This window comes from Beta vulgaris, chromosome 5 (genome assembly GCF_026745355.1).
Source record: "Beta vulgaris subsp. vulgaris cultivar EL10 chromosome 5, EL10.2, whole genome shotgun sequence".
Lineage (NCBI taxonomy): Eukaryota > Viridiplantae > Streptophyta > Magnoliopsida > Caryophyllales > Amaranthaceae > Beta > Beta vulgaris.
In genome coordinates this window covers 53983084-54055172 of record NC_079206.1, presented here as the reverse complement: position 1 = coordinate 54055172, position 72089 = coordinate 53983084, and the positions used below count along the sequence as shown (strand labels likewise).

Genomic DNA, 72089 nt, shown 5'->3' with positions numbered 1-72089 from the left:
TCTCGACAGAGATGTCAGCTGCAGTATTCCACAACTCTTCCCCAGTATCAGTTGATTCAGCAACTACATCATTTGTGCCATAAGAAATCATAGAGAACCAGTCAGTGAGTTGTAAGAGATATTTTCATTGTTCCGCAATTTGCAACAAATGAAGAACCACATACAAGATTATCACAAATTTAGCCATCATCTGCTTCCAATTATATTTCAAAGAAGTTCAAGCATGACAAAGATCCTTTTCAGTGTAGCATTTGCAAAGAATTCGTCAATACTATCTATTTATCTTATTCTTATCTATTAAAGTGAATTCTGAGTATCCTAAAAGGTCAAAATTACTGTATGATATCACAAGGATATGATCGCAATGCTCATAATTAAATGCTTCCTAGAAAAAGGAATATGATGATGATGTCGATGAGTTTAATAAACTAATCAAAGCTACAAAGAAGAGGTGTACAGAGATTGCAGCTGCAAGCACCAATAAATGCAGCAACTATAAATCTAGAATTCAATTTCTTATCTTATGAATTGCACTCGAAAACCAGACCTAATGTCAACAAAAGGAAAAAGGTTTCACCTGTTAAGGCATGTGAAGTCTGTTTAACAGGAGAAGGAGAGCCTTCCATGTATGCAGAAGAGTCTAGCACAGAAACAGGACTTGGCTGTTCAGGGGCACTCGCAAGATCCCTCGTTGTGTTCTCTTCATTTAATCTCAAGCTCACATCCTGAAGATTATTAATACACAGCTCATTAGTCAAAAAAAAGTTAGAACCTTTAAAGAATCTAGAGAGGTCAGAAAACTTACTTTCTTTGTTTCTTCAGAAACCCAATGCTTATCCCCAGACGAGGTCTGAGCAATGGCTACATCCACAGCCAGATTGTTGCGGGCGCCTTCAGTATCCATCCTTGACTCCAATGTCAAATCGGTGTCAGAGTGCACAGATACATTTTCTTCTTGGAAACACAGATTGGTGGACTCGCTACATTTTACCCTTGATTGGTCATCATTCTGCTGCACACTACTGTTCTTCGTTAGTCGGCGTCTCCCACCTGGGGAACCAGATTCGCTTGATGGCCTATTAGGTTGCCTTCTTACTTTGCTTGAATCAGCGGGCGGAGTTGGAGGCCGAGATCTCTTGTCAAACTCAAGCTTCTTCTGTTGCAATCTAGGGCTTATGGATCCGGAACTTTTTGATGTATTTGTGGTGTTATCCTTTGCTATCTGTGGCGACCTTGAAGAACTTGGAGACACTCTCAGGTTTTTATTATTTGTTCTCTTATCAGAAGTAACAGCCTGGTCTCTGCGACTGTCTTTCATATTCTGATCCTTGGGTATTTTGCCAACTACATTCTTTCTGTAAGATGAACCTTCACTGCTCTGGGGCCTTTCAAGAGCAGGCAAGCTATCAATTGGGATGATTGAGGATGCAGTAATACCAGATTTCTGAACAAGCTTAGCAGGCTTCATAATAACAATTGGGGATTCAAATGCTTTCGATGTGCCACTGCCCCTTTGTTTGGAAGCAATAGCTCTACCAGTGTGGAAGTCATTGGACCTCATCATCCCAGCACTCATCTCAGAACCAATTCTATGGTCATGGTCTCTATTATCTCTCACATTCAAAGACTGCTCACCTTTTGCGGCCTCCAAAAGACCCTTTGTTTGCATTGCTTCGAGTATCCGCTTTAAAGCTCTAAGGTCCTTTCCAGATTGTTTGAACTCTATATCCTTTAATCTTTTCTCCATTTCGCCATAAACAGAAGGGGAAGTGCTCGATGTACTAGGTGAGGATTTTATCTGTTTCGAAGCTTGCTTTGGAGAAGCTCGACCGGCATCCATATGCTTCCATGGTGCTGGTTCAATAGGAAATTTTGAACAAGAAACTGGTTTCATGACAGCATCAGCATTCTTCCACCTCGGTGATGTCGACTCCTTCCTTGTGCTCCTCGGTGATTTAGGAAGTCGAACTGGCCTGCATACATCAGGAACTCTCAAAGGTGCTAAAGGGGGACCACTATCTTCAAGGAACATTTTTACTGGCCCAAGCTGACTTTCATTAGAATGTTTAGTGTCAGGTAATATATCAAGGCCCATGAGTTTAGCCACTACACTAGAGGGTCGTGACTGATTAGTTGGTGGCTGCAGCACACAAGTCTGTCTTTCATTAGAACTGTCACTGCTTAATTTTGAATCAATCATGGAGCCCCTTGCCGTCGAGGTTTCTCTACTGTCCAGAGAAAGCCTTGGAAGATCTTTAATCTTGCGATTTAGCTCTCTCCCGTCATAGGAGAACCTAGGTGCATCCCTCGGCATTGGAAAGGAAGATCCTTCCTTTGACTCGTGTGATGATATTGGGAGTTCTTTTTCATTATAGTTCCACCGAGCATCACGAAGTTTAGCAAGAACTCTTAAAGACTCCTTGATATCTGCCATGTTATTCCCTTTCATCCCAACTCCTAATGACCCATCAACTGAGTTGGACAAGTGCATAGGTCTCGGGGAGTCGTTATATTTTATTGTATGGCCTTGTCCATCCTCTTTAGCAGTAGTTTGAACTGATAGACCTCGAGAGTCTCTGTACATTGAATCTTTGACCACATCTCGAATATCAACAGATAGTCTGCCCATCTTGGGACTAGGACTTGTCTGGCTTATAACAGGGTCCCTGGAAGGAGTCTCGGGAAAAATAATTCGATCCATGGAAGATGGCTCTGGTTGTCCTGTTCTGCCACAATCAAGGGAGGAAAATGATGACGAACGTGAAGAAGAGGAGAAAGAGGCTCTTGATGACTCGGTGGATGCTCGTTTTTCATTTACATATTTGTTTGGATTTCTTTCCTGCAACCACAAAGCTAAAATTACTCAATCATGATTGATAGAAATTTATAAACAAATGCAAAACGGAGACCGAATTGGCTATTGACAGTGTAAGCTAAAAGCAGAAAAATCTAACAGATAAGAAAAGTCTAAAACTCCCAATAATCACCATAATGAATTACATATTATACATTCATAGCTAGATGAATTCTGGCGAAGTATACTTAAACAACTAATCATTTGAAATAACAAAAGGTCTCACTTTCCCTCTACTTAATTAAGGCTGGCATCTCTCTGCTCATTTATAACAATTCACACACCCACCAATTGAGCAAGTAATATTAAGCATATATGAGATAAACTGCACATACATGAAGCAAACCCAATTAATACAAGAAATAGCAGCCAAGTTGAGATTCAGTACCAATGTTTCACGACTGTAGGCATTACTGGAATCAGCATCGAGATCTCCATCGCTGATCTTGGAATCAGCTGTAGAAAGGGTGAATGACCATTAGATTATGGTACAACATCAAGCTTACATATAATCTATGGTATTTATATACAAAAATTAGCACCATCCCCGCCCTCAACAACCGTCCTCGCGCGAAAATCGAAAAGAGTATTAGTAGTGTACTACATACATCTAAATTTGGGATAGTCAAAACCACCATAAGAACAAAATGGTAGATTGCAAGTTATCACAACATTCGAACTTCTAAGCCTCCTATTTGCAAATTCCAACCATAGAGACAAAAACAATAATGACAACCAAAACAAAAGTATCAAGACACTTCAAATACAAGGAAGATTTATACATGATTATTCCACATAGAAGTAAATACACTAGCAATAAAACAGTCAAAATGAAAGCAAAAGCTAAAATTCCAGTGAAAACAACACCAAAGAGAAACAATTGAATACCTGGAGGAGGAGGAAGAAGCCTCCTATGATTAGGGCGCCTACCAGAAATCATATGCTGGCGGTCAAAGATATTGAATATTCCATTCATACATCCAATTTGCTTCTGCAAATCTGGATTATCATCTGCCAATGAATGCAATAGTTTTGCAGCCATGGCACCCACCAAAAATTGCTACTATTTTCTTAAATGAAATCAAGCACAAAGACAAACTTAGAAACCCCAGATTAAATTTTCCCTTTTCTTTGACAGAAATTTCATGCCATTTCCTCAAAATTCAGTAAAAACCAAACCCCACCTCTTCAAATCTGAGTACAGTAATGTCAGAACTTCAGAAGTGGGGACAAATTACTGCAAAGTGCCAAATTTGTGCAATTGAACCATAGAAAATGTGTTTTGAGTAACCAATTTAAGCTTCAAGATAAGATTTTTTTTCCACCAACACCAAGATTCAACCTTCAACCACCAATATTAAAACCCTAGCAAACATCCCTTCACTACCCACCCAATTGACAGAATTTAAAGTCCAAAGAATTGCGTCCAAATTCTGGAATACCCAGAATAGCAAATCAGCAGAAATGAAAGTTTCAATCTTTGAAAAACAAGCAAAGCTGTACTTCCCCACCTACCAAATTGTAAAAATTGACCAAATGCAGGTTTTTCCAGTACCTGGGTTATTTTTCTACTCAAAAATATTACTTCCAAAGTACAAATTTCAGGAAAATAAGAAATACTCAGATTAGCAAAACCAATACACTCAACTGGGTTTCCAAAGAAACGCCCAAAAATCTGTCTTATGATTCATAAAACCTTTAAATTCGCAAATGTTATCAATGCAGAAAAATTTGTAAATGTAAGAAGAATATTTGCAGATCCAAGAAGAAATGTTTGTGTTTGGTTGCTCAAAACACAAAATAAGAAAATAAATGACAACCAAGAGACAGAGGAGAGAGAGAGGAAGGTGGGAAACACAACACTAGTACTGGAAAAATGACAGAATTGAAGATGGGAATTGTTAAATTAGAGAATATGGGATACAGAGTAATCTACCCATGTGGTCAGACTCAGAGCAGGTGATTGGCTTTGAGAGAAAAAAATAAAAAGAAGTTGAAAAGATTAATTAGTGAAATCTAATGCATGGTTTTATGTGAAGAAGAAGAATATGTGGAGAGAGAAATGGTGGTGTGGTGTGGTGTGGTGGGAGGAGTGGGAGGATCAGAAGAGAAAAGAGGGTGAAGTGAAGGTCCTTTGTTTCTCTCACTTCCATGTGGGATGATTATTTTTGTGGGGTCATGGAGCTACCTGCATGGGCATGTGAAGTTGTCAGTTGGAGGAGAGTAAGAAAACATCTTTGATTAGTACTAACAGTAAACTAGTCTCTTCTTCGACACATGATCGAGATACGTTAATTTTTTTCCATATTATCTCCGATCTTTATTAATTTATCTGTATTTCTTTGAAATATCTTTTATTAATCACTTACATTTTCACTTATACCGATGCAAAATTTTGGAGGTTACAGATGAGCAAGAAATAGTTTTGAGTGTACCATGCATATATGATATAGTACACCCGGGTAGGGCTGCTTGTTGGTCGAATTTACCCTGAACTGTGATATATACTCAGCTTGTGTTCGTTTAAGTTTATTCGAAGTTGAGCCGAGCTTGAAATTTAACGAGCCAAACTTTATTCGAGTCGAGCTTTGACCATATTTAAACGAGTCGAGCTCGAATTTTTCACGAACATGCTTGAGATTTATATATTTTTACATGTTTTTTTTGTTTTTCCTTTTTTAATATTTGAGATTTATAGATTTTCTTTTAGACGGTGAAACTATTAACTTATTATTGTGTGATATCTAGGTTGATATATTTATGTATATATAAAAATATATTAATTCTCTACATAAAAGTATAATCGAGCATATTCATGAGCCTTAGAGCCAAGATATGTCTAGCTCAGCTCGGCTCGGTAAAGTGTCGAGCCGAGTCCGAATCCAAGCCAAGCCACCATGAGTCAAGTTTTGACCGAGTCGGTCCCGAACTGTTCATAAATATAATAGATCAATCTCATTAACACCCCTACACACGGATGTAGGATGAATGCACTCATCGAGAAACTATTAAATAATACTACCTCTATTTTTATATATGCTTTAATGTAATATTGGAATTTTGCACTATTTAGTGATCAGTTTATTCACCTTATTTTTACATATTTGCATAAATAATAAGAAAATTTTAAAAAAAAGTCAGGAAATTTCAAAAAAAAAAAAAAGGTTAAAAATTCTGAGACTCCAAATAAATATAAGGTGAGGAGAATCGACCGTAGATATTAATTTTGCCAGTGTCTCAAAGATTTTATATAAAAAAAAAATGCTATCATATAGTACTATTGTTGGATTCAGGAAATATAATTATTCTTTAAAAAAGTTTTACTATCGATAATTAAATATGTAAACAGTTAAATTAGTACATTAGCATGTGAAAGTTGAAATATTACATGTATTTGGAAAGAAGGACATAAATATATATTTTAAATGGAATAGAAAGATTTTCACTAATAAATTATGAGTCCATTTTTGGAGAGACAGTCTCGTGTTAGTGTTTACGTGAGACCGCTTGATGTCATGCTGACATCACGCGCGTGCATCAAACCAACATAGAATTAATTAAGCGCTTGCACCTATTAGTTATGCTAGCCTTAAATTGCTTCTGGATGCATTACTTAAGCGCTAAAGTATATTAGTTAAGGGCTGGAGTATATTAATTAAGCGCGGGAGTATATTTGTTATATCATATATTCCAGATATTAATCCATTTTATTGATCCTGACTTCATTATCACACATAAACATTTTCTCTTTCTTCTCTAATCCATCGAGACGTCCTAAAACATGTATTGTTTTCCTCCTCCATTCTCTACATACAACCTGCATTGGATGTTTAATTTGGATGTAAGTAAAATATTTGAGTACGAGTTTGCAATGACAATGTCCACAAACACTTACTTTGTTTATCATGTTCACCTGATAAGATGTTTATCATGTTTGAAGTGAATGAAGAGTGTGACACATAATCATCACAAAGGGTAGTATATACTGCCCATTGTTAAGATGATAACTTGCACTTGCAAAAAATTTGAAGAAACAGATCAGCTCACTTTTGGTACCGAAAACTTAACTATTGTATTCGAAAGTTTAACTTTTTATTTGAAAAACATAAATAATACCTAAATGTTATTAGTTATTAATTTATTCATAATAGTTAAATCATATGAAGTAATACTTATCTAGGATTGTTGTATTTCCATGTCTTGAGAATCATGCACATGCGTTCAATCACAAAAATACTACATAAGTATATGTGCAAAAGGGGATTAGATATGTAAAGAAGAAAGTGTGGAAAAGAGAAATGAATAGATAAAGCAATGTAAACCCGTGGCGATATGAAACCGCAAGAAAATTGGTTCTACAATCTCATTCTCAAAAGTCAAGATAATGAAGATGCAAGAAAGGCACTCCAAGATGTCTACGAAAATACTACTGCAATTATAAACAAAGTCTTAACTACAAAATTAATCGTAGAAGAACGATGCTCATCAAGTACAACTACATTGGTTATTTTATACCGATATGGTTCAAAAACAAAGAGAGGAAGTGCAAGAAAGAAATGTCATTTTGAGAAGACTAAAAAAATAAATTTCAAGAACCAAATTGAAATTGTGGGGGGTTTTAACTGGAGCATTTGAGCATTTTTCCACTAGTGTTGGTACAATAATTACCCCGAATGCTAGGTTGTTTTAAGTTATTTTTTCAGGTTGTCTTTTGTATTTGACATTTTAGATTTCTGAAAAAGTTATTTCTTCGTTTATATTAGAAATTAAAATACTGCTCAATTAATCTTAACTAATTATAGAACATCAATAACTAATGTATTGAATATGTTAACTAAAAAACAATGGAAGACTACATAAACATTATCAGCTATAAACTATTATGCTAAAATACTTAACTAATTCGTCAAAAATATTAACTAATTCACAAAAATATCATCGTGAGAACTTGTGAGACGCGGTCCGTTTTCTAAAAATATATATCTCTTGGGCTGGTCAGGTCTCTCATTAAGACTAACGTGAGACCGTCTTTTTTAAGAGTTTGTGATAAATTGTAGTATATGACTCTACTATAATACGTATCCTTATGTAAATGATATCTAAAACATCAATATAAAATTCTTTGTCAAATTTATTTGTTTAAGAATTTCGGTTCCGCTTATTTGATATGGCAGTATTTAAACGAAATTTTATGACTTGACAATTGACATCTTTAATGCATGATTTTATAGTAAATTTAAATTTGATTTTTACTGATCTTCTACCATCAAACTCTATTTCTCATATTTTGAATCTAGTAAACTCAAAAATAAAGTTGGACTCTCAAGGAGAAGGTGAGAGTAAATAAAATTATCATATTAATTATTAATGCAGTAGATCCTCGTATATGGAGGGAGGGTTATTAAAAATAAACTAAAAACTAGTAGAACTTAATATTAAAGTGAAAAATATCAAATTTACGATTTTCATCCATAAAATCGATGAAAATCCCTACAAATTTGCCAGAGTTTGCTAGAGAGAGACAAATTTAGAGTAATTTAAAATTCATATATTCATATATGATTCTTACAAAATCGTTTTCTAATATAGTACTACATATGAAATATGTACTACCTTTGTATATATTTATTTGCTCTTACCCTTTACATTTTGAAATGAGAAGAAAAAGAAAAATATACCGTTAATAAGAGGCTGATCAGAATACTGGTTATATATAATGGACCACACTTCTTAGATTAGAGGTGTTATTTCTAGAGAATATTTATATAGTACACCTGGGTATACCATGCTCATGGTACACCCAAGACTATTTTCTCCAAATGAGCAAAATGAGCAAATGAACAATTGAGCAAAATGAGCAAATGAGTAAACATGTCTACTCATTTAAGAAATGAGCAACCTTGAATGAGCATAAATTATGTAAATGAGCATTGCTCCACACCACCACCACCATGAACAAACTACTTTCTCTCTTCTCCTCCCACATCAATTATAATCCGCCATTAACAAATACCTCAACAATGGTGGTTGATTCTCTCTCCTCCACTTCATAAGTCTTCACTCCAAACAACCAGCAAAAATAAATTGAAGAAAACGAGCAAAACAACAACAAACAAAACAAATGAGCAAAATGCAAAGTACTCATATCTGGGAATTGAAGTTTCAATTTCCAAGTTTTGATTTTGTGATTCCGGCGAGAAAGAAGAGTGAGAAAGAAATGAGCGAGAAAGAAGAGCGAATCTCCGGTGGAAATTTGCTTCGCCATCGTTGAATTTCGCAAAGCAAATTATGTTCTCCTCGACAAAATGAGCGAGCAAATACAGTAGGATTCCAAAAGATGAAGGAAGATCCATCATCATTCCATGAAAAGACGTCATCAATGGAAGGAGCTTCAACAAATTGTAAGTCTTCGTCAAAAATGGCGTCGGAATTGGCCGTTAAGCGTCTCCTCCAGTACCACCGGCGACATTTTCGACTGCAATTTGATCTCTATCGTCGGAAAGTTTAACTTCTGTTGCTGATGAGGAAGATGATGATAAGCTGCGGAAATTACGAAAAGGCCACCGAAGTTTTGATTAATTACCAAAATGCCCCTAGGTGTACCATGCTCATGGTACACCCGGGTGTACCATGCTCATGGTACACCCGGGTGTACCATGAGTGAACTCGTTATTTCTAAGTATATCGTTAATCTACTTAACCGTTTATTAACTACGCATCCTACGTGGACAGTATATAGGTAAACTTTTGAAGTTATTTTAAGTTTGGATTTATTTTTAATCTTAATTTATCATTATCTAGGAAAACGATTTGATTATGTGATGTGATATGATAGAAAATAGATCGATAACTTTATTACCACTTCAGCACTTCGTGGTCAAATATTGCAACTTGAAGAAAGTCGCAAACAATATTAATTTCTTTATTTGCACCAAAAACTTGTTTTTATCACGTATAATAAAGTATAAAATCTGGTCTTAGTCATAAAATTCAACTAATCAATATTACATCTCTCTCCCAAATATTTAATATTAATGGTCTACTACAAATTAATATATCAATATCAAGTCGATCAACTCTATACTTAGAAAAGTAGGGGGTAGATAAGGTTATGTGACAATGAAAGAATGAACACCACTAATATATGATGATTGTACATGTGTTGGAGGGGTAGTAACATGTGAGAATGCTAAATACCAACTAAAAGATCGAGGAAGCAATTCTCTAACTTATCCACCTTCTCTAGTTCTCTTAGATTGGCGCATCATGGTCTACTTTTCTTGTATTTCTTAACCCTACCAATCTCATCATTATATAGACAAAATCAATGCATGAATAGTTAGGGAACTTAAAACCAAATAAAATCATCATATATATGTACATATATTCACCACATGTCGTCACAAAGATTTAATTATTTTAACTTTTTAGAGCAATTCCAAAATCAGTCCATTATTATCGTAACCTTAGTGGATGGCAAGGTTTTTAAGTTTTCACAAAGTTACAAAGATTTGAGTAATCATGAAACTAAAAAAAGGTAACTATTGCCAAAAAGAATGAGTAAGCATGAAAGAAGCTAAGAAAGGTGAAAAAGGTAAGGAAGTCTTGAAACAGTTCCTAATACTTCTTCTGTTTTTTATTATTTTCTTTATTTTGAAATAAATATAATAAATACACTTTTTTACTATACACATTTTTCACTTTAATTAAAATATGTGACAAATACATAATAAAAAATTAGTTTGTCTTGTAAGAGACCGCCTACCTTTAAATTAAAATTAGGCAATGATAAGCCCAATATGAAAGGAAAATTAGCCTAATAGTGACTAAGTTAATTTCTTTCGGTGACTAGTTTAATCCATTTAGTTACTAGGTCTACTTTTATTTTAAAATTAGACCGTCTCTTTTAATAATTTTTGATAAAAAATATAGCCAATTGGAATCTTGTTAAATATGCATCGTGAATTACTTTCGTTAAATGCAATTTTCTTTATAATTTTTACTTATATGTAATTATAGACTTTTTGGGGAAAATAATGTCTCAAAATGCATAAAAGTGCATTTGTTGCATTTAAATCAGAACTGAGGAAATATATTTTTCACTTAAAATCTTGACATTATTCATACTTAAAGATAATTTTCTCAATTTTTCTCAATTTATAAGAAATAAAATAATCATGTACGTGGGGTCTTGTTTGACATTTCCATTAGTATTTTGTTAATATTCAATCACTCTAATTTTTACTAATATATAATGAAAGATATTTAAGTTCCAATGGGTAATGTAAAAGAAAAAACAGAGGGAGTACTAGTTAGAGAAAGAGATATAAATAAAACAAATGTATATTTTTTTTTATAGAGTTAAAAATTCATACTAAAAAATCTCAAATAAAATAAGGACGGTCTAAGACTAAGTTCTTTTATTAATATTTTATTACTCTCTCTGTGCCTTATTGATGTTTGTAGTTTGTCTTGCACATTTTTTTATGCACACTTTTGACTATTAGTATATCTAATCATAATAAAAAATTAAAAAAATTGATATTATTAAAGTACTCATTATTAAGAATAATTAACATAAGACTCCATGACTATATTACTTTCTTATATATTAGAAAAAATTTAGAATATTCTATTTAATTTTAAATAGTATCAAGATTTCAAATATGAATATCAATAAAAAATGGATGGAGTATAATTATATATCCTATTATTATAATTGTTATAATAATAATGATAATAATAGTAATAATTATTATTATTATTATTATTGTTTATTATTATTATTACTATCATTATTATTGTGATTATTGTGATTATTAATACTTGTTATTAATATTATAATAAGTACTATTAATTCTTCTTTTTATAATTATACAAGAATTATTATTTAAAATTTTATTATTATCGTTATTGTAATTATTAATTAATTATATAATAATACTAATAATTATTTTATACTTCCTCCGTTTCATTTTAATCTGCACACTTTGATATTTTACACTATTCATAAATTTCACTTTGACCATCATTTGTGATTTATACGCAGATGAAAATATAGTCATGTGGAATCTTGTTAGATTCATCATAACATGTATTTTATTAATATGTAACTTTTAAAATTTTTACAAATACAAAACTAAAGATATATATGCTTAAAGTTTTGTATTGACATGCGTGAAAAGTGTAAGTGTATAGATTAAAATGAAACGGAGGGAGTATATCCATATCTACATATATGTGTGTGAGATATATTTTTTCAATTCAATTTATTTTTGACAAAATTAATTTCAGTATATTTCAAATCAATTTGACAAACTTAATTTGAATTTTAATTATATTCGATCATCTCAACAAATTTCATCTCAAAAGAGTAGGGTGTAACTCTTCATCACATAAATTTTAAACTGCTATATCAAAAAAGTCAGACTAAAATGAGATGTAATTTTACTCAAATTAAGGATCAACAACATGAATTTCAAACGTAAAATCTTAGATTCAGTCATCCATGATAATTTTAAGATGGACACAAATGAAATAATCCCCAATTTAATACAATTGCAACCGAGGCCACTAAGAAGCCCTCAATCAAAAAGTCTGAGATGCTAAGGGATAAGGATACCATCCACAAGCTTAATTTTACCAAAATAATGAGCTGGTTTGTATTAAACAACAGTACAAAAAAAACTGAACCAAAATCTTCCATGACTATTTTAGTGGATTTTAGATGAACTTGACCTAAGCTGTCAAGGTGATGTGTGTACCCCAAAAGGCCAAAACTAGGACAATTGCTTTTTTTTATACCATTACTTGTCTATTTTGTTGGCATGTGCTCTTAAGAATTCATTCAACTGCTACCCTTTGAAACTCGATTTTCTGCGTAATATACACAGTTTTTTTGGGTGCAAAAGATCAGGGCCAAGCCAAACAAGCCTAATATACACAGTAATTCACATATTATATACATTTTTCTTCATTTGTGTCACACTCTTAAATGATTGGGGGATATAAATATATAATGAATAGTTTGTGAAGGTCGGTTATCAAATATATATATATATATATATATATATATATATATATATATATATATATATATATATATATAGTACTTCAAAGGATGAGGAGCTAGCTCATGTGGTAGAGCACTCCCCTCTGATCCTTGAGGTCAGGGGTTCGATCCTTATTCCCAGCATTATGTTGGGGTATTTCCTTAGCATGCTTTGCATGCTTTACCAGCCAATGTGCTGGTAGTTCTTACAAGGCTAGTAGCCTTGGTAGGGGTTAGCCCTTGGGCTGACTTAATTTCCTAATCAAAAAAAAAAAAAAATTATATATATAGTACTTCATTACGATTTCAGTAAACTCTATTATGTCTAATAAGAAACTCACTCCGGATCATTAATCAATGTTGTAACACATAGCATATAAAATTTCGTACATATATCTACACATCGTCCCTTATCGCCTCTAAAAGCCTAGTTTTTCTTTTTTGATTAGGAGCTACCACCACACTTTTGGTGGTGGTAAGCTCCTTTTTATTTTTTATTTTTTATTTTATACATATATGATATATCTACATGCCAGCCCATTATTCGTTTCTAAGTCGTTGTTTATAATAAACTCCAATTTCTCTAGAGAGTTGTCTCACCTACATATTGGGTTATATCTAGCAATATGTCGGATTTTATCTTTCTTCTTCTCAAAGTACGTAGACTTTGTTTTTGATGTTTTGTTTTATTTTACAAATAAATATGTTAATAAGAATTTGTGCAAGTTTGTCACTAGAAATTTTAATTATTCTTTGTCTATAATCAAATTGAATCAAATCATGTTCTATGTCAAAACTAGAACAAATTAATAAATCCCCTTGTGAAAGTTTGTATCAAGCAACAATGTAAAAGAAGGTTTGGAGAGGTATTATATCTTCTCAATGATCATATCTTTAACATAATAGAATTTTATTTTATTTAATCTAATTTTGTATTTGTTAGGTTCGATTTTTATTGTAGATGTCGTGTAATACTCCGCACTTTTTAGAGTTATTTTTTATAAATAATAAAATATAAAGAATTAAGGTTGAAAGTATTTTTATTAAATGAATAATATTATTCACTAGAAAAATATAGTTTGGGTAAGTCTAGTTATAATTTAACTATAAAACCTACTTTTTGTATCTAACTATATTATAATTCGATTTTGTTTCGATTTTCCAAATAAATAAGATAAGAAATAAGAATTCAATTTGGAAAACAAGTCCTAATGAACATAAGTTTCACATGCTGTAAATAAAAGAAGAATAAAACCCTAACTTTTCCTAACCAGGCCAGTCGTTTTCTTCTTCCCCCCAAAGAAATTTCTCTCTACTCTCTTCTTCTCCACTATCACTCTTTTCCTCATCCTGCACTACTTCTCTTCTCCCTTCTCCTGAGACTTTAGTAACAATTCTTTCGTTTCACCGTGGCGCTAACACTCCCAAAGCCGATCCAACGTAATTTAGACTTGTGTGGATTTTGGGGATGTTACATGTCTTTTGACTTTAGATCAATGAATTGGTATGGATTCTTTTTACAAAAAAGAAAATAACCTATCGAATGTATTACATATAGGATAATAAGGCTTATTCCATACTAGTACAAGACATGCTGAATTGAAAAACAAGACAAAAAGTTCCAAAAAAGTAACTTTAAAATAATACTCCCTCCATTTATTTTTTAATATACATATTTTTCTATTTAGTTTGTTTCTTTTTAATTTACGCTCTGTTGCCTTTTCTATTATTGGTAACATGTTAATTTATTTTCTTTACTTTTTTTACCGATGTTATCCACTTTTTAATATATGAACCCACTTTTTTAGTTTCTCTCTCTCACTTTTCAATTTCTCTCTCATCCTTTTTTACTTTCTACTTGGTTCTCTCCAAGGTAAAGTAAGTAAATTGAAAAGAAATGGAGATAGTATTAGTTAGCACAATTAATACATTTACCTGATAACTTGTCCACTGACTAAATCATTATCATATAAAATTATAATAAATTGTAATAATGGGTATTTTTGATAAATTTGATAGAACTGAAAATGGGAAACCCAATACGGAGTAGGAGACTTACAAACCCAAAGGAGGTTCCACACTAAAATCAATTGACAATAGTAGGAATAGCTCTTCTAGCTTATAATGTAGTACTTTCTCTACTCTTTCTCTAATGTAAGATAACTCACATGTGCGCAACACGGGGTTGAACAATTTGCAAGACATTAATTGCCTAATTGGTTTGTTATAATTTCATTAATATCTGTAGTGGCATCTAGCTATATCAGGGAGACAAGGACCAAGGGAAAGGTCATCAACATACATATTGTGAATATGAGAAATAAGACTAGGAAAATTTGTCAATAACTATCTTTTTATATACACTTTTATTTACATAATTACATATTATAAATCTTGAAAAGGATTTGTAAAATAAAATTAGAAAAAATTGTCACTAATTATCTTTTGTAGAAAAGAAAAAATACAGCACATCATCCTAATTGGCTGACCAAGATTATAAATTGGAGGTATCGTGAAAATAATATTTTCCCTTGATTTATTTTTGTTTTCCCTATTTGGAATTTCTTGATGATGCCGACAAAATTTTGACCTTAAATTCTCACTAATATATTTCATCTCAATAAACACTTTTAGTATATTATTTCTCTATAAGTTTTAGTCATACATAAATAAATATATTAATGTTAGAATATGTATTGGAGACACTAAAAAAAAAATAGGAAAAACAATTTTAAAATGTAGAGTATTACACCAGGGGTAAATCGTATTGAGATATTTCGAAGTATACGTGATAAAAAAAATATGTCACACTATAAGATATGAATCTAAATATGAAAAAAAAATAGACTAATTACATACTTTAAAAGTCTAGCATGAATTATACAAATAATATAGAGGGCAAAAAGACACATTTTGATCAAAATAGAGAATGAATTATTAAAACTTGTCAAGTTAGCAATTATTTGGATAAGACCACCTTATAATAAAATTAGTGTAAATTCATCTTACTTTTTACTATAAAAAGGTCACTATATAAATTAAAGAGATGATTGGGTAAATCGTAAAAACGGATAGAAGACGCAAACAAGGTATTGAAATTTCCGAAACTGAGACAACCTTAGTAGAGGGAGTAGGAATGGCAACGGGTCGGACTTGGACCGGATTATGCATAATCCGACTCCGACCCTACAGAAAGTCAGATTTTAAATTTAAGTCCGACTCCAACATCCGACTCTGAAAATCTGAATCCGACCCGACTTAAAATCCGAGCATCCGACTCAGAGATCCGTCCCGACTTAAAATTTGGACATCCGACTTAAAATCCGAACATCCGACTCCGAACCCGATCCGACTTATTTTTCTTCCAATTTTTTATAATAGAATAGTCTTCTATAATTCAATAATTTAATCATTACAATTTATTCTAATCATCATATGGAAATCTTACATAGTACAAATAATCTAAATACTACAATCATTTTTAACAATCATTTTTTCTATGGGAAAATCCTATATAACAAAATTGGCTGAAAGTCGAAGTCAGATTATACATAAATAATACATTACATAAATAAGAAATAAGGATTGATTGACTCATAGTCGGAGTCGGATTCGGATGTCGGATTATTTTATGAGATCCGACTCCGACCCTCCTCCGACTCGAAGTCGGATTTTTTAAATGGAGTCGGAGTCGGAGTCGGAGTCGGAGTCGGATTACTTTTTTGTCGGAGTCGACTCGAATTTTTTCCTTCGGATCAAAGCGGACTAGTGCCGGATTCGTACTGGATTGTTATCCCTAATTAGAAGTTAGAATATTTGTTTAGGTATTGTACTTGGAATTAATAAGCTAAGCATCTCAAGTTATGAAAATAATAAACATGGAAACAAAAAAATATGTACAAAAGTATAGAGAATATATTAAGGAGAAGAATATACACAAGTCATGAAGTTGTATTTGAGATCTATATCATGAAAAGTGCGTTAGTAACTTGAAAGAAATAAATATAAAAGAAAAATAATAAGGACCCTCGGGAATATACCAGTGTCGCCTGAGTATTAGAGAGTAAAGATCTTCTGAAGGAGCAATCATGGATCTTGTAACAAAATCAATGTGAGATCGAAAGTATGTATGTGTTCAAACTGTTTAAGAGCGTATTTACTTAAAGTATATAGGAGTACATGATATTAAGATGAGTATGAGATAGTACAAATGCATAAGAAAACGTGCCAAAATTTGAGCGAGGCTTGGCCTATTCATAGTTAAAACCAAAAAAATAAAAGATAAGATCCAGCGTTGCACGGTGCGCAACAGTGATGCACCACGTGCAGCACTATGCGCTGATTGCTTACTGTCTCGCAGTTGTGTGTGCGCAAGAAGTTATGTCATAAAGCATTGAGATGAGGCGCATCCGCATATCTGACCCAGTTTGTAATTATTCTTTAAATGATTCTTATTATCTTTATCAAATATTACCATTTAAATTCGGAAATCAATTATCTAAAGAGACAAAATAAGATTTTAATCCAAATCCATTATCTTAGAAAATATGTATTAAAAAATTAATAAAAAAATAATTAGTTATCAAGAATAATTATTTGGACTCCGTTAAGAAATTGGGTTGAGAATACAATTAATTATCATGAATAATTAATTGGGTTTTTTTTTAATCTTTAAAACAAACAAACCTTTTGCTTTTAAAATGGTTTTTCGCCTATCCCTTCGGCTTATAATATATTTCTGATCCGACCAATTAGGATGGTGGTATGTGTAATCATTGGGTACTCAAATGGAAAGACATGATTATGTGTCTACATTAAGTGAATAAGTGATCCTCCAGCATATTAGAAAGACCCAAATGGATATTTAATAAAAATAGGTGATAAATCATTCATATATAGTATTATAAAGAAATTAAATAGAAATAGTGATTTTCAAAAAAAAATAAAAAGTATATTGTAATTTATGTAAATATATAGAAAGAAATGAAATCATGATTATCTTTAAAAAAAATCAACAATAATAGTAATGCCCAATTATATAAAGAGCAAAAGGTATGTAGTTTATTTTCTCATATCTTTACATACTAGTTCTCTGCTTTATCTTTACTTTTCCTATAATCAATTTACTCTAAAAAAGTTTTCAAGTCTCCAGCAATGGCTGAAAAGACATCATTTATGCGCATTGTTATAGTGCTATTAATCATATTATCCTTTCGTAAGCGAAAAAGTTGTTAGTAGCGGTACTTATCATCATTATTATTGTTGTTGAATCATATTTTGCATAATATAGTAATTAAAGATTATATTTTATAAAATATATATGGCCCTCTCATCATTTAACATGTTAATAATAATTCAATATTTATATGTATAGCTCAAACAACACTTTTTGTTATTTCATAATATGACAATTATTTATAAACAAGGATTTCTAATATTTTAATTACATATAATTTTGAGAAATTTCGGATTGAAAACTTTCAATTAATTTTTCTAACTAAAACAACTAAAAAAAACGAAATTAAAAGACATCACCTAAGGCAAGTTCAACAAAAGTAGTTATATGGATTGTGATGTTATTTTGCTATCTTCATACAATTTTATAGGGTTTTAGTACATTTATTGATTTATTCTTTAGTTTTTGAGTTGGTAGTATCCTGTTTCCTTTTTTTTTACTATTAAGGACATGGACTCCCAAAAAAGAATAAATGAGATATATGTAGTAAGTACAATAATTGATTAATATGGAAGTTTATCAGTCTAACTATAAGATCAAAACTAACAATCAAAACCATACTTAATTAAAAGACATAAATTGAAAATTGAGATTTGTAGCGGATACATGATGTTTGATGTTTGATGTTTGATCTTGATGCTGTACAAAGTTATTTTGGTTTCCCTTTGAATAAAAAGTTCATTTGTTATATCTAAGGGGAAAAAAACTTACAAAAGAATTATGATTTTAATGCATGAAAGATGTTGTCACGTAGATGCAGCACCTAAATAAAGCAAATTTTATTATCTATATATGATACATTTATTATTTAGAAATTGCAAAAATTGGAGCTTAATTAGACAAACAAACATTATATACGCTTCTTCAATATTCTTATTGACATTAAGGAAAAAAAATATTTGTAGAAACAAATTGGATTTGTCACAATACATATAATCTATACTCAATCACGTAAGAACTGGAAGCTAAAATATAATAACACCTAAATGCCAGCCGCCTACAACCTTTATTTGTAAAGTAGAACTAGTTTTGTTTTTTTTTTAAATGTATGATACAATATTCATTTGCCTAATATTTTATTTCATGGCTCTAGGTACTTGTATTATGAGTTCAAGGTCTAACGGACATTTTGGAGTCGATCGATTTGACTCTTGCGTTCCCCAAAGCAATTGTACATTTGATACATGTACGCAATATTGTGGAGTGAGCGCTCTTAATCGTCATTGCGTAACTAACAACCTTTGTTGTTGTACTTAAAACGAAACAAAAAAAAATATGTTTTACATATATGTATTCTTAAATCCATAACTGAATAAAATAAATGTGGCACATATTTGAATTGAAAATAAATATTTATTGTTGTTATTTACATTTTGTTGTTGTTCTCCTTTCCGCTATCATTTCTCGCTCTAGTTTCTTTCTTTAATGATAATTTTTCGCTGAATTACCAAAATAGTTTAAGAAATAATAATGTTTAACATATCGATATTGAAACATTATATATGTTATAATAGTTTGGTACACAAGGAGTTATTTATATAGTCATTAATACTAAATGCAACACCCCTTGAATATGTAAAAGATCCAAAATTTATCAATTGTCTTTCTCATAAATAATTCATTCCCCCCGCTTTTAGACATGAATTTTATTAAATTAATATGAGGTTTATTTCACCTTCCAACTCGAACATATGAGCAAATTGGCGACAATAAGTCGGTAAGTTGTAACATCATATTGACTATATCTCGGCAACACTAACATGCAAAATATGTGCAATAATATACTTTTTGAAAATTAAGAGTGTCTTTCATTACAGAAAAAAATATAATCAATATAGTACGCCTATCATATTGTTGAGAAATAAACCTAACCTAAAATATTGATCACATATTTTTATATGGAAGTTGATAGATTGGTTGTCGTTGTCCCATAATAATTTATATAAGTTTGGGTATATGTTGTCAAATGTCAACTTAGTAATTAATTATAATTTTGCATTACAGGGTGTGGCTAAGGTTTGTTTTGATGCATTGTGTAGTTTACTTTATGTACGAAGTTGTGGAATGAGATATTGTTGCATATGGCTACAAAACTAAATTGGTAGGAACAAATGTTTGGCATTGGGTACCACTAAAAAATGGCTTGCACCTTTTATTAGTTTGAAAGAAGTTGTAATTTAACCTAATTCAATATCGTGACAAGATGAAGTTTTATGTGGAGGGGAAATTGTATTTGTAGATTAATGTAAAATAGAGGTTTACACCTTTACTAGCTCACTCGTTGATTTAAGCAAAGCATAGACACGGAATAATCAATGGTGTGAAAACCACTATTATAAATCACAACCTCCAATCATCAATGAGCTTTAACATTCAAATTATCTTCCTCATTTCTCCTTTGTGATTTTACAATTTTTGTCCATTTAAGTGAGTCAAACAAGTCATAAGTCATTTGAATCTTCTCTAATCCCTTTGGTATTGCTAGCTCTATTTTTATTTGTCTAAGAAATTTTCGAACTAGGTTGATCAAAAAGGGGACAAATGAACTATTATTCTGCCGTGTTAATCATTTTCATTACAAACCAATAATTACGGGTCATTGAACTTAATTGGATATTATAAAATCATAAGGACAAGTTAGAAACTTATATAATGTAAATTTCTCAGTCATAGCTTCATGATTGGTCATTAAATCGAAACTTGAGTTCGAAGGTGAGGGTATAAACACGATCATGAATCAGGTTGTCCCATTGCTGGCCTCTATTCAACACGATTGTTAGACAAATTTTATGCAATCATACAATTAAGAAGTAAATTTCAACACACTAAAAAGAATTGTTTAAATCGGTTCATTAAACACAAAAAAGACTAACTTTTAGTGACATGTTATTAAGCAATCATATTACTGCGATCTTAAATCAATTGTCCAAATTATATTATTATAACTGAGGAAGAGATTAAGATTGCAAGCCTTTCTAATGGAATTTTTAGGGGCTACTGATTTGAGATAGCACAATCTCATCATAATTTTTTTATTTAATGGTTCCTAAAACAGTAAAACTAGACAAAATTCTCTTTATTTATGTCAACTAACAGACACTCTTTGCCTCGATGTAGGTCTTCCATCGTCCACGGTCCATCGATCACCATAATACTTATAGTCCCTCATCTTTATGACTTCATCTCCTGGCAAAATAAATCAATCTATACTAACATATTTAAAGGCGTGCCTAAACCAGAAACGGTGCCACGTGACACTCTCCTTAAGGGAGTTTTACTCCATGTAATCCATAACAATAAAAAAAAATAGAAATTGCATAATGTAAGGTTTGATCCCAAAACCTCAAGAACATACACTAAATTCTTAACCACTAGACCAAATAATAATTAGTGTTATCATCTTAAATTATAATATTAATAAATGAAAATTTTCATTACCCAGGGCATCGCCCGGGCCTAATAACTAATTACTCTATCAAACAGCGGTACACAATAATATTTTTTTTGGTAAATATTGTATTGAATGTTTGTTGGCTTCGGATAATTCTATGAATGATATTTAACTATATAGCATGGGTACTTCCTATAGGTCACGTATTTGTATACGTACCCGATATGATACGTATTCCGTATGATTATGCGTACCCATTCCTAAAATTTCAAAATCATGACGTTTTATATCTCTGTACCCGGTACCCGAATCCGCACCCGTACTCAGTATCTAAATCCGCAACCGTACCCATATCCGTTTATGTGCAACTTAGGTATTTAGTTGCTCTAGTGGGCTTTCCTTCAAAAGAAAAAAAATTGGTAAATACCGTCGATAGTTAGAATTTCCATCAAACCCCAAATGCAGTAATGGAAAACTTGTTGATCAACATTTCCAGCATATATTTGTAAGGAACGTAGCTAATCTAACCTTCTGCTGTTATGAATCTACATCCAGCATCTATGAGGATTGAGGGGTAGTTGGATTAGACATGTTGCTCAGCTGGCGAAACCAACTACCCCGAAAGAAAACAGAATGATAATAATAATGGAGAAGATACACTTTAAAGTTTATATTATTGGGATATACAATATATACTTGCATGTTTGCACCAAAAAAATTGGAATAGATATGTGAAGAGACTCATGCAAAAACTAAAAATATTTGCTAACTCACAAGGTAGTAGGATGAGTATCATGTGCATAAACCAAAATACAGGTATAATGTTCAAACGTGTGTTAATCTAGAGAGACAAAACAAAAGAACATTAAGTTCATTCCAAGGTACATGGTATGTAAAGAACATACAATGTTATTGATTCAATATTAGCGAGTTATGGATGAATACATGAAATTTTTTCAAAAGAAAAAATCTTATAAAACTTAAAATTCAAAACATTAATGTATGTCTACTTATTGTTGAATGAACATGTAATCTTATTAACTGAATATTTACGAGTTATAAATGAAAGCTTAAAATGTTATATTTCTAAAATTCAAAATACACACATATATATTCGTCATGATTGAACATGTGTTGTTGTTAAGTAAAAATGCACGAACTATAAATGAATATTTGCACGTTCTTTAAGATTCAAAATATATAGTTCTAAAATGCAAATGTTTATTGATTAACATAACTTTGCATTAGAATGAGCATTTTGAATAACTTAAAAGAACAATATAATTGAGTTTAACGACTAAAAATTTAAAATATGTTCTCTTGACTTCTGCATACGCTCATCCAACAACTATATGCACCATCTATGCTTTGAGGCACGTAAGCCTATGCACCCATTTCACAAATGTCGACATTTTGTATGTACATTTCACAAAACTCACTTTTTTTTTTTCTAATCTTGAGATATGAGACCCATCATAATTTTTTACTAAATTACCCATATTCTTATTTTATACTTAATTACTCATATTCTTATTTTATAGTAGTTTTTGTTTCTCTCTTCTTAACTCTGTCTTTTTTATATATCCTACCAACTTTTCCCTTATTTTCTTCATGTCTTGGTAAGAAAAGTGTACTCTCCACAGATTGAGGTTAATTTAGAGCAAGTATTCTATAGAGAACAGTTATCTAAATAAAAGTACCCTAAATCAATATCATAAGCCATGTCTCCTTCATGTAGGAGTAGGAATACCACGGTGGAAGATTCACACATAAAATGGCAGATTGTTTTTCTGAGAATAACTTAATATTCTTTCAAAATAGATGACACAATAATTGTCATAATCGTGACGATTACATCAATGATTTATAATAATCATACAAATTGAAAATGAATCAAAATAATCCTGTTTTTTTTTTTATCTTCAGCAGTGTCTGCAATAGACTTCCAGCATAATTACAAGCAAACAGCCAAACACTGAAGCACAGAACAGCAAAACAGCAAATAGTATAAAAGAATGTAGACAAAACTGAAAGCTAATGATATTAATTAGTACATGAAATATTGAACAGCCGCAACATTACATCAACAGGTTTGCTTCAACTTCACCACAACCTCGTTTTAGAGGCTCGGCAGAACTACACAGTTAGACCTCCTAGATTACAGCTTTTTATCGCGTTCACATAAAAGAATAAATTATCAGCCTATGATCTATGGTTTAGTCTTACACTCTTTTATCACAAAACAAAAACCTATAATCAAGTACAAAAATGAGACCAATCGTCTAGGAACTCATAAGACTCATAACTCATAGCATTGCTCAGGAGAGTCCCCTCCGGACATTTACAAGTATAATCTAGTACACTAGGCGCTGAAAATTAAGCCTACACACCATTTAGCTTTGAGGCAGGTTTGTTAACTGCAATGCTGCACTGTGGTGAGTCAGGGCTAGGGGTAACGCAGGCGCTTTCTCCTTGTTGACTTGCAAGAGAACCAACAATTTTAGCATAAAATTGCCAAGATGGGCTTGCTGCAGTGATGGGCCTTTGACCAAATGGATTTTCCTGAATGAATTTCTGGACATTATCAGCTTCTGCCAGTCTCTCAAGATATACACGAAGTTCACCACAGGGTCCTGTAATAACTTCAATTTGTGAAAAAAAAAATATATTCCTCCACGTTATAGTGTTAACTGTTACATATAAAAATCTACTACGAAAAAGTAGCGAGCACTGGAGCTGGATAGCAGCAAATTGCTTCTTAAACCAGTCAAAGATGAACCTTGAGTAAAACAGATGGATACACACTATCATGGGTCAAGTGATCCAGAAACACAACTTCTTCATAGGTTAAGGGCATCTTACCTAGTGCTCTATCTCTACGATGCCTGTAAGTGTATGGTTCTGGAAATATGGCTGTGTAGGGCTGAGAGACAGATCAGCGGAAGAATAAGAGAATTAGTACTGTATCAGAGGTGCCTATTGATAATTGAGGAACAATACTGTTTAGATTAGCACTTACAGGATTCCGTAAAGCCTTGTATGGTGAATCGTCCAGCAATACTGTATTTGTTTCATCATAATAAGGAAGATGACACCAATTCCCACCCCACAGATACCTAAGTTCCTTTAAAACAAGAGGCTTCCTCCTGCTTTCAAGAGTTGAGTATTGCGTAAGAGTACAATAGGCACGATCCTGCACGGAGGTCTCTTTTAGTCAGTCCAGAATTCCGAACATTCGGCAGTTCAGCAACACAGGCATGTTTGCAAAGGCATAGAAAAATAAGAATGCAAAGTTATTGCATAGAGCAACAAGTTGAAACAGAAAGATAAAAATAAAAGACATAGAAAACTGTAATCTTCTTTCAAATACAGAAACATCTAGGCTGGTCTAGATTCAGGCCTTCTCCCTCCCAAGAAACAATTTCAGCTCATTAGACCTTTCACTATCATGTATTTACATCTTATCATCAAAATATCATCTCAATTAAATATTCAAATCAATTAAACAATTTCAGCTCATTAGACCTTTCACTATCATGAATTTACATCTTATCATCAAAATATCATCTCAATTAAATATTCAAATCAGGACTTAGTTTGTTTTCAGTTACCACACTTAGCCTTGTTATTTTAAGTGCCCACTCAGGATATAATACTACTTTCCAGACACCCAAGGCTCTCTTTATATGATTAGATAATGAAGTTCTGAAAACAGTACATTGCCAGGATATCTAATACTGGCAGCAGTATACTACATGCAAGAATTAATTTGTGATTGACTTACGTATATGAACTGTGACGTGAGGTCCAATTCATTGCAAATAAGTGAATACATACATTTAGAAGATAGAAATATTCCACAATATTTCTCTTTTCAAGTCTTCCACAGGTAAATACCAACACCTGTTACCGTAGAAAAATAGAAGTCGAAACAAACAACTCTTGTTAACCAAGCTAAAAATAAGAGTTTGCATTTGCTAAGATAATCATTATCCATAGAACATTAGGGCCAACATAGATAATTGATAGATAGAAGTTCCTAGCGTTCTAATTGCCATTCTGAAAGTAAACACTACCTCTAAATCTTAATACTTGCAACATATGAAAATGACACATGAACCAAGACAGAGATAGAGTGAAACATGACCCATGTGATTAATAAAAAAAGACTTTAGTTGTATAAAAACTTGGTCAAAAGAGAAATGCTGCAAGCATTGTGAAACATCCCAAAAAGGAATATGATGGAAACAATGGTTAGTATTTGGGTATTCAAGTTTTTTGAAAGGGACTATTCCAATAAGTACTGCACCTATTAATTTTGCAATGATATAACTCATGCTCTCATGCATGGTAATGCAACTGTTGTCATTAAAAAGCTACTGAAGAATTTATATTTGTAATGACTTCACCAAGGCCTCCCCGCCTCCAATACTACTGCCTGTGCAAGGAACCAAAATAAGGGTAATTTAGCAGTCCATTTTAATTGTGTTTGATTGGAAGTGAAAATGTTGTAGAAGTATGTTAGAACAGGAAGAGAAGCAGAGAATGTAACAAAAAAGGAAAAAGTAGAGGGGCAATTCATTCAAAAGATATGATATCGTTTTCTACCCTTTTCCAGCCACATTTTAAAATCATAGAATTGCATGTATTCACCAGATGTTTATAGAAATTCACCAACGGAAGATGCTAATCATTGAAAAGACAAGATGACATCTTAGCATAGATAGTTTCTGTTAGTATGCATGTTTGATAATTAAATGGGAACATAATGGCTCACCCAACAGAATAGTAATTTTTCTTTGGTGTCCTCCATGAGATAGTCCACCACCTGAGTCAGATTCTTCCTGCAAAGAAAATAGGGAAAGTTGTAAAGCAAATACATTAGTTACCATTACAGCAAAGAAAAAACAGGGCATACTCCTTGTGGAGATATTATTTTGACTTGGAAATATCAGCAAAACAGTTCACGTGTAATTAACAACTGTTGCTATGAAAAAATAAGATTTCTTTATGATAGACTCCATCATAGACATCTGTCCAAACTTCTCAGACATAAACCTTTCACTTTCAATCATAGGTAGTTAAACAGATGAGCAACATAAAACTTGCATAATCTTATCATATTGGACAACAAAATTAGAAGAGACAGAATACACCATCAGAGAGACCATGAGAATTCTTTACAGCAGATTCAATCAAGAAGTGTTTTTATCATAAATCATATTTTCATAGTACTGTTCATTAAAACCAGACTGCATTAGAATTATCAAAGAGAATCTATGTTGCTCAGACACTGCCACATATCCAACTGTCAGATATGCCAGAGCTCAAATTTAGGACACAGGTCACAGTTAAGGTATTCACTTGCAGAGGCATCCCCTTGACAGGGAGATCGATGAGCTAACTTCATTATAGCAGGAGGCAATAAGAATTCTAGAATGTGGGTTGATGATTCTTCAGGAAGCTATCCAAGTTGCAAGTCCTTTTTGGTTTACTCATCTTTGCCTCTGAGGTACCCCCTATTCCCCGCTGACAATTTCATCTGCAAGGCTAAGGTTACTCTGAAGACGAGCTCATGCAGACTCTGGCAAGGCGTAAGGTAAGAACTAATGACATGCCAATAACAAATCTTTCTTGCATGTCTTTCTTCATTGTGAGATGGCATATCATATTCGGAGGCCGCCTTTTGCTGTATATGAGGAGCCCTAGATTTTCCCCTGTACTGTTTTGGAGGTGTTGCAGGTTTTGTTTTGTGGCCTGTACTGTTTTTGAGGTGCTGAAGGTTCATTTAGTGGGTTATTTGGTTTTGGAAGGCCTGAAAAGCAGATATTCTGGGTGATTGCTTTTACAGTACTCTGTGGTGGCCTGTGGTAATAAGAGCAAAATACATGGCTTTTTGCCGAAACCCTTACAAATAGTGATTTGCTATGGGATGGAATTCTACTTGTCCAATCTCTTTTGGGGCTAAAGCTGGTTGGGGCTTTCAACAATTAATTTGCAGTCTAAGGATGTCTAGTCCTCCTTTTTGGATATTCAACTTTCCTTGAAAATAAAAATAAAAACTTACAAAAAAAACCAGGACAATGTCTTCAACTGGACACGGGTGCGAGTAAGAGACACACAATATATTCGTCTTTTTAAAAGAACCTCCGAGTGTTAGCCACATTATATTACTCACCTACATTTCACGTTACCTGTTTGCTAGTCCTAGTATACTACCTCCGTTTCTAATTAATTGTTACACTTACACTTTTCACGCATGCCAATGCAAAACTTTGAGGACATACATCTTTAGTTTTGTATTTGTAAAAATTATAAAAAGTACATATTAATAAAATACATACTAATACGAATCTAACAAGATCCCACATGACTGTTTTTATTCACGTATAAATCACAAACGAGGGTCAAAGTGCAATTTGTGAATAGTGTAAAATGTCAAAGTGTAACAATTAATTTGAAACAGAGGTAGTATATGTGAATACGAAACCAAAATATGATCATATGAAGCATAATTCTTTTTATCATCCCTCTTTTCACAATTATTTTCCCTTGCAAATATGCAGAAAACTTTAGATAAAGTGTCTAGGCTAAAAATTGAAGTGCCAACAAGCAATCCATATCCGTGTCGGAGTGTCTCCAACACGGATACATAACACAAACTGGAGAGTCAAACTAAAATTAAAAAATATTCTTATTATATTAAAAAAGAACAAGAGAATAATTACATGAGTCTTGATGACCAAATGCCCACATTGAATCTTTCAAAGCAGAACTGTAGGAAATCATCGCAGAATGGCCGTTTGAAGACTGGCAAAACAACAAGGAAAAAAGGTCAGACTAAAATACTGAAGACGATACATACAACACAAAATTAAGCAGACATTGCATTCACCTCCTTTTCCTGATACAATTATGTCTGGTTTATAATAGTGTGAATACTCTCCCTTCGTAACAATGTCAGCCAGTAGCCCATTCACATCAAGCACAAGAAGCTTTCTTTTAGAACTATAAACAACTGTTCTTGATGGATATTGTAAAGTTTGCAATGAGTGATCATCAGTGTTACCAACAAGCAAAGTGCCATCGACCGCGGGATCCACATTTTTCTCGATTTTGTTGGTCCTGCAACCATTTTCCTGCTGTTTAACTGGGAGGTCATGCAAGAGCACATTTTCTGACTCGTTATTTTCAGAAGCACTCAAATTGGTATCGACTGCAACACCAGTAACAGGCACAATATTCTGCTTACTCCAAGAAGTCTCCACTAAAGAACTAATAGGTGAACCCTGTTTTAAGGAATCACTTATCTCTTCTTTTTTATTTTCTTCAAATGATCCAGATCCAGGACACCTTTTTTTATGCTTCTTATTAACCTTCGATATAACTGGGAGGTCATGCAAGGGAACATTCTCTGTCTCCTTATTTTCGGCAGCACTCAAATTGGTATCGACTGGAACACCAGTAACAGGCCCAATGTTCGGCTCACTCCAAGAAGTCTCAACCAAACAACTGATTGGCATACCCTGTATTGAGGCATCACTTATCTCTTCTTTATTTTCTTCAAATGATCCAGAACCAGGACACTTTTTTTTACGCTTCTTCTTAACCTTCTGTATGACTGGGAGGTCATGCGAAAGCACATTCTCCAACTCATTGTTTTCAGAAGCAATCATTCTCATATCGACTGCAACACCAGTAACAGACACAATCTCCACCAAAGAACTGATTGGCATACCCTGTTTTGAGGCGTCACTTCTCTCTTCCTCTTTATTTGCTTCAAATGACCCAGATCCAGGACACTTATTCTTACGCTTCTTCTTAACATTCCTTATAACTGGGAAGTCAGGCAAGACCACATTAACCGACTCATTATTTTCCGAAGCACTCAATTTCATATCGACTGCAGCATCAGTAACAGACACAAGATTCGACTTACTACAAGAAGTCTCCACCAAAGAACTGATTGCCATACCCTGTTCTGACGCATCACTTATCTCTTCTTTTTTATTTTCATCACATAATCCAGATCCAGTACGCTTTTTTCTGTGCTTCTTTTCAGCCTTCTGTTTCACTGATTGGTCACGCACCAGCACATTCCCCAAATTACCATTTTCTGGATCACTCATCTTCGTATCAACTGGAACGCCAGATACTGACACAACATCTGGGTTAGTCGAATGAGTTTCTGCCAAAGAGCTAATCAGGGTCCCCTTATTTGAGGCATCAATTACCACTTCTTTCATGATTTCTTCACAAGATGCAACACAAAGCAACTTTCTTTTCCACTTCCTTTTCTGCTTTTTAACTGGATGGTCATGCATATCCATGTTCTCCAAATCATTATTTTTTGAAGCACTCTTCATCATTTCAACTGGAATGCCAGAGTTACATAAAGTTGTCGTAGTCCCCTGCTCCGAGGCATCACTTACCTCCTCTTTCAAGATTTCTTCACAAGATACAGATTTAGAGCCCCTTTTTTTACGCTTCTTCCTAGAATAGGTTTTTATCATTGGCATCAGTTCTGCAGAACTTTCATTGGTCTCCTGACCCATATTATTGTTCAATCCAACAGGTCCTTCCTCTAACACACTAGAATCAATAGCTGCTGGAGAAACATCGTGCTCTTCAGACGACCTTGTAGAATCTGATCCCAAGACTTCCTGATCAATAGCAGCTGCGCACGTTATATTATCCACTGCATTGCTGCATATTGCTAGCTCTCCATCATTTGGGTCTGTGCAACTAGCCTTCAAGGTACATCCTGCAAATTCAGCTTCAGCTTTCTTCCTGACAATTGCAATATTTGAACCAAGACTGCCGCGGAAACACTGATCTAGCTGCCGATCTTGACTAACCACTTCATCGTGCCTTTGAGATGTCACCAACTTTGGATCATTACATTGCTGAGAGCAAGGGTTCCCCAAAATTGCTTCACCTTCCGTACGCTGTTGGAAGTTTGCATGATACATAGGCTTCTCATACCTGTAAGAGTGATGATCTGGATACTGGAATCGTCCTACATTAGAGCACCTACCTCCACGTAAATCGACGCGAGAATCATATTCCCTCAAGTTCCTGCAATGAAAATCATTATTGGGGGTAATTGGAGACTGACTCATGCTTCTTCGCCGTTTGAATGGCTGACTCCATAAACTGATATCCTCATGATTATCAGAAGAATTGCAGAAACTCGTGGTTTTCTCTCCAGAAACTTCACATTTATACCCAACCGTAGGCACATGAACCTTATGATCAAGAATGTTTGGTTTTATAGCGTCATCAACAGATCTCCCTCGGGTTTCCTTATCGGTGCAACCAATTTGACTGCTTTCCGTATGTACGCTTTCAACAAGCGACATCTTATAGTTCTTGGCATCAGCATGCTCTTGAGCCATCATTGTATTGACATTTTGATTAGTAATACCAAAATTCCTAGAATGACCAGCAGCTTCAGTGTACGATTTGTCACTCCAGTTAGAAGTAGCATATTCATGGTAGCCATGAAGGTATCTGCAGAGATCTCCACTTTTGCACCTGCCCTTCGTAAACTGAAGGCAAACCTCCCGTGTTCGCTTGTCACCACCAAAATCATTTGCAGAGCTGCCTTTCTGCCTCTGATAAGACCATTTCCTTGATGTTATATCGAAGTTTTCTCTGTTGCCAGCCAACTGCATACCATCCTTTGTCGGCCATTCTTTATTTCTCTCAAAAACAACATGCATGTCTCGATGTGATTGGATTTCATGGTTCTTGCATCTCTCATGATTGAGAGAGATCCTTAAAGGGGAAGCTATACTGCCATCACACAAATGTGGGTTTACTGGAGCTCCTTGATGTTGTTGAACACCCCACGAATCATATCTTGTTCTATCCTGGACAGTGACAGGGTGCAAATCCACACACGATGTTCCACGATAACATTTACCTCTGAGGAAACTTTGACAAAGCGATCTACTTCTGGGATCTCTTGAAAAACCCCCAACTCTAAAATGATTATGCATGTTTGCTTCATCATGCTCTCGAGATGTACTCAAAGTGACAGGGTGCCAACGTTTGCAAAATGCTCCGAAATTGCATTGGCCTCTGAGGTAATTGCGACAAGGAGATCTGCTCCTGTGTTCTCCTGAAAAAGGTATAGGCCTTGAACTATTTTCCTTATCTACTTCACCATGCTCTTGAGAGATCCTTAAAGTGCTGTCCTTATTTTCTCCAACTAAACAAGAATCCCTTACTGCTTCATCTTCTTGTCGTTGTTCTACAATTACACCATGAGTCAATCTATCATAACTGGTCGATTCAGGATGCAGATATCGGCAAGATGCTCCATGGTAGCACCTCCCACTCTGAAATCTACGGCAAGGAGATCTGCTCCTGTAGCCTCCGGAGGAATACCTATTTGTTGAATCACGATCTTGATTTTCTCTACATATTTGGGAGTTACCAAAATTTGCAACAGCACCCAAATTTTCTCGCCCGTCGTGATAGAACCTGGATCTATCATGTCCATCAGAATCAGAGTGCTGGTACTTACAAAATGCTCCACGGACACAACTGCCTCGCAAGTTGTCACGACATACAGGTCTTTGAAAATTATCTCGTCCTAAATGATCTCCACGAAAACTATCACTGGGAATAGATCCTCTCCAGCCTGTTGATCTCCTGACACACCATCGTCCTAATGGATCTTTTTCTGACTGACCACCACTGCTATTCACTGTACCTTCATGCTGCATATGAAGTTGACCGATATGTCGTTCCTGAGATATAGGTCTTTCAGCAACAGCTTGCTCCATTCTAGGTCTCACTTGATGGATAAAGGTCTCATGCTCCTATTTCAAGAAGAGTGCAGTTACCTAGCATTCTATCTAACCAATTCAGTACGTTCCAATTCATGACTTCTTCTACCTCCTGGCTAGCATGCTGTGAGCTTTGAGCCTTCGAGGATGTTGACGTTACCAGAATTCAGTATCTAGCCGTGCAAACAGTCATAGAATAAGGTTAATTAGGAAAAAAACACAAAGAGTTTATTCAAATCAATGTACAAGACAAAATTTTTAGGAAAAATTATAGGAATCATCCCACCTCTGGCCAGTTTGCTCCAAATAATCCGTCATTTTGAAATTCCCACAATAATCCCAACCTTGCTCAAAGTGGGTCATTACCTGTTAGTGACCTGTAAATGCAGGTTTAATATCCTAATTATGCAATTAAGAACTAATTTGATATATTTTAAATCTAAAATCTTAATTAGACACCTAAACTTTATTTTTAATTATAAATTCACTAAAAAAATCAAACCTAAACCACCACCAGCCCCCTTCTACTAGCCCTTCACCATCAGTATGCACCACCACCCTCCCCCCTTCCTCGTCCTCCCCTACCCCTGTGACCCTCTCCCCGTCCACACCCTTAAATTATCTCACTTTCACAATTTCTAAACTCCCAAAATCTGCATCTTAAACCCTTCCAAATCAACTTGTTGTGCCTTTGCAATATCACCTCATCATCATTCATCTTTATAGCCTCTATCCTAACCAATTTGATTTGGATCACTGAAAATAGTCACAATTCTTATCTCATCCCTCCATTAAGCACCAAATTCACCTTTTTTTCAAGCGGCAACAAGCACTCACCATCAAATGTTAATCCCACAACCCGATTTCTCTCTCTTCCCAACAAAAACTCACATTTGTAAATCCCATCACCATTCAAATTAAAACGCCAACATAATCCTTTTTCGACTCAATTGATAAACCTCATTTTATTCCCCCACAATTCAAAAATGTTTTCTTATCTCTAAACCAAGGAATGACACTAAACGTTCCACTCGGCTACTTTGCGGCAATTTGTCGAACAACATGAGTGCAAAGATCAAATCATCGTTCAGGAGGTTACTTGAAGCTTTCAACAAAGCGATTTCAACTGCGTTTTGTCAATTTTAGCTTGCCTGCAGTGACCTGGGGGCTGCGGGTGAAGTATAGGGTGGAGAGGGGGGTTGTGCAAAGGTGGGGGAGGTTAGAGGTCTTTTATTTCTTTTGATTGAATTAATATTTTTTTATTGGAAGAGAAACTAGTTAAGAATTTTTTTTTACCAGTTCAACAAGTCACAGGTTCAAATGACCCATTTTGAGCAAACATATATTAAAGTTGGGATTGTTGTAGAATTTCAAAAGGTGGGACTATTTTGAGCAGAATGGCCAAAGGTGGATTATTCCTATCAATTTTCCAATTTTTTATTTTTGGGAGGGATAGAAATAAGGCAGAAGAATGACAAAATACAAAACACTCAAACGAAAAGTGCACAAACATTCACATAAATTAGCATATAACATACAATGTACATGATCAAATGCACTCATATTTATGAATATTCAAGAATTCTACAAGTATAAATTTCAAACATAAGAAGTAAAAGGCAAAAGAGCTAAAGAACAGGTAGAAGCAATCAGAATCTCGAGAGTAAAGACTGCCTTTTCTCTGAGCCACCATATATCCAGGTCCCAGGACCACAGAAGCAAGAAGCAAAAGACAACATGGCAGCTGATTAACGAAGCAAAGCCAAACCAAAATCAAATATACGAACTTTTGACTGTGTTCAACAGCAGTAAAACCTGGTACATAGACTCTTTCATTCCACCTACTGTACCCAAGCTGCATACTTCACAATTTCAGATAGATATGGATACTTCTTCCTAGATATGAACGACTTTGATAATACATCACATAGACGAGTTGGGTTATAAGTGAGAACAAACTGACCCGAGCTTAAACTTGGGGTGGCAGATACCGAACAACTCAAACTCAAAATTGAGCTCTAGCTTGTCGATTTTGAAAAATTCAGGCTCCACTCAACTTGTAACTAAACCAGAGCTCAAGACAAGCTCAACTGACTCATACTTGATTACATCAGTAATGTAAGACACTCAATTGCTCATTAAGTATACAATATAACAATTTATTGCTTTTACGCTAAGATTTTGAGGTTCTAAAAATAAGTATTCTGGTTCACGAGCTATTCAGCCAAGCTAACAAATTCCCATCGCAACTCATTATGCTCTTAAGTCAAACTTTGTCCAATTTGAGCTCAAGTGGCTCATAAGTTATTACCCCAACACGGGAAACTTACAGCAAAGCCTATCATCTACCTCCAATAGGTCACACCAAGGCCCTCCTAAAATTCCAATTTATCTATGTTTTTATCTTTATATTCTTCAGGTTTATACAACATTGTTCCTATGTTGTTGGGAAGCATGAAGACAGGGACGAAGTGTGTATTGTTTGTGTACCCTAATCTGCATGTGCCAAAAAATAAGCCAGACTCCAGTTTCTCCATATCTTTGATTACTTCAACATGCTACGGTTCACATTTAAATCCGGCAAGTCCTTATTTCCCTCCACAAACCTCCCTACGCCAAATTACAATCAAAAGGTCACTATCTTTCCGAACATTCTCAATTTCTAGGACAAAAAATACTACGATTAATAGCTAACATACCGCCACTGTCGATCGTTAACGAAACATATTCAGATCAGATACACACAATACCAGATATTTCTACTTTGAACCATAACCAAAAAAAAAAAAAAAAAGAAACACCATGAAATTAACGACTACACAAAGTAAGCAAAGAAAGAAAAAAAAACCTGAAGATAAAATTGAGTAAACCTAGAAACAAGAGCAAGCTGAATCTAGCATAATATTCTGTAAGATTCGAATCAGTACCAAAAAATCGAACCTTTACATTAACTTTGTCCGATTAAAGTTGTATTGGAAAAATTTACTATACATATTAAAAGAAAGCAGCAGAAATCATGAAGAAATTGAAATTAACGAAGAAAGTCGATAGAGTGAGAGAAAGTACCAAAATTGCATCAATTTACAGAGAATTGAACCGAGAGTTAACGAGATTGATAGCGAAAAAAGAGAGAGATGCAGAAGAGGTTGAAGAAGGTAGTGAAGAAAAATGGAGGCTGGGGTTTTTGGAGATGTTAATCTGCCATTAAAGGGGATGTGGGAAGATAAAGGGTAGAATAAGTTGAAGCGGTCACAACTTACAAACCCTTAACCGTTTATGGTAAAACGGGTTGCACCAAAGAATTACTTCTAAGTATAATAATCACGGGGATTTATTTTCTGTCATAAAGCCACCTAGGTGGGTAAGGGTAAGAGTAAGAGTAAGAGTAAGGGTCACGTTATTGTTTTAGCCTTTTGGGTTAGTTAGGTTATGTGCCTTTTGAGATGAATTGAACAGAATTGGTGAGAGAAAATTTATTTAATTGTAGTGAAACGGTAAGGAAAAATTAAATGAACTTGAGTGACCTGAATTGAATTGAATTAAATTGAACTAAAATTTTGTTCAAAAGAAAAGGGCTTCTGATTGTGGTTCATAAGAGTCATGGACATGTCAAGCACCATTATTTTTGTTATATACTATGTTTATTTATTGGGTTTGTTATAAATTACTTATTTCGTCTCATAAGTCATAATAAAAATAAAGTTCTTATTTTTCTATGTGCATGTAGTTTTAGGATATAATTAGTGTAATGTCATTGTTATTGGCTTTTAAGGTATTGTTTTAAAAGTAGGGGTGCCTCGAGTGCAAGGATACTAGCAGGTTAGAACATTTTTGTTTTTGAAGTCTTTTTTTTAAGTGAGCTATTAGTTTTTTCTATAAAAAAAAGAGATTTGTAAATTCAGATGTGCGAAATATATAAAGCAAGTCATGCATCCTAGTGAAAATTTATTTGGGACAAGCTTTTGGGGAGAAATAAGATATTTGTTGTGGATTAAGGGAGTACTTTCTTTCACTCCATTTGTTTTTCTTATAAATATTTATTTCAATGATGTATTTTTTACTCCCTTCATCTCATATTGATCGATACAGTTTAACTTTTCACACATGTCAATGTACAACTTTGATAATTAGTTTTATTAAATATATATAAGCAAATATTTTTTAAGCTAATATTTTGAAAACAGAGACGAATCCAACATCATTTTATATAATAAACTAGTTATTAGGCCCGGGCTACGCCCCGAGTAAGAAAAAATTTCATTTATTAATATAATACTTTATGATAATAACACTAAATACAACTTAGCCAAGTGGTTAAGACTATAGTATATGTACTTGAGGTCTTGGGATCAAACCTTATACTATGCAATTTCTAAATTTTTTTATTGACATGGATTACATGAAATAAATCTCCCTAAGGAGAGCGCCATGTGGCACAATTTCTTGTTTATGCACGTCTTTTAATATATTTGTATAGATTGATTAGTATATAAATATGGTCAAAGAATTTATGTGAATAGTACACATGATCAAACTATATCGATTAATATGGGTCAGAGTCCGAAAGTAGTAACTTAAGGTTTTCACAAATATGATATTATATTTTCATTTATATTTCCTAAGTTATAACATAAAGCTACCCCCACAGAACTATATAAAGTTCCTCTAATACAATTAAAATTTATTCTTAATTATCAAAATTCCTTTTGTTTATTAAAAAGAGTAGGTTTGTAGTTACTCAAGCTCATACGTCACAATGCAAAGATATGAGATTTAGTCTCGATCTTTTTTATCATTATTGTAAAATCAAAATGGTCGAAGTACCAAATTGGTATAAGAAATGGAGGACCTTTGACATATTGTTATATAAAATAAAGTCAGTCGAGATTTCAGTAAAAAAAAAAAAGAAAAAAAGAGAGGGGTTATTGGAAAAATTGGTATGACAAGTAGCTTATAATATATTTAAGTTTTTGCCGAATTATAATTAAAGCTAATTAAAATATTGACACATTCACATAAAACTCGGTTTCTAATATTTTGTTCCCCTTTAAATCCTTACAAGAATTTGTTCATGACACGCATTAGCATAATTATTTAGGTGCTTTAATCTTATGAAAAAGGAGAAAGAGGCGCACAAATCAACTTAGAAGTAGTATGTTACAAGTATATAAGTACGCCATAAAAATAATCAAGGTTGACCTAATTAGTTAGATCCATTCTTCATCCTTATGACAAGAATTCGATTTTTATCTCTTCTAAAGTGGGATCTCCAAATTTCCTTTCACTTGCAAAGGATCAACAGAGTTGTTGTACACACACAAATTTGTCCAAAAGCCCTTAAGTCCATACCAATATGATTGTTACTTCTTTTTTATACCAACCTATCTAATATCACTTTTTTTTTGGAAAACGATATTAAAATGGAAATAAAAATTTGAATGAAGCATTTATTACCTCAAATGAAGTGAAATTTTGTCATGATTTCTTAAACTATTTCCAATTAAAGAAATATATTAAATGCTTATATGTAACCCTAAGGGCTATATATAACATAATCTTTTTTTTTTTTTAAATACCGATCTGATAGTTTGGTCCAAAAAAAGTTATCGTGTACTTAGATATAGCTGATAATAGAAAATAAATTCATCAATGATTTGGCTACCAAGTGCATCAAGTGTCCAATGAGTTCTGCATATCCAAAGAAACATATTTTTGATGGGAATAGAAAGATAAGGAGTATCAATCTTATCATCTTTTATCTTTCATACAGCCTTTGTGGTAAGGTGTGCAGGGCTGCAGGCTAATACGTATGCCAAAGGCCTCCTCTTGCGTAAGCAAGGGCTTGTGGTCCTTGATGACCCAAGGATTGAAGCCTTAGGTCATGTTCAAATTATTGCTTTATTTTCTTCTTCTGTTTGACTACAAATTCTTTTTCCTTCCCCCTTTTCTAATGCCACTCACGGTTAATCATAATAACATTTAACTTTGAAGTCCTAAACAATAATGATGGTTAATTCAGCATACAACTGGGTGCACCATATAGATGTACAGTCAAAGCTAATTTATGCTCGTTTGCTCATTTAGAACTCTCCTTAAAGTATATTTTGCTCATTTGGATGATTTCAAATGAACAAGCACCCAAAAAAAAAAAAAAAACCATACTCACAATACACCAAAGTGTATACTAAAAATATGTACAATAACAATAATCTATGTCCTTGATGATCTATATTATTTCTCACAATTATGCACCAAAAAAAAAATTCTCACAATTTGTAAAAACCATTAAACACGCGAGTCTAAAATTACACCTTTTCACATTCAGTTTCCTCTCACATGCCATGTATGGAGCATGTGAGAGGGTATACAATTACACCCAGGTGAATATAATGAACAGCCCCAGGAAAGTGTAGTTTCTTATAGTGGCCTCAACTCTAACTACAAGTACATTTAGTAAATAATTTCCAAAAAGGAAACAATGATCATATCACTAAAAACCATCTATCCTATTCTTAATTCCTTCTTACATTCCTGCCCATAAAAGAAAATAGTCTCATAGAAGTCTGACTTCAGTACCAATATCAGATCGAAAGGAACCTCGAACCAAAATTCAAGATCAATTCCCTAGAAAACCCTACAACCTGCAAAGTCATTACCATAATATATAATCCATACACTACATGGGAGTAATAGGTGGATGTGGATCAGTCTCTGATAAAATCAAGTCTTCGTTCCACATTTACATCCACCATGTGCAGTAGCTCCCTAGAACTCTTCTATGCCTATAAGTTCGATGAAAGCATGAGACAATATGTAATCGATACTTGGGGGCAATAAGATATTTTACAAACACTTTCTGAGAAAATTGTTCATAACTTTGAGGAAAGAAGAAATGCACTAACCAACTTATATATGAAATCTAGCCCATATACATATTTAACAGGCTTCTGAACTTTTAAACAATCTTCTGAACAGTGACTCACATGACCCCTCCTCGAACATCTTATTACCTAATGGCAAGAATTCAATCTCATGAACCCTCTTAAAAACTTTGTGATTTCAGCTCAAGGCTGGTTAACCAATATCCTCCTCATTCAGTTCCTTTGCCAAAACATAACATCAAATATGAGCATTTCAGATCGTATTATGCTGTTGAAGTGAAACCTGATGTCAAGAAATACTGATCTGGGATCTCGCATTTCAGCGCCTGCTACCACAGCGAGGAATCTGATGTTGACATCAACTCTTGTATTTAGTAACATAACCCTGAAAAAACAGATAGGGGTTACCAATTAACCTAATGCAAAGTTGCAAAGACTGTAGTAAACAGGCACGCTCCCCTAAAAAAAAAAACTAGTAAACAGGCACGCCCAGACAAACACATTGAAACAGAGAGGGAGAAACTGGGCAGAGATAGAACAGGAAGGCCAAAAGGCTTCAATTCAAAATAGAAAATAGTGTAGACTGACTTATTGGCAGAGAAGAAAGGACCACGTTCACCATAGAGGCAGAGATAAGTGGCCTCATGGATGTACAGAATATCAGGCAAACTTTCAGCCACAGACACAGTGAAAGATCAAGGTCAGGGAGGAATTTGCTGCGTAAGTTTTGGTATCATGAATGGCCTTGGAATTACTAAAACCCATCCATAGTGTTTGATTCAGTATTTTAACATAACTTGATATGTGAGGCCCACTCTCCAATCCTCCAAGGTGTTAGGTCCCCATACGGCATACCCTTGGAGCCTGGGGGTCGGGTAAGGGTACAGTGGGGTGAGTTTCCTTCAGACCCCCACCTTCGGAATTAGAAACTTTAACAAAAACACCCATCCATGTTAACAACCAGCAATACCCACTGCTGCATCCACCCCCCCCCAACCCGGCTTATTAATCGAAACAAGTTGTGGACGCGATCATGGGGATGGTAGCTGTGTTGTGGAAGCAGCATTTCCTGGGTGTTATGACGTGCATAACAGTATTAGAGCTTGAATTAATAATTTGAACAAATCCACTTCACATTGTATATAAACAGTTTTAGAAAGTATTCTTTAGATTATACTTCCTCAGTTCTTTTTAGTTCTACAATTTATCTTAGTATGTTGGCCAAAGCACAACTTTGAGTGTTCGTATTATATATATGAAAGAAGTCAATAATTAGGCGCCTTTTCTGATTTTTGTTCAGGACTTGATACTATGATTATACCATTGTTGAGCAGAGTTCAGGAATTAACCATTAACTTTCAGCGATTGTACTCTTTATGGTCCTAACATGCTTACCAGAGAGATAGGAGATCCTAGGAGGAAAAGACAAAAGAGGGGAGGGCAGATAAAATTAGATACTAACCCCCCCCCCCCCCCCTCGCATTTTCTTGCCAGGATCCCACATTCCCACTCATTCAATCTCTTCCCCCAACTTTTGAGCAGCCAAAATAAAGTAGAATGTGATATAACAAAAATTATCAAAACTTCTATATGGCAGCCAAACACGAAACTACTTTATTCATCAGGAAACTTTTTAAATTCGATTACGTGAAGATTTCAAGAAGTTAGAGGAGCTCTTTAACATACCCGTACACAGCCAGTAGCCACAAGTGCTTGCTTGCTAACAATCCTACAACACTTACCTTAAGGTAGTTTTTGGGAAAACTCCACATTCCATATCTGGCCAATACTTGCTAAAACTTTTACAGAGATCTTTTTAAGAAAAACAACAAAAGACAAAAGGGAACGAAAAAAAAGAGTTACACAAACATGTCTATAAAGCAGAGAGAGATAGGCAAATGAAGAAGATGAATAGATGATCATATTCTTATCATCTTCATAATCTTCTATATCCTCTCTCCCTCAACCAACTTTACAGTTCAAGTATTTCACTTTCAAATCCATGCTGATACTTTAATCAACAAGATCATAAACAAGCCATGTGGGATCTTGCTAGTTTCGTCTCAATATGTATTTCACATTATCAACTTTTTTAATTTCAGCTTATGCATAATTAAAGATAACGTGTTCAAAGTTGTTGGCAAACGTGCCAAGTCCTTCGGCACAACTAAAAATTTGGAGGATGTATACACACACACAAAAACACTAATGTGCATATTTTACTTTTCGAGCTGTAGGAATATGCTCCTGGAAAATTAGATGCACATTCAGTTAAAAAAAAAAAAAAGCACATGATAAATAGTTGCACATCTAGTTCAAAAAATATGTACAGTTAGTTCAAAAAACATGCAGAAAAAATCCTTCTCATCCTTTTCATTTTAAGAATCTTCTCATTTGATCCTATAAGGCTATAACTATAAATGTATATAAACTCTAGATGGGGTTGGCTAAAATTTCCCATGAACAAGCCAGCACAAAGATTCTCGAATGAAAGATCAGAACAAGTTTCAGACTTGCAATCAGCTAAACTAAGTATATGGATATATATAGCATAATAACTAAGAAATAATACATAAGAGAGAAAAGGGCAAATAATCATGACGGTGAATACTAACCTCCACTAGTTGCGTAAGTTTCCGTCGTGATGAGTCAATATAATGATCTATCTTTGCTTGTGACTTGGGTACACGGTGATTTTTCATAGCCCCGGACACTTTATCAACAGTTTTCTTCACAATTGTCTTGAACACTTCCTTGCTCATATTACCCTGACGCCACTGTGGCTTTAGAACATCTTTCACAAAATTAGCAACTGCAACTTTGAACAGTTTCATTGATCGAGAGTCCTTAATTTTCTTACTTCTTCCTTCTGATTTAACTTGATCAATCTCAATGTCACCATCAGCAATATCCGCATCTTCATTGGATTTGCTAGGACTTACATTCTCAACAGCACCAACTTCAGCATCAGCTGTCTCACCAAATTCATCATTCTCCAGAGACAAAGTTGTAGCAACCGCTCCAACCACTTTCTGCTTGTTGTTTTCTTCTATATCTAACACATTCTGACGACTGCTGAGCTTTAACATGATATCAGAGTTATCAGCTGCATGGTCCTGCTTTTGAGCATGCTTCTTGAATGATTCTGAAAATGGATCTATGCTGTCAAATAAAGGGTCATATTGATCTCCACCTGATTTTTGCAGAGTTTGTCCCCCAGCCTTCGAGGAATTCGATGAGGATACAATCTGCCTTGATCCATGTTCACCAACTGCTTGTCCATCTAATGGAGCATGACCCAAGCCAAAAGAACTATCATATTTAATACCACCAGCAGCTTCTCTCTCTTGTGGATAAGCAATGGAGCTGAATCTGGTGCTTAGCGGCTGATCAAACGTTGAAGCATATGGATTATAATGAGTAGAAATCCTAGATCCTCCGACATCGAAAAAACTAGATGGATTGGCCCTGTCAAGAGAATTAGATGAGAATCCAGGAACAGGTTGAGATCCTCCAAAATGAGAAATCATACTCTCAGAAGCAGTTAACTGTAGACTATATGGTGGTAACCTCTGCTGCGTAAACTGATGATTCTGGAAAGATGATTTAGATGATTCACCCACAAGTGGATGGTCCCCAGGAAATGATTGTGGGTTCTTAACAGTTGAGTCCCCTTGATATGTCACAGGTTGAGGGGCCATTCCAGGAACAAAGGAGCTGGAAGGTACAAGGCCCTGAGCAGGAAACTGAGAGTATCTATCATCCCTACTAAGATTTGGACCTGCAAATGGCTGAGCTGGAATGCCGCTTGAAGGCACGTGGTATGTTTGATGTGGAAACCCACCAACCTGAGAATGACTTGGAAGCTCGCCAGAGTAGGCACTCAAAGACATCTGACCTGGAATGTCATTTCTCAAAGGAAAATTACCCTGCTGAAATTGCAAGGGATTACCAGGCATAGATGAACCAACCATAAGTGGTGGACGCGGTAGCGGCAGGGTGCTCCATGCAGGATTTGGAGGAACAGGATAATGAGACTGCTGATTAGGTGGTGGGGCTTGATATAAGGAACCACTTTCAATAGGAGCAGATTGAGGGGGAAAACTAACTGAGGGAGCCAACAAGTTGTAATCTACCTGCAGATCTGGACCTCGTGGAGCATTTGTTGTTTGTTGAGGTAAGGGAGGTGGTGGTAAACGGGAGAGCTCTGGTGCAGAAGCAGTTGGAGCAGTAGGCTCAATCGAAATCTTGTCTGGCAATGGCTCGTTAACAGAAAATGCAGAAGTTTGGATAGTGGAAGAATCAACATTAGAAGAATCGTCCATATTTTGCGGCTCCTTGTCAAGTTTAAGATGTGCTACAGTAGAACCCTCAGCTTGAGGATGATAGATCACCTGTTCATTTGTTGGAGGCATTCCAGATGATGGAAGTTCCTCAAGAAGGGGAGGATGACAAATGGGTTCATCTGATGCACCTGGAACCTGATCAACATTCCTCGAACCAGCGCATTTTTTAACGTCTACGACTAATTCCTCAACGGCTTGATGCGAAACACTGGGCTGCATAGCTTCATCTAAGGATTCTGCTTTGCTTCTCTCCTCGCATGTTTGTGAAGTGAAATCAGAACCATCATGCTTATCCAAATCTGGATACATTTTCTCACCCTTTTCACCATTATGATTTTGAGGAGATTTCAAGGTGACACTTCCACCATAATAATCAGAATTATCTATACTTACGTTTCCAACAGTATCTAATTGATGTTGTTTACTATTAAACCGTCGGGAATTTTCATTCATATCTGCCTCATGGTGCAGATACCGACATGAAGCTCCTCGATAACAACGTCCTTTGAGGAAATCAAAACATTCACGTGTTTGAACCTTGCCTCGTCTCAACATCTCACCATGAAAATCTCCTCCAGATCTGTATGGAGATCTGCTTCTGCTTCTCCGTCTCTTTGGAGACCGGCTGACCAATCAGACACGAATTGAACATCAGTTTCATACATTAAAAGTGCGCCAAATTACAAATGCAACAGGGTAACAGATAGTGCAAAAATCTCAAATAAATACATATATATATGCATACCATTATATGCCTACCTACTAAAAAGACAACATTTTATAGAAGGCGAGACATGTACCTCCGAGATCGGCTTCTTCTCTCCTTCCTCCTTCGGGGACTTCTTCGAGGACTCCTCCTTCTCCTCCTATCAGATGGTGATCGGCTCCGGCTCCTATCTCTTCTACCACGCCTCCTCAAGTGGGGAGAATCATCAGGCTCGCTTTCACTAGCACCTGCTTTAACTAGTCTGCCAAATTCATCAACTTTAACAGCAGTTGGCGTATCTTTTTTATCTTCTTTTTCCACATCTTTACATTCTGAAACAGAAGCGACACCACTATTTCCTGAAACATATTTTCCATCAAAAGTGGCAATTGGATTGGATCCTTCGATTTTATCATCTCTGCCATCAATTTCATCTTTTTGTAGCAAAGATTCAGTTGGAGTTTCCTGGAGATTAACTTGGATGGCTTTCAAATCATCCTGATCTTTTGTCAGCACTCTCTCCAAACAAGCAGTGACAGATTGAGCAAGTCCTGTTTCAGATGTCATACTGCTGTTAGAGTTCATGTTGCTGTGCTCCTTGTCATCATGTGAACTTATGGCCCCAGATTTACCAACAGGTGAAACTACCATGGCCTTGACATTTACATGACATGGCTCACCATCATCGTCTGAAGAGTCATCTGAAGTATAGTTTTGTATCAGTCTAAAAGGGCTATGAATATTGGTGGGCTGACTAGCAGGTTTTTCAGACTTTGTCCCAGCACCATCTTGTAGCTTGACAGATGGACTAGACTGCATGGGTAAACTGTTCTCTCTCAGATTTTGCAAATCATTCTCATTCTCCATTTCACATTTATCTCCAGCTGAAACAGGCTCTGGTTCTGTGACTTGAATTGAGTTACAAACCCCATGCTCTTTATCAGATTGCGTGATATCATCTAAAACCCACAATCCAAAAACATTACATGAGTAAATAATGAAAAATTCCACAGAATTAATGTGCCATTCAAAACATAATTCTAGCCCAGAAAAAAGTCAAGTCAAGCAAGTGAAAGAAGACCTCGAAATCACAAAAAATAATAAAAGGTTGAAACCCTGTAGCTGGCTCTTCTACCGAGGAAAGATAGTTGTAATACGAAACAACCAAATGAAATGAAAGTACTAAAAAATCTGGAAGATCGCTATAAATTTCATTAGTTAGGGTGACATAACAACTTACTGGAACAATGGGAGAAAGGAATGTCATTTCACATTCGTATTAGTCCCCACAACTCAGTCAATAAAAAATTGTGAAGAAATTGGTCACTTTGGAGGCTATTTAAGATGAGGTTCTATGCCAATGCAGTGACCAAATTTTCACATGTATGGTTCTGCAACCAAATATTGACAGTAAAATATATTCAATCAAAATAATCAAATAAAGACAAAGAGATCATTTATTCTTTCCCAGATTCAAGCACTCTAGCAAGTGGAAGAATGCTCCAACGATATTTAAGAGCACAGTTTCACACTGTGATAGCAAATGCAGATACTAAGCTACTAACAATATAAAACATTACATGAATAATAATAGAAGATTTCCAAATAATTAATGCGCCAATTAAAACACAATTCTAGACCAGGAAAAAGTCCAGTCAAGCATGTAAAAGCTAGACCTCCAAATCACAAGAGAATATTTTAGAATCCACTGTACAAATCTTTCTAAATGGAATTCCGAATTACAGAACATCTACAAAAAATTGTTCAGAAGGGCAACGGAGACCAGGTAAAGCTCGAAGAGGCATTCTCCACAGAAAAGATAGGTGACACTGGAAGATAATGTTGAAGCTAAAGGCTCCTCCTCTAAGTTTCAATAAGTTCAGTAGAGTCCATTTCGGTAAAAATGAGAATTGCGTCCGAACATTCTTGTCTAGGGGTTCGGGGGGAAGGGGGTTAAGTACGTAAGAATGTGATTCAATGAGCCCTATATCTTGGAAAACCATAGGGGAGTTATGGCCATATAGCACAGAAACGCAAGATGTTTTAAGATTGAACTACATGCCAATCACCTATGTTACTCAGACATGGATTGAGTGTCTACTCGGATACGGGTGTCCAAGTGTCCGACTCGGCTATTTGTAGAAAATAGTCAAGTTTTTAGTTTAAAGTGAAGTATCCGGAAGTCTGCAACCTTTTCAGGCCTACAAAAGCTCCGGCAAACTTGATGAAATAGGTAGACAAAGCCGGCGAGCCGATCTAGTAACGGAGGTCTACGGGAATAGCGAAAGAAAGCCTTAACTTTTGCTAATCGACTAGAGTCCTTAAGATAAGAGTTAATTCAGGATTTTTTTTTTCCTTTGCGCTGGAAACATATCATGTGTGGTTCACCGCAGGAAGCAGTTGGAAATGCAATTTACCATTACCGTTTCTGAGACTGCAAAACTTCACCCTCTAGAAGGGAAGGGAGCGCCAATATACCCATAAGCCACCCACTAACTCATCTACACAGCTTGGAGCTTGGAGAACCTGGCAATCATGGTTTAGATACTCACCAAACAATCTAGTCTATTCTGGTTAGAGTTTCCTCTAGAGACAAGCCTACCGGCCAACAGGGGTTGATTTCATACTATATAAACCGGGTGGGCATTGAGCTCGCCTTGGACTCATACCAAAAGCGCCTAAAGATGGCTCGATCCCACACAGCATAGAGAGAATATATCCCATTCCATGCAGTGTAGAGGAGTCCATAACTTGCGACTCTTGACAGAAGTCACACTCCTAACAGGAGAAGACGCCTATTGAGGGAACCACCTAAAGCCAGCATCCCTAGGAATGGTGAGCATAACAGGTGCGTACCTTAGGAGGTGGAAGGCAATGAGCTCACCAACTCAACTAACTAGTCTATGTAAGGTACCCAATGTAACCTTTGATATCTAGATGTAGTTACCATACTTGTAATTCCATGTGAAAATATTCCATATAAGCAACACCTGAGCTGATCAACCCTCGGTCATTCTATTACAATGAAAAGAGGTAGAGCACAAAGAAATTATAGAGATCTAACTCCTCACATAAGATTGTCTAGTGGGACATAGTAAACTGCATCAGGAGACAAATGTAGAGACATCAACAGTAGCCACTTTGACACTGCTCCAACAAGCATGATTCAACGTCTAACTCCTCACATACAATTGTCTATTGAGACATACTAAACCACGTCAGGGAGATAAGTGTCAAGAGTTGAGACACCAACAGTAGCCACAACAAACAAACGCCACGAAATGTTCATCAAGACATCTTCACAGACTTTCATGCAGTATTAATTACACTCCATAACCACAACACTTAACAGTATTGTCAAAACTTAAATCTCTTGGTAATTTATCCCTTCATCACGTGGAGTAAGCAAATCTATTGTGTGAGCACTATGTTGGGGAAAGAGGACTCGAAAGATAAGGGAAACAGTTATAACTTGTCCTAATACAAAGACAATAGATGAAAATCTGAAGGTTAAGACTTGTCCTAATATAAAGACAATAGATGAAAAACTGAAGGCTAAAGGAAGATTTCCATAAGGCTCTCTCAACCTCGTTAGGATGGTCTTATCCAGCAACATAATAGGGTTGCCAGCGTTGTGCAGATTTGAATACATGCACGTCGCGACCTCAGAAAATAAACATGGATGACCGTCAAATTGGGACACTAAACACAATAGAGCAATAGTAACAAAAGTTCAATTGTTTTAATAATAAGGCCAAAAGTTGAATATGTCATTTAGTTTATCACCAAGATTTTGAACACCAAAGTTTGGATTACATAGACTAGTTACTATCATTTAGTAAAGCAGTTATATGTAATGTATTTCTGAGACATTCAAGACAGTGGAATACATCTCATGTACTACAAAAAAAAGTGATCATTTTTAAGATTAAAAAGAGTTAGATTTAAAGCGCAATATAATGAAAAACAAGACCCTTCTTTTAGATTTATAAAGCATAATAGCCATTTACCTTCCATATCTACATCAGAATCTGCAGGTGAATGAGCTGTTTCCACATTGGTCAAAGAATTAGGTCCTGAAGAAGGCTCGACATCAACATGCCGTTGAGACAAATCCCTCCGGCCTTGACCTTTAAGCAAATCATTTTCAAGACTACATTTCTTTTTCATCCACAAAAAATATTCATGAGCACATGAAGCTTCACTTCCTGGATCGCCCCCAACTAGAAAGTTGAACTCTGGATTCCCAGATTCTTTTTTACGAGCCATTTCTTCAAATTCAGGCCCATTCTTAGCAATAAACTGGCACAAGACTTCAATATTACGAACAATAATCTCGTCTGCTGGCTTAGGGGGAGGAGGAGATAACTCCAGCAAAACTCTTTGTCTCAATGACAAATCATCCACAGGAACTGACGTGCCAGAACTCTTGTGACTAGTATTACCACTAGATTCAGAAACAGAAATTTGTTCGGAAATAGGATCCTGCCCTAACTGTGTCGGTGACCTAGCAGCTGTACTTGTGGGTGTGGAAAACAATTTAGAAGATGGAGAGCAAGATGCTGGAGGAGGTGGAGCCACTGGTGGGGAAGAAGTTGGAAGTGGCGGTGGCTGGGGAGCAATACCAGCAGCTAATGGGGGTGGTGGCGGGGGTGGTGGAAGCTGCATAAAAGGAGGTGGCGGTGGAACTCTAGGAGGACCCATAGAAGGTGGAGGATGAGGATTCTGACTTCCAGAAACAATGTTTTGTTGAGCACCCATATAAGGAACTTGAGCAGGGGGACCGTTATGTCCTGTAAACGGAGGATGCATGTAAGGCTGACCGGTATTCGCTGTAGAAACCGGTTGACCTTGATGCGGCATGCTCGGAGGAGCATGTAAATAGGCAGCAGGACCATGAGGCGGAATACCATGAGGCCGGTGCCCACCCTGCTGAATTGCAGGCTGCATAGGCACGCCATTCCCCGGCTGGAAATGCGAAGCCGAAGGATGACCAGCTAGTTGCTGCTGATAAGGTGGCATTGGTCTTTGAAGACCTTGCCTAAACTGGGGAGCATAATTCCCTCGCCCATACATAGCCTAATCACACTCCTACTACTAACAAAATTCACTAAATTAAGACCCACAATCTTCAATTCAAAATTCCTGCAATCACAAAAATCAAAAATTTCTTGATTGTTGCATAACATTACAAATACAAAAGCAAAATCATCATTCTTACACACCAAGTAGAAAACACTAAACACAGTGAACCTCCAAAATCTGAATTTTTAACAGCTTACCAGTGAAAAATATAACAATTAAACTATACAAACTATGAAATTCTTACTCAAATATAAAATCTAAATCTTAGAACTTATACTAGTCGTATAGTAAAATTAGTCATGATTCATAAACAAACCTTCAAATTTTTGGTGTCGCCGGAAAAAGATAAATTTGCCAGCAATCCTTGAATTTATTTTATCTCGTAGTTCTTGAAATTCAGAAAAGAAAATTGTTGCTGGAAATTCGAAATTGAGAGTGGTGATTTTGTCAATTTATTTAGATAGAAGAGTGGAATGGATGAACATAGAGAGATGTAAATTGCAATCGAGGGTTAGGGTTAGAAACAACTTCTTTTTCCATCTTTCGTTTATTTTTTCTTTACCCTTCCCTCTTTCTCAAAATAAGGGTAATAAGGTAATTTTAAAGATTCCCCTCAAAAAAAGGTAATTTTAAAGAGGATAATAATGAAATTATGTAATTAGACCTAGTACTCATTTTCTAATCACGTAAATTTGGATACCAATCGTTTTAAGGTTGGATCAATTTTTTTTATTATTGGTCGATAATGTCTTGACTCTTGACTATGAAATCGGAATGTTTGGTTATGAGTCCATCAATCAGGTCAATAGTATTTTTACCATATTGCATAATTTGTACAATTTCGTTTACAGCTCGTCGAAAACCGTCTAATTTTAATATTATAATTAGGTAGGCTTAGGCCTAATACCCACTACCAACAACAACACAAATAACCCACTATCCACAAACAGCCCAAATAAAAAAAAAAGACAAAATAAAAGTTAAAAAACAAAGTAACACGCTCCGCTCAATTCCCTCGTTTTACTCTTCTCTCTCTTCATTCCAGCTAGTTCTTCAGCAAAAAGGGACTAACAAGGACGTCAGATGAGCCACTGATAGACCATTGAGTTATATCACCCTGCTGAATCTTGAGATGAGATGAAGATGATAAACCGAATTCAACGACACCATTATTGTTATCTCTTGAACCTGCTTCAGTCGACATAGCCGAAACCCTTACATTTGAGAAAATGGTGGATGAATTTCTGGCGACGAAGAGAGTAGGGAAGGAGAAAGAAGACGAAGTAATTGGGCGGAGACGAAAGGAAGTGAGAGTTAGAGTGAGAGTGAGAGCTGGAATGTAAAGGAGTTTGAGTAGCGATGTTGTTGCTCTCATTTCCTCATTTCATTTGGTTTCGAATTTGGACAATGTTGATCTTTATTTGCTTTCTTATATATTTGCTTGTCGAGATTATGGCTATTAGTTGATGTTCAACTCTTAAAATAGGATTATGAATCCAGTTACTATGCTAATGTTCTAGTTTGGCATTCTATGAGCATGCATTTAGTGTAAAGTTTGATAGAGTAGAACTGGAGTGAGTGGTGGAAGGAAAAGGAATGAGATATGTAATATGGTTGCATTATTTAAGGAATTTTCAAACTATACTTAGCTTACTTTCTTTTGGCACCAGTAACTAGTTTACGTAATCCAAGAATCTATTTCACAAACTCCTTTAATGTATTAGAAATAACAACTTTCCCGCCTCGATTTTGCTTTTCTCAAGACCTGATTTTGGCCTCACACTTCTCAATTGTTTTCTTTTTCACACCAAGAAGACTACCACTAACATCAAACTCATCAACAACATTATTTTCAAGAATTCAGAAGCATGTTGAGAAGGAGGGGGGTAGAAATTATCCCAATTCCAAACAAAGGAAGTTTGAGAAGAGATAGAAGAAAGTTTGAGAAGAGATAGAAGAGTAATATGAATGAGGAACACCCACTATACATGCACCATTTCCTTTTTCACATACTCCAATACGCTTCTTTGGAAGTTAATATCTCTAATTGCATATAAGTAAAAAATATAAAAAGTTGATATTTGGAATCCTCGCATTGAAATGAATATAATAAGAGGTAACACCCCGAAAAATTCTCTATTTTCCAAAATACCTTTTCAATATAAAACTTAAAGAATTATCAAAGTATTATCACCCGTGTGATAACGTATCAGCTTATTCAGAATTTTGCAGCGAAAGTAATTGATAAATAACTTTGAAAACAAAACTTAGTCAACTCCAAAAGTCAAACCTAAGTCAAACCAACATAAAGCCAAAAGTCAACCACAAATGTAAAAGTCAGCTATAAGATGATAAAGTCAATAAAAGCTCTCCATGACTTCCCGAACTCATGATGCATCATCTTCAAACCTGTACTAGACAATGTTCTATTGATCCCGAGATATCACTAACCAAATGGGTCTTCACAAGATCAATAAGACATAGTCATGATCAACACATACACACAAAGCACGTAATCAGCAAAACTGAGTACTACATAGTAAATAAATATAAAACCTAACATGACACTAATAAATACTAAGCAGGGATAAATAATAGTATAATAACATAACATACTATTTGTACGGAACTAAACTTCACAGCTAATAAGTTAATACGGTTTTTCCACCAGGTACCCCTGTACTTTATCAAAATTCATGGGGTACCCCTAATTTTAAAAAAATGCACCAGGTACCCTTATTATTTTCACAAAATGCATGAAATACCCTTAATGACTAACAGTGTTAAATTTCCGTTAGTCATTCGGGTTAATTAACCCCTTTAACCCCTCTAACCCTAATTAAGTTCTAATTAACTCACTAAACACTAACTTCTAACTTTATTCTAAACCTAACCCTAACAACTTCAAACCCTAACCCCACCACCATTAACCACCACCACCCTACCAACACCCAACCACAGCCATCTCCCCTCCCCCACCCCGAAACCCCGCAATAGAAACCCCCCCCCCCCACACCACCCTAGCAACCCCACCCTCCCCTTTCTTTCCTAATAATTAAAATCCCCACTTTCTCTCTCCTCTTAAAGCTCATCAATGGCGCCACTTGCTCGAATATGAGATTTTTCTTCGAAACCAATTTGAACAATTTCGAAAACATTTTCGAAAATCAATTTAGAAAAAAATTTTGAAATCATTTTCGAAAATCAATTTTGAAAAAAATTTCGAAATCAAAAACCATTTTCGAGAACCTTTTGCGAAATCAATTTGCGAAAACCTTTTGCGAAAACCTTTTTTGAAATCATTTTCGAAAACTAATTTCGATCTTGGAAATAAATTTGAAAATACAGAGTAGAAGAAGAAAGTACAGGAAGCTTAGTAATGGCGAAAAACTGAAACTGTTGTTGTTCTTGATGATGATGATGATGACTAGGAGAGAGAAAATGGTTGCGGCAAGCGCATAGTGGAATCGCCGCCATTGATGCTGCTCTTAAAGGCATTTTTTCCAGAAAAAATTCTGGTAGTTTTAGAGTGATTAAAAGAAAAAAAAGTTGTATGTAATTTAATGATTAGAAGAAGAATAAGATGAGGATGAGTGAAAGCAAATAAACGGCTCTCAACCGCCAAAAATATTGAATGTTGTGGGGGTGGGGGAGGGGGTGTTGCGGGGGTAGGAAGGAGGTTTGTTGCGGGCTCCGGGGTGGGGTGGGGGAGGGGGAAGGGATATGGTGGTTGTTGGGTGTTGGTGGGGTGGTGGTGGGGTTAGGGTTTGAAGTTAGGGGGTTAGGGTTAGGGTTAGGTTAGGATAAGGTTAGAAGTTAGGTTTGGTAGTTAATTAGGATTTAATTAGGGTAGAGGGTTAAAGGGTTAATTAACCCTAATGACTAACGGAAACTTAACACCGTTAGTCATTAAGGTATTTCATGCATTTTGTGAAAATAATAAGGGTACCTGGTGCATTTTTTTAAAATTAGGGGTACCCCATGAATTTTGATAAAGTACGGGGGTACTTGGTGAAAAATCTCTAATTAATTTAGATGGAATAGGCAATGAAAAAAGTTGTCCAAACTAATCCAGTCTTCAATTTAAAAGACGAAGTACGGGCGCGACTCCGTACTCCCCTGACCTACGATATCGATGAACCTTTTAAATAAAAATAGGACATGGTGATCAATCCAATCCCAAGAAAATCCATAGGCTACCCCCATATGCTCCAACTCATACTAGTCCAACACTTCAAACGTGCAAAAGTCTAAAGCTATTGCTATTCACTTTTCACTTAAAGTGATTAATAAATTATTTACTTGATATGACTCACAAAGTAAGACAAACAATATAATAATCAAAGATACATAACCTTCCATTTTTATTTTAGGAATAGATAAGGTGATCATCAACTTAACAACCCAAGAATAATTCCAACATTAAGTTCTAAGACCAACCTTTCACAGGTGAATAACCAACTTACCAAATAAGGCCATCGGTTCTCATAAAGTAATTGAATGATCTAAAGGGAACTACATGATCCATCTATGATCTAATACTAACATAATTATTAATCCCTCATGTGCATTTATAAAATAAAGTTCCTAAATCACATGAGCTTGTATCAATCATCTATACAAACATAATATAATCATCATATCAACATGATTCACGCACGACATAAAACATGCAAATTAGATTGAATCTAAATCACATATGAACTAAAAATAGTTTCCTATTCATGATACTACATAAATCCCATCATTAGGACATGATACTAATTCAACCCACATATAGGTATGTACGTACCTTGTGTAGACAAAATCAATGCCACTTTATAACAAGCTTAAAAGTCACCTAAAGAAGATTTCTGCCTACCAATAATCAACATAACCACAAATCAATAATCTATAAATTTTCAGAAATATTAGAATACTTTAAACCCTCTTTAAAAGTGTTTAAAAATCTTTTCCATCATTAAAATTTCAATTATTAATACTTCATAGTATAGTACTACTAAACTAGTCATTAAAAACACTTAAAAACCCGTAGTTTGATCATAAAAGCTCCATCATAAGCATATTAATAAAAATTCTCACAACTTAATTTATTAAAAACTCTTTAAAATATACTTAAACATAACCAACATCATAAGAGTACTCAATTTCATAAACTATAATATACTACTATAATTTTCCAACTCATAAAACCTTAGAAATCCATGATTTGATACTTAAAACCTTAATTTAAACATAATAAATAAATCTAAAATTTAATTACTTTATTATATAAATTACATAATCTAAAATTTATATTTAAATCATCAAATTATAACTTTAATCATAAACACATTAAAACAATCCTTAAAAATATAAACTTTGCATTAAATAAAACTAGAGGAAGAAAATAACCGAAGAAGAGGAGGGAGGAGACACGACGCTGAGGAGGAGGAGGGAGGGCACCGAGCTGGACTGTTGCTGATGGTAGTCCGGTGTGGCTGCCGAAACACATGAAGAGGCGATAGAAGAAAAGAGAGAGAGAAATAGAAGAGAGAGGAGAAAATAGGGAGAAGGAAGAGAGATAAAATTAACCGAGAAATTTTGGGGGTTTTGGGGTATATATAGTTATCCCTTTTGAGTTTAGGAAAAGGTGTTTGGACTTTAATAATATTTAATGGTTGGTGATTTGCATAGTTCAGTTCCTCTAACTCAATTTAAAATCCTTTTCACTAAATCAAAAGGTATTTTAAGCTATTTCAATAATTTTTAAATTATAACTAAATAAAAACATTTGACTACTAAAAACCATTAAATAATTTCTTTGACTTTAAAATAGTCAACCTTTTAAGAAAGAGATCATGTAAACCTTAAAATATATATAATATACATTAAAATGCATTTATAAAATTCATAAAATAATGGGGGATTACACAAGATCCCACTTTGACGATGTTTTTTCTTACATAATGGAAGAGGAAGATTGTCAGAGTTTGGTTGATGAATAGTGTCCAAATGAGAAATGTTGCATGTATTGTGGAAAGGATGTAATATAAGTTTTGCTGAAAAGTGTCATAGAAGTCATTTGATTCCATAATTGAATCAACCCATACTAGTTCCATTTTGAGGAATGTTATGGTAAAATTTTGTTTGAAACGATATGGTAGAAAGCATCGTGTGACTTGAAGGACATGATCCGTTGCGACTCTTAATTCAACTTCTAAGTAATAGTTAAGGTCTGGCAAGAGGTAATTATAAAAGGAAAATTTGATTTAATTAGTCTCAACTTTGGGCGACCTAACAAAAACAGTCACAACTTTCGTTTTTTATTGTTCAATCCCAACTTTTTCGGGTCCTTTACAATAACAGTCCAAGTTAACCAGTAACCGATTTAAGAGATTAAATATTTCTTATTTTAATTTTTACTTTATTTTTGTTGTTTTAATTATATATTTTATGTTTTAATTCCCCCCATCCCCTTTAATCTCCTCTTCCTTCTCTCCAGCCATCCACCCTCTCCCTTTCCCCCCTCCCCCTCCCCCTCCACTGTTGAGTGCCGACTCCCTGCCACTCCCTCCCCCTCCCCCTCCCCATCCCCATCCCCATCCCCTATTGACCCTTTGCTGGCACCACTTTTCATTCGGTACGTCAACCACCCCCTCCACCTCCCCTACCACTACCGTCCCCTCCCTCTCCCCTGCCAGGCTGCCACCCCATTTTTCTGATTCACATCTCACAAACCCATTAAAATAGAAAGAGAGAGAAAGAAAAAATAAAGAAAAAAAACCAGTACCAACAAGATTCTTGCGAAATTCTCATCAAACATCAAGAACAATTAAACAACAACAACAAATTGAATAACAAGAACAACATCTACTCCCGCCGATTCATGCTCTCACAAAAACACATTATACCCACCGGATTTTTGTTAAACCCATGAATTTGGCCACTTGATTTCTTCCAATTCCATGGATTCAAATGGTTTTAAGATTTTTATATTGAGGAAATTGTTACTGAGATACTGTTACTCTATAAATAGGGGAGACTAAATTCAATTTTGCATCACAAAAACCACAACAAGAAATGATCAAAATCAACTAAGAATTTATATTACTCTTCCTCTATTTTTCTTCGGCACCCAAAACCAAAAACCATATCAACCACCTGTCGACCACCACCGACGAGCTCCAACAACGCCACTAAACTGCTGCCAGCAACCGCCTCTCTCCCATCTCCTTCGCTGCTCATCTCCCACCACTCACTCCCCTTTCTCTCCTCTTCGTAACATCACTCCCCCACCCCACCCAAACCCAACCCTTCGCACATCCTCCTCGCATCCTTCCACCATGAAGCCTTCGAATCCCCTACTACCTTCCACCTCGTCGCAGGTTTACAAGGAGAAATGTGCTGCCATGGGAGGAGAATTGCGAATTCGAAGTTTTTTGGGGGTTTTCACAGAAGTTAGGTAGAAGGAGAATGTGTTGGCGGGGATTCTGGGTTTTGTTAACTAAAAAAAGTCACGTGGAGGCACATGACTAGTGTTTACCTGCATTAGCAGGTTGGTAACCTGCTAGGTCCACGCATGTAAAGTATCCCCAAAAGTTGGGACTGAACAATAAAAAATGAAAGTTGGGACTGTTTTTGTTAGGACGCCCAAAGTTGGGACTGACTAAATCAAATTTTCCATTATAAAAATGTTATGTATAAGCTATTATAGTTGCAAATGCTAAGAATAAACTATTCGCCACATAAACGCAAAATAAGTCGAACTTTATTCTAACTTTTATAAATAATCTTTCTAAACGGAAACCATACTTAAAGAGCACTAGTAATACTTCCCAGCTAGTTACTAACTTATTATTAAATGCTCGTCTTAAAACTTAAAAAGAACACGTTCTTAGAAGCTTAGTAAGGACGACCTCAAAAGCATAAAAGGGACATTATTATATTGCAATCGAGGTAACAACTACTGCTAGTACCCGCAATTCCCTTGAAATGTGTTTTATGAAATCATAATATGCTATTGAAATGATGATTAATTTTTTTATTAGAAAAGATAATTGGTCCGAAGACCAACCCATGTTAGCTACTAGCATGCAGGCATACCAGCTCAAAGGATGAGTACAAGGCTAAATAACCCAAAAGTAAATGTCCCAACATATTATTGGATGGGGATTCGAACTCAGGACAATACCCTGTAATTCGGGTTGGTACTCCACTAAGCTACCCTAAAATGATGATTAATTACGAACATGTGTTTTTGAGTTGCAGGATTATTATTTATACATGTTTTGATTATATATTTTTGAGATTCATATATATGATTCAATAAGATGATATATGATAGTAATTAATCATTGAAAATGTAAATGTTTATGAGATGTCATTGAAAGACTGGAAACTGAGTTACTGAAGTATACAAATCATTGTTCAAGTAAAATAAATGTAACATGATAAATTAAAGTCAAAGAACTGGTTGGATGTATCCAGTGACTAACTGCAGGTTGTGAACATACCGTACTATTTATTGGGACTAGCCCGTTATTGTTTGCTGGGGCACTGGCCCACTACTGTTTACTAGACCCTTGCATATTAATGCATAGAGACATCCCCGACTAATGTACAACAACTAGAATAGAAACTGATAAAATGGAATCATGAATTATTCAAGTGAAGCGGAATGAATGTTGTTTTCTTACATATTTGAAGTATTTTTCCCTCCGTTTATAAATAAAATGAATTAAAGTGAATTTACGTTGATAGAGTAGTTCGTTATTGAACCTCGACACATAACATTTTGTTTTTGTGTTTTAGGGAATTGCAACACCATTTTAAAGGGATTTTGCTAATGAATATTATGAGTAGTTAAAGCATATATATATTTGGGGCTCCTTTCGGGAACTCGTGGTAAGAAGGATTTTCTCTGGAAGCCCAACAAGCCTCAATCCCTCCACCATTAAATTTTTTTCTTCCACTGAAATCTAAACCTTGGTCTCGCATGTAGGAGTGCAGAAATCATACTATTAGACCCAAGGTTTCTTGGTAAGTAGTTAAATTTTTTACTATATGATATGTTCAGAATGTCACTCTTAAGATTTGTAAGGCTCAAATTGGAACGGTAGCAAAGGAAGGATCCGGAGAGATTACGTTGACTGATGATGTTATGTGTATCCTACATTTTGGAAGCTAGAAGGATTATCGTATGATTATTATTATGATTGTTATTGATAAGTTTTATAATATTATATAATCTCAAGGACTATTTAAGGTTATTATTGTATCAGTGATCCCATAACCCACAAGTTTAAGTTCAATTTTCACTGCTAATTATAAGTAATTGTGATTAATTAAGGATATGAATTTTCGAGACGTTACATAAAGTCATACTCTTCTTTTTGTATGTACTGAGAGTATGTACAATGGGGCTCTCCAACTAGCTCTCCAAGGAGAGAGAAAATGGAGAGCCACCTCTTACCCAACAATGGGGCGCTTGGGTGTGTCTTGGGTGCCTCTCCATGGAGACACTTTGCCAAAGGGCTCTTGGGAGAGATACCATTTGGGTTGATGGAGAGATGACTCTCCAATGTGTGGGACCCCACCTTTTTATTGTAATTACTTCAATTCTTTTTTTTTCATGCAACCATTTAATGATCTTTTCTATAAAAATTATAAAAAAGATGGTAATAATTATTATGCCAACAAGTATAATTTTCCTTTATCTATAAATGAGCCTAATATTGGATATTTAAAAATTAGTTTTTCATGTTGTAGGTTAATTCTTCATTCCATGCCAAATTTATGAAAATTAAACATTAACACTCATAATTATATTGTTTTTTAAAAATTCTACTTTGCTTAAATTATGAAAAAGATTAATTTGTAATTATATTTAATTTACATGAATAACTTAATTTATATAACTTTGATCATAATATGAAATGAGGTTCATTTATTGACATAAGGACCACAAAAGAGCTCTTTAAAGGGTTTTATTGTTGTTGGGTGTTTTTAAACATGGCTCTTGAGAGTAGCTTGAAGAGAGAGAATAGGAGAAAGAGTGTGAAGAGCTAGTTGGAGAGACACCAACCATTGTACATGCTCTGAGATGTAAATAAATTCATGATTTTTTTCCGTACAACATCATGTTCAAAATAACATAGGTCGTAAACTCATAATGAAAAGAACATTGAATAAAAAGAACATGCACTCTAAACTCAAAGAACAAGGTGCACGATGAATGCCCCTTCTAAATTGTGGAAATCACCGTAAACCGGCCATTAGAGGTCGAAAGAGACTGACTACTCAGTTCAAGAATCACTTTACATTTGATGTCACTTGAAATTGCAGCTACTACTATAATGCAGCTACTGTCTTGTTTCAAGATACTACAACGTAAAAGAGTTATGAATCACATGTCACCTGTCAGCTGTCTACAATCACCTTCAAGCTATGGATGTACAATTAGCTGGTGGCAATATATGTACCTCTTGAACGCATAGAAGAAAAAATTGACCCCAGAAGAGATTTTTCTGCATATGCAGAGTTCCTGTGTTGCTGGTAAGCTTCTAGTCTAGTTCAACGGCTTTCAAACTCGCTAATTACTAGCCGCAAAAAAATTGGTTTCCTCTGAATATCAAAACTGATCTATGAAAGGTTGTAGTCTAGCTTCACGTTCTTTCAGCAGTCTCTACCTGGTCTTCTTCCATAGTGGAAACAAAACAGAAGAAATACTATCAGCAAAATAATTCAATACTGTCCATGATTAAGTCAGAATACTGGATATAAAACACCGCAACAACCAAAGCAAAAACAAACAAAAAAAAAACATAAGTAGAAAGAACAACCCGATATGATCACCAGGGGCTTGGTTCAATTTCGTTAGAGAACAAGTCTCAACATATATTGGAGAAAAAGCTATAAAAATACAAGATGGCATGCTACGAGTGCTTTGAATTATCGTTTTATGATAGAAAGAAAAAGGACAAAGAAGGTGAAGGAAATCAAAGTCCAAATACTCTCTCCACGTCTGGCAAAATTTGTAAAATGATGATTGTGTGAAAGTATCTATATGACTTAATATGAGATAAAGACTGATTACAATATTCTACATACTTCAATCATGAGTTACTAAAGCTTAATAAACAGGCAAATCGTGGCATAACATTTGAAAAGAAAGTAAAACATCTCTAATTGGCTTCTTATGCAAGTAGATATATGCAATTATTAGATTGGCAACAGCAAGACCTGGAACAAATTTGTCAGACCAGCTGGGGACATGGATTTCAAGACAATAGAATGTAGAGGACATGAACAGCACTATACTCAACTCTGAGATGCGAGGCTTATAAAAGGGATATTATCACGTGTTCCATTTTGCATGTATTGCACATCCATCCAGTAAGAAGAAATAAGGGGACTAAGAAAGGAATATGAAAGGAAAGGAAACGAAATGAGAAAGGGAAATGTGTTTTTGTGTCTGGTTCAAGAGATTCAGTCATTTGGTTTCTCGTTCATAGAAGAAGGAATAGAGAACCTCATCCTCATCCTCATTTTCCCTTCACGCCCTAACTCCATCACTGCCACCAACATGGTGTTGTTAGAGTGAGCGCTGGTGGTGAGGGGTAGCACTGTGGCGGTCCAGGGTGGTGGAGAGTGGTGTTGTTAAATCCCGGGGATGGTGTGGCCGTGTGGGAATCAAAAAATAGGCTTTCGGTTAACTCCAATCACCAAATTGAGGAGGGAATAGAAAAATAAATATATTAAGCGAATCAAACATCCACCAATTAAGGTAAATATCACTATCATGTGAGAACAACATTCTACAAAAGGTAGCGATGATCATATAGTAGTATTATCTAATGCATTAAATTGTTAAGTTGATGCATATAAATGGGACCAACGGGATGAGTCTTACCGGGACCACCTTTCTCCTTTTAACTTCTGACCAACACTTTTACAAAACATACAAAACTGTATACCATATGAGTTAGGTAGCTTTTAGTGAAAAGTATTAACACTAGATAAACTAAATTAATACATGTAAGTTACTAGTTTTCCTTTGAATTAAGCAAAACATAAACTATCCAATTAAAATATAGTTTTATGTAATAGGAGTAGTTGAACTAGAAATCCTACGTATAACATAGTTTGTAGGCGATCAAATTTAAGCTAAAAAAGGAAAACATTAAAAAACGAATGATCGAGGTTATTTGAGATTATTCGCATATACGAGTTTTTTCAATACTTCTATGTTGGGATTAGTTACTAGTTCGAATTTGATACAAATTTATATTTTTTGGGAATTAGTTGGAATGTGTTCATATCTATTAATAGATTTTTGGTTCACACGACCTATTGCCGCAGAACAAGTAATGTAGATTATAATTCTCTATTTTTTCCCCAAACCAAAAGCCCTAAATTTCCTACTCATCAGAAGCTGCCCAAATACCAATCAACAGTCAATTCTTAGCAGCCACCCAGCCAATACAGCTTATTGTGAAGAATTTGGAGTAGGAGTCTGAACAGTTAGAAGTTTCTGGGAGGACTTGGGAACTAAAGAACTAATATATTTGCAAAGGAATGCACGAGGGAATACATTATTCACAAGATGCATAGAGGATAGAGATACATTTGTGGCTTCTGTTAATGAGCTCTGGAGGGATTCAATAGTAGGAACTAGGAAGTTTTAAGTGCTGAAGTGTGCAATCCAGCAAACAGAATCGAGATGTCAACGTGCTTTTCCTAGTCAAGAATGCTGATGGTACCCATATTTAGTACATGATTTCCTGATAATTCACTTATCATTCTGCACGTCTTTTTGCTATCACCTTGGGAATGGAAATTAATGTTTACCATCTTCCAGAAAGAAAATGTCCACCAACTAGTCAATTTAGAAACAAATATATCATCATCCGCAAAGTGCAAACCATATGATATAGTGTTAACTGTTAACAAAAAGAATTCTACATTAATTATAAACAAGCATTAGATATCTAAGCTGAGATATTTTCTCCAAAGCAAACACTCAAAGATTCTCTAATCCATGAAGACTAGCTCCTCATATGTAAATAGATTCTACATCGGTCGTGATTTTTCCTACAAGCTTACCTTGGCTTGTAAGAAAAGCGGCAGAGCCCTCAGCCACAGAAGATGGATCCTCCAAGGTGGCTATATCAGCTGAAGCTGCAGCTCCATCCGTTTTCTTGACTTCATGATCACCATTTGATCCAATTAAAGTCTCTGACTCTTTGATGGCTACCTGAAATTCACCAAAGCAGAACATGCATAGCTGAGAAAACACACAACAGTCTTCTAGCCTCTCATGATAGGATCATGCAACCACAGTGAATAAACAGATTGTTATTGATTGTGATATGAATTATAAGCTTAATATACTTATCAATATTGCCAAACTATCTCCTGTATCTTATGAGGCATTAAGGTGTAGAACAGATTGTAAAGCAGGACCATCCTTCAAGCTATGGACTATTCTCCCCCATATGGGGGAAGATTACAGGCATAACAGTTACAAATTCATCTGAGCTCTGGACTCTTCAAGAGCATTAAATAAGAGGTACACTTCTCTTAATCCATAAGCTTGTTTTATGCCACTTTTTGCTCCCTGATATAACAGCAAGCTCCAGATAATTTTTCGCTCCCCTTCATTAAAACCTAACAAGTGCATAGAGATCCTCCATCTCCATGCCTAATTTCTCTTTGGTTCTCCATCTCCTTCACCCGCTCTTCATCTCCTTTTTCGTTTTTTAGGTTATGCGTCAGCCAGGTGGAGACCTAATTATATATTACGAAACTTTTGATACAGATTAAATAAAAGAATCTCTCATCCTACCCAAGTATATGATACAACTCTCTTGTATTGCAGCATTGTCCACCTTACAGCTATCTTGTATTGCCATCTTAAAGCCTTTTAATCAGACAAGTGAAAAATTAAGAGCAACTCAACAAAATTATTGCATCAGGACATCATCCAAGTCTCAAACTAACAACAAGCGGACGGACAAATGCAGTTGAAGGATACATCGAAAGAAAAGAGCTTCATCAAACAAATAGCACTTTCAAACATAATTTCTAGCAATTCTACACTTGGGTAGGGCAGTGCCAAAGCTGTCAGGACTCTGACAGCAATGAAGCAACTAACCTCGTGTGACTGGCCCACATCGGAATGCTCTGCACTTTTAGTGACTGATGCACTGGTAGGTTCAGCAGGAGACTCATGAACAGTCGAAGATATCATTATAGAACCCTGATTTTCATTCACCTTAGACTTGACATTTTCAGCAGCCTTTTCCCTGACAAGACACCACCATGAATGAAATTTGAGAAAGCTGCAAGAAAAAGAAGTTTACATAAGAAGAGTAGTTTAAGAGCTGGAACCTTACCCATGAGGAATCAGGTTTGCTGCACAGGAGGTTGAAAAAAGAACTCCACGCAAAGGCTTCCCATCAATAGTAGTTTCAATCGTATATCCAGTCGCAAGGTTTTTAGTTACCTTAGCTTGAAATGTCCTCTTCCCTATTGGTGGTCGGTACATGTTTAGATGAAAATACTGTTGACCTGCATAATAGTTCGTTGCCTTTAAATTAAGACCCCAAGCCTATGCATTTGAAAATGGAAAAGAGAATTTTCTTGGGAACATCAAGTAAAGTGGTTATGTGAAGGAAAAAATAAACCGTAACATTAGCAAACTATGAAAATAAAAGGCAAAGGTCCTGAAATTGTTGGTGCCACAGTGGCACACTGATAGTAAGCAACAAGATTAATGTTAGCTTCAATATGAACGGGAAGATAATCCAATGCAACAGAAGATATGGATCTTCAAGCTCACCTATTCTTTCTCCAATGCTACCTAGCAGGCTCAGTAGGTTCAGCAATCTATCTTGGAATAAGTTGTCACACATAAAAATGTTAAGGATTCCGAAGTGATCTACATGTCCATAAAATATACTTCCACTTTTCCAAACAACATGCATAAATCACATCCATGAAGTCATTTCAAATCTCTTTGAAGCAAGTATTCCAGATTTGTTGCATCCACTCTAATGTGTATGACAGTACAGGTCTAAAAAGATTCAACCTCTAAGGTCACTTGGCAAGGCTTGCTGGTTCTACACTTCTATGGACGGATTCAGGCTGCTATTGCTCCACTGGTGACTGGTGTATGAGATATGGTAACTGAACACAAAAACTATGATTCTACATCAGAGATACACACTATCAAATTTTTTATTACACTAAAATATGTCACCACAGTCAAATTCATTGGTTTGAAATCCTTCCTTACTCAAACCACACACTACGGCACTACCCCAGACAACAATTTCAACAAGTGCAGGAGCATTAACCACTGTGCTCCCAAGAGCCATGCCATAAAATTTTTAAAATTGATTAAGTTGGCTAGCATTATCAATCACCATACTGCAGTTAAACTGTCAGAAGATCAGATGACTAAAGCAGTAAAACTAAAGCATGAAGTTGAAGACCATGGCATCTGACAAAGTGCTTGAATTAAAAAACGACATCACATATTGCTAAATTTAACGAGAGACAAATGAGAGAATACTACATATATATTGTCTTACTTTGTTGGCTATTATATGGCGTAGAAATTGGTTGGCTAAGATCAGCTGGTTCAAATGTGACAAGGGATTTATCACTAGCCGAAGAAGGAATGTATTGTTCTTGACACTTCATCTTCAGCTGTTTTCTGAGAGATAATTTTTCCAACCTTCGGTCATCTCTTCCATCATCTCTCAAAATTTCTGGTATCAATAATAGAATGCAATCAGATACACTTTGCAACTTTATGCATCTCAACTGGCGGGAAAATAATTCTCATCAACCAAATACTGTTACATCACAGCAGAAAAGATACTGATACATATGTATATAAAAATAAACGATAGATAATATTACGACCTGTGTGCAAGAAGTACATATCGTCTAGTGCCTCTAGATTTTTATTGCAACCGCCTATGAACACCAAAACGCCACCCTTTGATGGATCCAAACAGTCACCAGACATGGAGAATCTGGCAGAAGGTCCGTCACCACTGGATATGATTTTGGTCCAGATACCAGTATCTAGAAGATGCATTAAGAAAAGCAATGAGTAAAACACACTATTTTAGTAGAAACGATGGCATCATTTCAGAATACATTAACAGCAGATAATGAGAAAAAAGAACAAAAGTGATGGGAATTTGCAAAGACAACACAATGAGCATTTATACAGAAAAAAGAAAACCAACAATTAACTCTAATATGGGAGATACAGAACATCTCACAAAGTTACTCGCTTTCATAGAGATTGAATTTTACAAAAGAAGGATTCATCAAGGTCCTCGTTGAGGTATCCCTACATATGACATATCATCACATAGGTAGCACAAACTTTAGCTTCAATTTTCTCAAAAGAGATCATCTTTAGCATTGTATTTTGCCATACATTGAAGTTTAGGATACTTGTCATGTTCACAGTCAAGCCCAATTTCCCTTAAATAGAGAATACAATCGCACAGCATCTTCTGAGAACCCAGAACAAGAAACTGAACATCTTAGTCCTTTCTATCTTAGTAGACTATTAGACATTTAATCTTCAACCAATATGTTTGTCACAGGTCAGTTCAAAAAAAGAAGTACGAAGCAACAAATAAATGACCATGGATGGTTCAGAGAGATTTCTCTCTAAATTTACAGCAAGCCTCAACATGTCCGAAGATATGAAGCCTAAATTGAGGACATCCTTGTGAAGATGTGCTGAAATTCACAATACCGCAGTCTTAAACTTTTCTAATATAGGTGTGAAGATTTCACTTGCTACAATAGTTCTATGTTATTACAAACAAAAGCCTACGGCAGGTACAAGCCCAATATGTCAATTGTAATAGTTGTGTTGCATTTCTTTTTTGTTTGTTATCTAAGTGCTCTTGTGTTCTTTATAAGATAGTAGTAGATGTCCTAATTGTATTAGAAAATCTAAGCTGGGAGAATCTCGACATTTGACAAATTCTGCTACCCATTGCTAGTTATTTGAAATTAAGTAATTGGGAGTCCTAAATACAGGGTTATAGCTCATTGATATAAATAAGTGTACAGATAATCTAAAAACCATGGAAGGTGTGATTGCCAAATGCCGATTGGGACCCACCTTGTGCACGTCGTGGGCATCAAAATGTACTCATGTGTCATGACTGGGGTGATGAAGTTGGAGTGCATTCCTAAGAAGGACTAAGACAAAGTGGGAGTCCATGCGACTTGTTATCATGGCATGTTAGAAGAATTACTGATATGAGCCGATTAATAATGACTTTGTGACTTTTTCCCTGGTTGAAATTTTCACATTAGAATTTTAAATAGTGCGTTCTTGTTATCATTGGTCTCGAAGTTTATGACAACTTCCTGGTAATTGGATGGAGATTTATGGTTAGACTTCTTCACATCTTTAGTACTAGGTTAAGGCTAAATTTCACATCTCATTATCGGTTGTTCTGCACTTAATGTAATCAGTGACCTTTTCACCTATTACACTTCTATCTCCAGTAGACTTTGACCCACTTATACATGTGACCAACTCCGCCAATTTAGTTTCGGCAAAGGCTGAAGCAACAAATGTTGATCATGCTTATAAGTGCGCCCTATCAGTACCAAATTCTGCAATTACAAACCACACATAACTCTTTGTGACAATTGTGTCCCTGGAACCGCAATAATCTATCTACTAAAATTTAAAAGTGGAAATAGCAACCATGCATCCCCACCAAATCAAACCAAGAACAATTGCTTCTGCCAGTTTTGATCCCACAAAGGTGGTCATTAAGAGCATCAACTGCATATAATACACATGTGGGGAGGAAGTTGACAATTGTGTCCCTGGAACCATGATAATCTATCTACTAAAATTTAAAAGTGGAAATAGCAACCATGCATCCCCACCAAATCAAACCAAGAACAATTGCTTCTGCCAGTTTTGATCCCACAAAGGTGGTCATTAAGAGCATCAACTGCATATAATACACACATGGGGACGAAGTTGAGCTAAAAAAAGCAATTCAACAACACCCATTAAAATCTAAATGACGATAGATGTCTTTTTAGCTCTTGTGCAGTTTACAATAAGATCAACAAGTACCTCAGAAAATAAGATACAAAGAGCAGTAAAATTATGAAAATGGTAGAGAATAAGAGAGAATAAACTTAGCTATGTTCTTACCAACATCAAGCATATAAAGATCATCATACAGGTTCTGGGCATCAGTGAATCCCCCAAATACAAATATGTGCTTGCCAAAGGCAACAGTTGAGTGCCCAGCACGGGGAGGCAACAATTGACCAGAAGTATTCAGCTCTCTCCAAACAAGAGTATCTGTTTGAACACACAATCACAAAATATAAGATTTCTCCCTCTCCCTTATTTCTAACATGGAAATATGCAATGCAAACAGAGAATGTCCAAAGCATCCCACTCGTGCCAAACAAAAATCATTAAGTTAACAAATAAGACCCCAATCAAATGATCACTTCACGAATGTACAGCATAAGCTAACTGTTGAATCCTCTTTATAACATATAAGTAATACTTTGTTTCAATTGGTCTGACTAACTACCTATAACATTACCCTTAGAAACTTTGTGCAAGCAGACTAGTATAGCGTGTATCTTACTCACTTCTATGGCGGATAGCACTAGCATACTCGTCTGCTGATTGAATGATATAACTTTGCAATACTTAAGGAAATGGATTAAACCTGTATCAAGGATGTGAACATCACACAAATAATAATCATGCTCATCTTCACCACCAATAACAACAATGTTATTCTTCCAAGATGAACAGGAATGGCTGTCACGTGCAGCTGGTGGCCTGCCTGATGTTGGAGCACGTTGCCACACAAAGCTCTCTGCAATTGGAAGGAAAGGCGACCTGACATCAATTCCTTATTCAGCCGTCACTACTTCCCAGCTTATTATACCATGGAAATGAAGCTAAGAGGAGTACTAACTACTAAGACACTACACAAGAGGGAATTTGGATATATGGAACAGATAAATAAAAATGAGCCTCCATTGCTGTATTTGTGCCATGTTAGCTGCAAATATTTGATGCATATGAACAATATGCCACTGCAAGATGTTAATATTGACGTGGGTTTCACTGCTTCACATGAGGAAAGAAAGCAGAGGGCTTACTAGTATTCAATATATAAAGATCATTATAGTGCACTTCACTCGGATAGTTCATAGATTTGCCACATCCGCCAAAAATGAAAAGTTGTACTCCAACAAGTGCTGCACTATGGCCTTCTCTTGCCTGTGGTCCATCTCCTCTTACATGTGGAGAAATCCATGAATTTGATGCTACAAATGTATGGACTATATTAGCAAAGAACCATCAAGTACCAACTACTTATCACATTAATGGCAATGGTAATACAATATATTATAAAGAGAGAGGGGTAAGAAACTTTGAAAGTAGGTGGTCTTATCCGCCACATGATTGGGATAAGGATGTGTTTTGTATCTTGGAACTAGGAACCATAGCAAACAAAGGTTTCCAACAAAAAAATGTGATGCAATTTAAGAGAAAAGAAAACCTTGTTAATCCCATTACTGTAATGCATCATGAGAAAACAAGGCTGTATATCATTAACCCATATGCAGGTTACATGGATTTCCATACAAAAGAAAGATCAGTAGATCACACAAATTACCCATGCATCCAACTCAACTCCGAGTTCATTAAAGATGTCACTCACCCTTCTTAAAATAAAATTACCGGGATACATTTAGATGTATAGAGCATCTTAAATGCAGTCTCATCAACTCGTCTTATATGGCAGCTACGTATAACCTTCACAAGTAAATACTTCTCAAGTCTTTGAAGATATAATACTAAGCCATTCAATATCTCATTATAGTTTGACATATGTCAATTTACTTCAGCTGATCTTCACTAGAAGAATTTTACTTAACAGGGCCAGGAGAGGATTAATTTAAATGATGCTACTTTGAATATAACTAGCATGTACTTGGAAGAAAAGTACAAGTACTAGTTTCAATGTGACATATGTTAATTTACTTTAGCTGATCTTCACTAGAAGAATTTTACTTAACAGGGCCAGGAAAGGATTAATTTAAATGATGCTACTTTGAATATAACTAGCATGTACTTGGAAGAAAAGTACAAGTACTAGTTTCAATGTGACTCCTGCAAACATATCATCATAATATGTTTCCATAGCATAAAAGATATCCGTAAGAGTAGTGCACAGGCAAAAACATTGTTTCAAAGAACTTACAAGTGTGTAGTATATGCAAATCTCCGAGGGGGTTAAACCCATCCGTCCCACCAAACACAAACAGATTATCATCAACTGTCGTGCAAGTATGACTATCCCTAGGAATTGGTGGAGTTCCCTTTATGGCTGGTTCACTCCAAGCTTGAGTATCTACAAACCAACAGCACAATATGAGATAATGATGAAGCCCCATAAAATGCACATTAAAAAAAAGCCTAGGGAAATAGGTTAGTGAAAGGGAAGGAGAGAAATTAGAAAGGGAAGGAAGTAGGGATAGTACATTGAGAGCTTGAGCACATTGGACGCTGTGGAAAAATTAACACCAAGACAGAAGTAGAAAAATGAGATAAATGAGGGAAAGTTGACCACATTCCCTATATAGATATGCAATGAATCTAGATCTCTATCTAGATACCACCGACATGAAAGCTCACGGAAAAAAAAAGAGATCTAAAATAGTACTAACGGCCCGTTTGGTAAGAGGTAATAAATGGTGGGAATGGTAATGCATTATAGTGTAAATTTGTACTAAAAATCCAATGTCATTACCTATGGTAATGCTTCTTCATCTCAAGTTATCCATTTTCTTTCTAAAATCTCATTACTATCCATTACCACTGGGGAAGATGGTATTGGGTGGTAATAGAAATTTATAAAGGGAAACCCATGTCTTGTGATAAAGTTTCATTCCAAGGTCATTAACATGAAAACTTCTCTACAAATTAACACTAAATTTGATTACCATTACCACTATTTGTGACCACTAACCAAACGGGGCGTAAAAGTAATACAAGGAATAGGAAGAAGGAAATCCAAATCAATAAGCTGCATTCTAAACTTATTTCCATAATATCTTCAATGCCACCTAAAACAAGAATCTCAGAAATACTATGCACACAAGTCAAGCAGTTATTTTGAGATACTAAAGCGCTTGAACACATCCTATCACCCCTAGGTTCCTAAAGCTGAGGTTTCCGATTCAAGTGTCAGCTAAGATGACTTGCGCCTTTGGTTCAAGAACCTTGCGATAAATTACTAAAATTTACAATGTAATGAGCCATCATCCATCAAGGAATGCAATAACCTACCATTACCACACCATACCATTTACTCCAATAACCAACCATACATAATTTCAAAATGTCTAACAAGGCTCCCATCTAGGGTGCAGTAAGACGAGTCGCATGTACACATTGTTATCCTAAATTGCAAAGAGGTTACTGTTGTTTAACCTTTGATCCAGAAGGCAACTAACAGGCTACTTGTTAATACCAAAAACGCGACAAAACAACAAAGAAGAAATAAAGGACAGTCTAGTGAAACAAATCATTTGGTGCAACGTAAAATTAAGTACAAAGAAGACTCTTTCAACTACACTGAACATACACTATTACTTCCAAACAAAATTCCAGCCGACCAGAATCTACAATTGAGTCTAATCAAATACTTACACACCCTCAAAAATCAGCTATTCCAATAAACTAAAAAATAAAAAGACAATAACCCTAAAAAAATTATCCCACCCAAGAATGCCCAGCACAATAATAATACAACTACAAAACCCATGCAACAAAACTAAACAAAAAACATCAACAAAAACCACATAAGTACCCAGAAATATAAAAAATAACAACATAATTCACACCAAAATAACAATGTTAATTCTCATAATGATTCCAATTAAAAAGACAAAACACCAAAAAAAAAAAAAACCCACGTCACAAAACATAGCCACAACAATTACAGTATAAAAGAAAGAATTCCCAGAACAAAATTCAAAATTAAAAATTTGATGAGAGAGAGAAACCCACCCACCAGTGTCAAAGACATGAACTTGGTTAGTTTGGGAATTCTGTTGGCCATAACCTCCAAACACATACAAAAGCTTCCCACCTCTAATGGCGTTACAGGTATGGCCCCACCTCTTGCCGGGCCCACCTCCCTTCTCCATTGCTTCGCTCATCTTCCATTTTTCCCACCTCATTTTACCCTTTTTTTTCTGGGTTTTTTTTGTTCTTTAACTTCTGTGAAAAAATGTAAAATTGCAGAGGAAACGAGGTCCTGTTCTTGTTCGTTTAGTAATTAGTGAGATTTGTCACCTGGAAAATGATTTTTTGACCTGGAAAGTGATTTCTGACTAAGGGTTTTATTTATGAAAAATTTGTAGATGTTTAAGAGTGAAAACTAAAAAATCACTCCTTTTCACCAAAAAAAAAAAAAAAAAAATCACTCTAGAGAAAAAATGGTTGGCAAACAAGAAATATGAAAAGAGTGATTAAGTGATTTGTGTCTAGTGGCCCATGAATTTGTGTTTAGTAACTCACCAACATAAATGAGTCCACCCCTATTTGTTACCAATTTGGATCTAAAATTGAAAAATAATATGGTGTATGTTTGCTCAATTTGGCCTAATTATTTCTTAAAATAAAACGCTAAAATAATAATT

General features: G+C 35.2%; 4 protein-coding genes across 11 annotated transcripts in view; all 4 read right to left on the bottom strand.

Moving 5' to 3' along the window:
• LOC104907913 (protein LONGIFOLIA 1) overlaps positions 1-5014 on the bottom strand; it is a 6003-nt gene extending 989 nt beyond the window's left edge. Inside the window, exons 1-5 of the mRNA XM_010696938.4 lie at positions 3743-5014; positions 3243-3310; positions 806-2839; positions 578-725; positions 1-63 (exon numbers count right to left, since the gene is read on the bottom strand). The exon at positions 1-63 is cut by the window's left edge and continues 989 nt beyond it. Of these exons, the coding sequence (XP_010695240.2) occupies positions 1-63; positions 578-725; positions 806-2839; positions 3243-3310; positions 3743-3896 (2467 nt within the window). The 5' untranslated portion in view covers positions 3897-5014. The remainder of the gene's footprint in view (positions 64-577; positions 726-805; positions 2840-3242; positions 3311-3742) is intronic.
• An 18536-nt stretch (positions 5015-23550) lies between these two features.
• LOC104907914 (hypothetical protein) lies at positions 23551-35630 on the bottom strand. 2 transcript variants are annotated; one of them, XM_048644369.2, is made up of 8 exons: positions 35398-35630; positions 32618-32708; positions 28428-32504; positions 28261-28342; positions 26310-26376; positions 24552-24725; positions 24395-24455; positions 23551-24165 (listed from the first exon to the last, which is right to left on the bottom strand). In XM_048644369.2, exons 3-8 carry the CDS (start codon positions 32326-32328, stop codon positions 23915-23917), a joined length of 4536 nt encoding a protein of 1511 aa, XP_048500326.1. In that variant the 5' UTR covers positions 32329-32504; positions 32618-32708; positions 35398-35630; the 3' UTR covers positions 23551-23914. The 2 variants fall into 2 exon arrangements, with proteins under 2 accessions (XP_048500326.1, XP_010695241.2); XM_010696939.4 differs by lacking the exon at positions 32618-32708.
• Positions 35631-38603: 2973 nt separating this feature from the next.
• Positions 38604-49908, bottom strand: LOC104907915 (uncharacterized). 2 transcript variants are annotated; one of them, XM_010696943.4, is made up of 6 exons: positions 49666-49908; positions 48275-49409; positions 44359-45223; positions 42783-44183; positions 41828-42680; positions 38604-39597 (listed from the first exon to the last, which is right to left on the bottom strand). In XM_010696943.4, the coding sequence occupies exons 2-6, from the start codon at positions 49338-49340 to the stop codon at positions 39571-39573; spliced, it is 4212 nt and encodes a 1403-aa protein (XP_010695245.2). In that variant the 5' UTR covers positions 49341-49409; positions 49666-49908; the 3' UTR covers positions 38604-39570. The 2 variants fall into 2 exon arrangements, with proteins under 2 accessions (XP_010695245.2, XP_010695244.2); XM_010696942.4 differs by having other exon boundaries at positions 41828-44183; positions 49666-49907.
• Positions 49909-59537: 9629 nt separating this feature from the next.
• LOC104907916 (uncharacterized) lies at positions 59538-71845 on the bottom strand. Of its 6 annotated transcripts, none has more exons than XM_048644374.2 (12): positions 71455-71844; positions 69644-69793; positions 68535-68702; positions 68093-68245; positions 67558-67710; positions 65265-65429; positions 64928-65107; positions 64174-64224; positions 63728-63902; positions 63487-63637; positions 62436-62586; positions 59538-60027 (listed from the first exon to the last, which is right to left on the bottom strand). In XM_048644374.2, exons 1-12 carry the CDS (start codon positions 71519-71521, stop codon positions 59996-59998), a joined length of 1596 nt encoding a protein of 531 aa, XP_048500331.1. In that variant the 5' UTR covers positions 71522-71844; the 3' UTR covers positions 59538-59995. The 6 variants fall into 6 exon arrangements, with proteins under 6 accessions (XP_048500331.1, XP_048500328.1, XP_048500330.1 ...); XM_048644371.2 differs by having other exon boundaries at positions 71459-71844; XM_048644373.2 differs by having other exon boundaries at positions 59538-60019; positions 71459-71844.
• Between the last annotated feature and the right edge of the window lie 244 nt (positions 71846-72089).

Coding starts and splice junctions, on each gene's coding strand:
- LOC104907916 (XM_048644371.2), bottom strand. CDS start 71,627: ATGAGGTGGGAAAAATGGAAGATGAGCGAAGCAATGGAGAAGGGAGGT. Junction 65,430..67,557: donor TCTTTATATGCTTGATGTTG/GTAAGAACATAG, acceptor TGCATCTTCTAG/ATACTGGTATCTGGACCAAA. Junction 62,587..63,486: donor ATGTGGGCCAGTCACACGAG/GTTAGTTGCTTC, acceptor GGTGAATTTCAG/GTAGCCATCAAAGAGTCAGA.
- LOC104907914 (XM_048644369.2), bottom strand. CDS start 32,328: ATGGAGCAAGCTGTTGCTGAAAGACCTATATCTCAGGAACGACATATC. Junction 24,456..24,551: donor ACAAGGCTTTACGGAATCCT/GTAAGTGCTAAT, acceptor TCTGTCTCTCAG/CCCTACACAGCCATATTTCC. Junction 24,166..24,394: donor TCGTAGAGATAGAGCACTAG/GTAAGATGCCCT, acceptor AAGTTATTACAG/GACCCTGTGGTGAACTTCGT.
- LOC104907915 (XM_010696942.4), bottom strand. CDS start 49,340: ATGTATGGGCGAGGGAATTATGCTCCCCAGTTTAGGCAAGGTCTTCAA. Junction 44,184..44,358: donor AGAAGAAGCCGATCTCGGAG/GTACATGTCTCG, acceptor CTGATTGGTCAG/CCGGTCTCCAAAGAGACGGA. Junction 39,598..41,827: donor AACTTACGCAACTAGTGGAG/GTTAGTATTCAC, acceptor CTGTTTTTTCAG/GGTTATGTTACTAAATACAA.